Source organism: Diabrotica virgifera, chromosome 7 (assembly GCF_917563875.1).
Source record: "Diabrotica virgifera virgifera chromosome 7, PGI_DIABVI_V3a".
Classification (NCBI taxonomy): Eukaryota; Metazoa; Arthropoda; class Insecta; order Coleoptera; family Chrysomelidae; genus Diabrotica; species Diabrotica virgifera.
This window is the reverse complement of record NC_065449.1, coordinates 48645437-48717525: the sequence shown is the minus strand read 5'-3', so window position 1 is coordinate 48717525 and position 72089 is coordinate 48645437. Positions and strand designations below refer to the sequence as shown.

The 72089-nt window shown below is 33.5% G+C and overlaps 1 protein-coding gene across 3 annotated transcripts; it reads left to right on the top strand.

Annotated features, from left to right (window-relative positions):
* Positions 1-41354: 41354 nt before the first annotated feature.
* On the top strand, positions 41355-46764 carry LOC126888210 (uncharacterized). Of its 3 annotated transcripts, none has more exons than XM_050656267.1 (3): positions 41355-41621; positions 41921-42224; positions 42620-46764. In XM_050656267.1, exon 3 carries the CDS (start codon positions 42812-42814, stop codon positions 46619-46621), a length of 3810 nt encoding a protein of 1269 aa, XP_050512224.1. In that variant the 5' UTR covers positions 41355-41621; positions 41921-42224; positions 42620-42811; the 3' UTR covers positions 46622-46764. The 3 variants fall into 3 exon arrangements, with proteins under 3 accessions (XP_050512224.1, XP_050512222.1, XP_050512223.1); XM_050656265.1 differs by having other exon boundaries at positions 41881-42224; XM_050656266.1 differs by lacking the exon at positions 41355-41621 and having other exon boundaries at positions 41656-42224.
* The last annotated feature ends 25325 nt before the right edge of the window (positions 46765-72089 follow it).

Here is a 72089-nt window from a genome sequence, read left to right as displayed (position 1 = left end):
TTAATGCATGGTATAGGAACGCAACTAAAACCATCTGGCCAGTTTAAAAAAAAATATGAAAAATTAAGGTTTTTCACATATTTTTCTAATTTCGATGGCATTGCGCGACCGGAAGACAAATTAATAAAAAAATAATAATTAGTGTTTTTTTCAAGTCTATACCAATGGCAACTTTTGCGCACTATAGCGATCTGAAATAAGAAAAATATTTTTTTTCGAACCACCCTAATAGACACCTATTATGCCATTGCCATATTATACATATTTATTATATTATGCTGTCAACAAAAAATGTAGACGTAGGTATGTGCATATGTTAAAGTGATCACATTTTCATTGAGACAAAGCGGGACAAATGGGATAATACCCAGGAAATTACAATTTACTTTTTTATCTGTAATATTTTGTTCACCCAAAATTTTTTTTGTGTTTTCGAATTGAACTAAAATCAGGAAAACGTTATGTGAGAATAAAAAAACAGGTAGGGAAAGACCCCTAATAGCACAAGTACGTTTTATGGACATCCAATGGACGTACATCTGTGTACATTGGAACGTCCAATGGACGTCCCGCTAAGGTAAAATGGACATCCGATGGACGTCCAACGAACGTCCAGACTTCACAAAATTGGACGTCCATAGAATGTCCGCTACAAACGTACAGTGTACGTTGTTGAAGCTTTCAGTGTACATCTTATGTACATTCAATGTACATCTGATGTACATTCAATGTACGTCTTATGGACATTTTTGTTCTGCACTTTTCAGAAAGCAATCTAGTGTCCATAATTTTTTGAATACATACATAGCAAAAAGCCTTTCCTTTAGGTATCGGAAATAGTTCCTATAATACGAAACTTATACTTTAAAATATTACACAAAATACCTTTTTTATTCCTCTTTATTATAACTTTATTATGTATACTTTATTATAGGAACTTCATTAATGCACGACTGCACTTGCACGATAAACAGCAAACACAAAGATATCACAGGATGTATTATATTGTATGTAATAACTTAATAAAGACAAAATTCAGATAATGGCGCCCTATGAAGCATGCACATTAAAAGAGGTTTATTTCTGTTCTGTTCCTTCTCCTTCCAAACATTATTTCTTAGAACTTTAGAGTCAGTACGGTTGTATATTGCAAGCGGGTTTGCCATTCTGTGAATTATCATAAATAAATCCTCCTTCAGTATTACACAACAATTAACAGCGATAATCCCCTAAAAGTACCTGCCTAATACTACCTTTTACGACCGATAGCGTGAGAAGCGACAACGTTGTCAAGAAGATTCTTATTTAGTTTGGCGGAAAATTTAACAGTTACAAAATGCACATTTAAGATTTAAATTGGTAGTGTCTAATTATTGTAAGTTCTATAATTACCGTTGCGCGATGTAGCTCCGTTATTCTGAAAAAGTTTACCATCGTTTTATCATCATCTAATATTATATAGGTTTAATTAAAATAATTTTAGTGGTTCAGTGTTTTAATCCAATGATGAAAAAATATGTGACTACATTTATTAGAAGCTTCTTGTAATCTACTAATAATATTGCTTTGATTAAAACAAAAAGCTATATATAATTACTCATAATAATAGTCGCGTTTTGTGTAAAATTTCCATGGACCACAAATGGATGTCCAATGTACGTTGAAATCAAACGTCCAATGGACGTCGCGTAATGGACGTACATAGTACGTCCAGTTTTGGTCCATGGACGTTTGGATTTTAAATTTACGTTATATGGACGTCCATCGGACGTTGTGTGCTAGATGGGTTAATTTAAAAATACTGTTTTCTCTTTTTCGAGTAGATGAAAAAAGGATACAGAAAATTACCCAAAAGATTGAATATATACACCACAGTTAGTTACAATTTGCTTCGCTGCTACTGTCTTGGCGTTTACTTTTTTTTTTCGTTGAAACTTCACGTTTTGGCAGGATATACTGATTTGTTGGAACTCTTATCCAGCATTAATAATCTGACTTAAACAAAAGTTAAATTTCTTTATAGCAGCTTCTAAACAAGAGTATCTAATCAGTTAAGAACCAATCAGAAGTAAAATAGAAATTGATGGCATCAGTGTTGAACAAGTAATGGTACACTGTCCAGCTACGGGAACGTTGACAAAAAGTGAAAAATCCAGTACAAACACAAATAGACTAGCAGGATAACTTGATGCAATAAACTACCCTAGATAATTGAAATAATACTCGAGAATAATATTTCAATCAACTATGATAGCTATTGTCTACCCACGACTAGCTCAATCTCCCAAGTTGTGAGTCCACCTTGTCCTAATCAAAAACATGAACAATGAAAATCCAGAATGGAGCAAATAAAACAATAATATTTAACTAATTATGTTTATTTTTCATAAAGACATAATTAGGTAATGTATTAAAAAAATATATTTATATACAAGACCTTGCCCAAACTTAGCATATCGCAGATTATACTTATCGATGGCACTTGGTATCTGTCTACGGGTTCTTGGTGTCTTGCTGTTGGTTCTGCAACGGACTCTGGGGCTTGTAGATGTTCTGGCCACCAGGCCTAAAGGTTTTAATCGGTTTCTAGGTGACTAGTTACTGCTGCATCGATGCATCGCCGGCGACATTGGGGGCTCCAGTTTCAGGGAGTCTCCCACGAAGTGAAGGGTTGTTCGGTGTAGATTATTATTTGTCCAGAAAACTAGAATACATACAAGTATATGAGACACCAAGAAGAAATGAAAGATATCCTTGCCATTATTTTAAGAAATAATCCAAGAATGTTGCAGAAAGGCAAGGTTAAATAAAATGAATAGTAATAAATAATATTAGTAGTTTAATAGTTGTAGATTACTACATACATATGAAAATAATAGATATAATGTGAAATATATGACATAATCACCCTTAGGTATGAACAATGAACTGTCAATACGGATGGAATGGCCCTGTCCCATTCAAATAGTGAAGCGAGATTGCCACCAACATACAAGAGAGAGGTCCTGGAGTAGGGTGACCAAATGTCCCGTAAAAACGGGATTGTCCCGTTTTTAAACGATTTGTCCCGGAGTCCCGAAAAAGTATCTCGGGACGCCTAAATGTCCCGTATTTGTGTTGGGTTGATTTTTTGTATCTGACTATATTTACTCTCATTAATTTTTCTTCAGTTTCTGCATTTGCTTTCATTCTTATTTCTCCCTCTTTTGTTACATTGTGGCCCAGTATTGTTCTCATTATTTTTCTTTCAAATTTCAGAAGGCTATCTTCCTCTTTCTTGTTAATCGCCGTTGTTTCCATCCCATATGTAACACCAAGTCTTATTAAGGTCTTATATAGGTTCATATTATACTTAGAGTCTTGCTTCTCAGCAGATTTCTACCGTGTAGATGTTTTTCTGTCCTTCAGAATTATTTCCTCTGTTCTCTCTTTTTCCGGCTTTCCCTATTTTTACTCCTAAGTAGCTAAATATGGATACAGCTTCAAGTTTACGGTTCTGTGTTATTAGGTATTTCTGAGTTGGGTCATCTTTCCCTATCGCCATGTATTTTGCCGTGAGATGGTTTATCTCTAGTCCTATTATCCTTTTCGCTTCCTTATGTAATTTTCCAACTGCAAGTGCTATCTTCGTCTTCGCTGTGATGACTGAATCATCTGCATATGTTACTATTTGAAGTTGAAATGTAATGATGTTTTTGTTTGCAAGTTTGTCATCCTCATGATTACAGATTTTGTCAATATTTGATATTGTCAATATCAGATTAAATACTGTCGGAGAGATTTCACGCCTTTGTGTACATTAATCTCCTTAGAAGTTGTTCCGTTGTAACTGATCCTTGCTGTGGTGTTCTTTCGGCTCACTGTTAGTATGTCTTAATTTTTCTGGGATTCCAACATTCTCTAGCTGCTCCATCATTTTTGTCCGATTGGTTGTATCAAAAGCGCTTTTGAAATCCATGAATATTAAGTGCATTTCTCTGTTATATTCTCTCGATTTTTGAATTATTTGCTCCACTGTATATATGGAATTAATCGTCGACCTCCCCCGGTCTGAACCTGTTCTGGTATTTTCCCAATATTCGTTCAGTGCATGATTTAAGTCTTATGTTTAGTATATTGTCTAGAATGTTATACGTGTTGTTTAATAAAGCTATTTCTCTGTAATTCTCTCACTCCTCTAGATCTACTTTTTTATATATAGGTACCTACTATAATACCTGCGTTTCAATCGGCTTGTAGTCTGTTTTGTTCATATTTGTTGTATTAGCTGGTTTATTCCTTTACGTAATTTTTTTCTTCGTATTTTATTTCACAGTTATTTTATCTTCTGTAAAAATTTTTCCTTCGTCTTTATCTTGTACGGCCTTACTTCTTCGTCGCAGTGTATTTCCTTCACAGTGAATACCATTTTTTCGTAATATACTTCTCACATTTTGCTGATCTGTCTGTCCTCAAACAAGGCTTTTCTTTTTTGCTTTTTTAGTCCTCTTGTTTTAATGCTGGGCTTATTTTTTTGCTGCTTTGACCCTTTTGTAAAATTATTGTTGTATTTGATAATTTTCTCTGTTTTTTCAATATCCTCCAGCCAAACCAGTCATTTTTCTTCTTTTTATTTGTTGAGTTGGCTTTATTTCTCGATATTTGGTATTCTTCCCTGTTTTGTTCTAACGGGTTGTTAATCCATGCCATTCTGGCGGAGTTTTATAGTTTTCTGTTTCGCAATCTTGATCGTACATAAATTACACATTCAAAAGTAAATTTAAAAGGAGTTATAAGTCCCAAATTAGCTAAAAGACCATGTTTTAATTTCCCCTACCTGTTTGGTTATCGCTCCAAACCATCCTTGGCAGTGGCGCACCCAGGGGGTTTGGGGGGTTAAACCCCCTAGGGCATATGAAAAATATACAAAAAATCGTAGGAAAATATAACATGTTTTACAAACAATACAAAAAAAATTCGACACCCAACCAACCCTCTCCCCCCAGAGAAAAATTCTAGTTGCGCCACTGCTCCTTGGATGTGTCCCGTTTTGTCAAGTTTATGATTTCGTCACCCTATCCTAGAGAGAGACAGAGAATGTGCTGGAAAATTTGACAGACCGTGTAATATATCAACTTAAATCGGGGAAATGGACCTCATATTTTTTAACTTGGTATCAGGGCTAACAGGTAGTATTTAAAAATTAAGTTGGGTTAATAAAATTAAAAAAAATGAGGTCTATTTCCCCGATTTAAGTTGATATAGGCAACTGAAATTACACGGCCTGTCAAATTTTCCAACCCATTTTCTGTCTTTCTCTAGGACCTCTCTCTTGTATCGTGGCCGCATTAATTTTCTTCGGGCCTATTCCAGTATGAAACTAGAAAGTAAGGTTAGATAGGAACATAACAAAGATTACGAATATAGGCTTAGAAAATGTGTACAGTTATGTCTAAACACTTACCCCAAATAAGAACGTCTGTTTGAAAATGTGGCTATGAGGCCAGACAATTGCCTTAAGTAGATTTTAAAATAAAAAGAAAAAATATTCTTCATTTTGACAAAGAGGAAGAGTTTCACTTGACATTGACTGACACACTTCCTAAGTGGGGGCTTAAAATTTAAAACGACAAACGACAGCGCGACATCACTGTCATGAACAACAGAACGATTGAATAAGAATGTTCTATGCTGAGATATAAAAATAATTGAGATATGCCTAAAAATAATGAAGCAGAGCGCCAACCAGTTTTTACGAGGAAAACAGGTAAAACAAATAGAATATTGTTATTAAAGAATTAATAAAGAAGATAGAATAAAATAATTATTTAAAAATAAAATAGCAAAAATGTGACGTTTGTAACGTTACAAACTTAGTCACGTTATAATATGGCGAATCCGACATATTAACACTGAGATGAAGTCAAGAATTTATAAAGCCAATGTAAGACCAATGATGACATATCTTTCAGAATCAAGACTTGATACAGCTGCAACACAAAAACTACTAGAAACGACAGAAATGAGAATACTGAGAAGAATTACAGGAAATACGCTGAGAGATCGAAAGAGGAGTGAAGACGTGACGTTAGAAGCAAATGTAACGTATAGTGTATAAATAAATGGAGATTATGACAGAATGGCACAAAAGATGAAGTGGCAACCTTCCATCATATTACCAGGTATCAATCCACCAATGAGCAAGCAGAGTTGGTTATAAAGAGGAAGACGAAGAAGAAGAAGAATAAGAAGAAGAAGAAGAGGAAAAAGAAGAAAAAGAAGAACACACGAAGATACACACTAATATACAGGGTGTCCCGAAAAGATTGGTCATAAATTATACCACAGATTCTGGGGTCAAAAATAGATTGATTGAACCTCACTTACCTGTATACAATAGTGCACACAAAAGAAGTTACAGCCCTTTGAAGTTACAAAATGAAAATCGATTTTTTTTCATATATCGAAAACTCTTAGAGATTTTTTATTGAAAATGGACATGTGGCATTCTTATGGCAGCAACATCTGAAAAAAAAATTAAAGTGAAATTTGTGCACCCCATAAAAATTTTATGGGGGTTTTGTTCTTTTAAACCCCCCAAAACTTTTGTGTACGTTCCAATTAAATTATTATTGTGGCACCGTTAGTTAAACACAATATTTTTAAAACTTTTTTGCCTCTTAGTACTTTTTCGATAAGCCAGTGTTTATCGACATATTTTGAATATTTTTCGAATCCACCACATATTTATATATGGTTAAGTACGATTATAGAGACCTGTTAATAATCTGAAAATTTATTTATAATTTACATTTTTAGGCATATTTTGAAAAAGAAGCCACATCTCGATAAAAGGTGAGTTGTCAAAAAAGACTAAGAGGCAAAAAAGTTTTAAAAACACTGTGTTTAACTAATGGTACCACAATAATAATTTAATTGGGACGTACACAAACATTTGGGGGGTTTAAAGGAACAAAACCCAGATAAAATTTTTATGTAAGTATACTAAAAAAGAAGCCGCATCTCGATAAAAAGTTGCTTATCGAAAAAATACTAAGAGGCAAAAAGGTTTTAAAAACGTTGTGTTTAACTAACGGTACCACAATAATGAATTAATTGGAACGTACACAAAAGTTTGGGGGTTTTAAGGGAACAAAACCCCCATAAAATTTTTATGGGGTGGACAAACTTCACTATAATTTTATTTTATGATGTTCCTGCCATAGGAATGATACATGTCCATTTTTAATAAAAAATCTCTAATAGTTTTCGATATATTGAAAAAAAAATCGATTTTCATTTTGTAACTTCAAAGGGCTGTAACTTTTTCTATGAGCACATTTGTACTAAGATAAGTTAGGATCAATCGAACCATTTTTGACCCCAGAATGTGTGGTATAATTTATGACCAATCTTTTCGGGACACCCTGTATATCATGCAAGCTGCTTCCGATATAATTGGGGCGCTCCATGCTTAAAACTATATAAACTGTATATAAAATATTTAAGTAAAGGCTATAGCGGGATAAGATGGTCAAAAATGCCCCCGCACCGATCAGCCCCGCTACTTATGTTTTCGATAAAGGATATAAAATTATGCCCTCATGCAAATTCTTAGCTTCCCAGAGGCCCTAGAAGCTCTTAAATCGAGAAAAGAAGAATTTTTAGATTTTATTTTTTTGTAAGCGCAATTTTAAATTAAAAATCTGAAAAAATTCAAGAAGATGTATATTTTAAATACAAAACAGCCTGATTTTTTTCAGATTTTTGTAATAAAAAATTAGCCAAGCAAAAATTTTTGAAATATTCAAAAAATTTTTAGGTTATGTAAATAGGATTTGGCCAACTTTTAAATAGTAATTTTTTGTGTATTTTTTCTAGTTCTTTTAAATGGCAGAGGCAGAATTTTTAATATCTGAGCGGAAAGAACGAAAAAATTGAAAAAACCATTTTTGGCTGTCTCGAGATGCATCTCGGGACAGCCAATTTTAGGATTTAGGATCCTGACTACTACAACTGAAAAAAACACTAAAAGTGTGAATTTTGTCATAAAATTTGGTATGTGGGCTTATAATAATATTTGGAACAGCTTTTCCAAATAATTTTTTTCGATATCTCTAACGCGAAGCAAATCGAATCGCATATCGAAAATTCACCCTGTTTGTGGATTTGCAGTAGACCGCGTTTAAAATTTAAATTTCAGTTGACTATTTTAAAAATTGTGAACCGTCGACCTGTATGACTGACTGTGCCAAATTTCAAATCTGTATATACTTTGACAGCCGAAATATAGGGGTGTCTTCGTCTTAAATGCGACACACTGTATATTATCAATTTGATAATTTATTGCAACTGATATAGTCGTATTTTTTATACCTAGATTCAAAATATACATTCAAAATACTGACTAATTTACTAATTTTATCATAAACAATTCAAATTGATTGCATTGAAGTATTGAACCAATTAATGTGTAATAATATTACCAATTAATATACAGAGTAAGGTTTATGTACGGAAACCCTCAATTATCTCGGAAACTATAGTCCCTATACGTAAAGGTCATAATTTCGGAGTTATTGCTACATTTATTAAAAAAATTAACAAATTATAAAAATCAATTTTTTCGGCCCGTTAGACATTATTTTACGTTCATAGGACCATTGGGAACAAAAAAGTTCTTTTGTAAGTTTTCTTTAAAGTTAATCGTTTTCGAGTTATAAATAATTTCAAACTGAAAAAAATCGAATAATGACGATTTTCAAGGTTCAAAAACACAAATCAAAAATATTATTTTTAAAACTGCCCAGTACATAAATTCAAGTTCAAGTCTTACTTTATTAGTTACCAATAAGTAATTTAAGCTTGTTTCATTCTAAAATATTGTTTTTTAGTTGTTAATGCAGTCCGATCGCCCGTCCTCTCATATGCGCTTCACTAACAATTATTAAAAAGCAATGTTTTAGAATAAAAAGGGCCAAAAATTTTTATAGCGAGCCCCTAGAAGAGGGCTTAGCTTGAATTTGGGTACTTATCAGTTTCAAAAATAATAGTTTTTATTTGTGTTTTTGAACCTTGAAAATCGTCATTATTCGATTTTTTTCAGTTTTAAATTGTTTAGAGCTCGAAAACCATTACCTTTAGAGAAAAATTACAAAAGACCTTTTTTTCCAAATGATCCAAAGAACGTAAAATAATATAATGTCTACACGGGCCGAAAAAATTGATTTTTATAATTTGTTTATTTTTTTTTTAAACACATGTAGCAATAACTCCGAAACTATGGCATTTATGCATAGGGAATATAACGTGAAAAATAATCAGTATTTCTTAAGGACTTCAAAACGCTAAAAAAATAAGAAAGTTCATTAGATTTCCAGAAAAACGAAAGATCTGACAACAATGTAATTATCACTATAATATCGGCTGTATTAGAAAACCCCTACCCACCAAAACCTATAAAAATCGTGCAAGATGTTTCCGCGATAATCGAGGGTTTCTATACATAAAACTCACTTTGTATATTATAATTATTATAATAATATTATATTAATAATACGCATTAATTGGTTCAATACTTTAATGCAATCAATTTGAACTTTTTATGATAAAATTAGTGAATTAGTCTATTTTGAATCTAGATATAAAAATTACGACTATATTATTTGCAATAAATTATCAAATTGATAATATACAGTGTGTCGCATTTAAGATGAAGACACCCCTATATTTCGGCAATCAAAATATATACAGATTTGAAATTTGCCACAGTCGTACAGGTTGATGGTTCAAAATTTTTAAAATAGTCAACTGAAATTTAAATTTTAAACGTGGTCTACTGCGAATAAACAGGGTCAATTTTCGATATGCGATTCGATTTGCTTCGCGTTAGAGATATCGAAAAAAGTTATTTGGAAAATCTGTTCCAAATATTATTATAAGCCCACATACCAAATTTTATGACAAAATTCACACTTTTAGTGTTTTTTCAGTTGTTGTAGTCAGGATCCTAAATCCTAAACTTGGCTGTCCCGAGATGCATCTCGAGACAGCCAAAAACGGTTTTTTTTTAATTTTTTCGTTCTTTCCGCTCAGATATTAAAAAATCTGCCTCTGCCATTCAAAGAAACTACAAAAAATACACAAAAATACTATTTAAAAGTTGGCCAAATCATATTTACATAACCTAAAATTTTTTTGAAAATTTCAAAAATTTTTGCTTGGCTCATTTTTTATTACAAAAATCTGAAAAAAATCAGGCTGTTTTATATTTAAAATATACATCTTCTCGAATTTTTTCAGATTTTTTAAGTTAAAATTGCGCTCACAAAAAAATAAAATCTAAAAATTCTTCTTTTCTCGATTTAAGAGGTTCTAGATTCTAGGACCTCTGGGAAGCTAAAAATTTGCATGAGGGCATAATTTTATATCGTTTATCGAAAACATAAGTAGCGGGGCTGATCGGTGCGGGGGCATTTTTGACCATCTTATCCCGCTATAGCCTTTAAATACTTTTGCAAATATTAACAAAATCTTACTTATTTACAGTTTTAAGATTGTCGCCCTCAATAAGACCTTTTAGGGTCCCTTCTAGTATAATTTTCACGTTACTCATTCCAAAAGTCATCAATTCGTAATCGGGGAAACCAATAAAGTTTCTACAAAATTAAAAATAAGTGTTGTGTGAGTAAAGCTGTATCGTAAATTTGTTAAGATATTGGAAATAACCCGAAAAATATTAAAGTAGCAAAGGGCCTGATGAAGACTAAATTGACCCTTAAATTTTTAATATCGGGTTTATAAGGGTCTTTAGAAGAAAAAAGTGGGCCATAAAAAGGTTTAAGACGTATTTTAATAGTATCCTGAATATTATATGCGGATCGTAGAGGAAAACTCATTGTTATAACCCTATGTAACAAACGTAAGCCTGCAAAAAGAAATTTACCCTAAGAGTGTGAAATTGTTCAGACGGGATATAAAAATTTAATTATGGAATAACTTTAAAAATACCAGAAATAGTTAAGGGGATGGGTACGTAGTTTCTGCTCCAATCAAGGGCGGATCCAGGACCGATTTTCGGGAGGGGCCATGAACTTTTTTTCGAGAGGGGTACCGGTGGGTCTGGGGATAATTTTTAAAAATTTGGGTTACAATGGTAAGTTTTAAGGCACTTTTCACACACTTTTCAACGCCATAAAGATATTCAAAACTTATCGTTATTAAAGCATTATTAAAGTAAGTAAAGATTCCTACACATTTCTTCGGATCCAAGTGCAGTTCTTTCAACAAGTTTAATACTATTTTTCCCAATGCTTCTCCTGTCAGGCCTTGTTCTTCCCCTCTTTCTGATTTTCACTAATTATTTTTATGTTCTCATGAGCGTCAATGAATTTGACAAAGTCTTCACGAATGTTGTTATTGTGTATGTATCTCAAATTTAGAGAAAGCTGTTCCACGTGCGGTACGTCGGTCATTTCGTCAAATATGACAGAGTATAAATTTGCACTTTGAACCTAATTCATTATGTTCAATTATTTCTTCACCACAACATGTTATTAATTGATTTTGGCTAGTGATACTAATGTATGTTGCTCGAATAGATGCTGTGGATAGGTGTTGTTTAAGAGTTTTATCTCCTGATGCGATTTTAAACCTTAACAATTCCCCTCATTATTAGGTGCAGCATCTTCGTCCAGAAGCAGAAGGCTATGATCACGATGGCCTCTTGGAGGAATATTCTGTCGACTTAAGAACACTATAGACTCTACCGTTAGTCGTAGTCTTTCTCTATTTTCTTGTACCTATTTAGACCTCTGAGAGTCTATCTGGTTAATGATTGACTTTTGCGGGTTGCGACAACTTTGTAGAAAATCCAGCCCAACCTGAACGCACTCCTTGTGGTATGATGTTTTTTCATGGGTTTGTATGGCTCCGTCTTTGACCATGAGTTTGGTGAAAGATGTTAAACGTTTCATGACAAGACTTTATGCTATCATCCCTTTATTGTGACAATATTTTTCGTTAGAAAAATAAAACGCAATACTTAATAAACAATTCCTTTTGACTGTGCGAAAGTAACAACCAACTCCTTTGTTCTAAGTGCTAGTGACCCAAGTAATGCTTTATTTTTTTTCTATTCTTTGTGTGTACAGAATATGGAAATTAATACAATTTTGATCGCTGCCAAGGTCGTTCTAAAAATTGGCACTTTGTAAAATTATCAACATTTTAATTTGCAAAACATGTCATTCTTGAAGCTTTCGTTACTGCTTTTGTTCAATTCTAGTACAGACAATAATGTATTTATCTCCTGTTTTGTACATATACATGTGTTTGAAAGTAAAAACATTTGAACTGCAAATATTTAAATTTATATTTTTTTAAATTCTCGGAGGGGGCCATGGCCCCCATAGCCCCCTCCCTAGATCCGCCCTTGGCTCCAATGCTATTCAAATTCATTCATTCATTCGGATAATTCAAAAAACAAAACCTTAGGGATACCTGCAGGATAATACAAAAAGAGTATTTATTACAAAACCAGCAGTCCAATTTTCCACAGAATTTTTTAAAGTTAGGAGAAAATACAATGCTTCCATTCACTTCCGTATAATGCCATCTAAGCAAAAATTTCTTGTTACCGGAATAATAAACGACATAAATACAGACATGTACCTACAAACTGATGCAAAAATCTTGAAAATCGGATTACAAATAATAAAGATATAAGTTATCAAACTTAATCAAAAATTTCGGGTGTCGGATTTTTGCGCCAGTGAGTGTATAAACGTCAAAATTAGATCAGTATTGTCATTTTCATGAGCATTTTTCAGTGCGTAACAAATGATTGGAAAAAGGGTAAGTCCGTGATAATACACATTTATGACATTTATTCTAACATGACATTTTAGTTAAATCTGACAGTTGTCACATTTTATTTTCAATTTGGAATAAAAACAAATCAAATGTGTTTCTTGCATTTATAAAATGGTATTTTCTTTGATTTGTATAGTCTTATAAATTATACAGATTATATTTGTAACATTATTATCTAATTAAAAAAAATTATTTTTTTTATTATGGCGCCATCTATCGACAACTAGAATAATCACCGAACTAGAATAATTACCAAAGTAATCACCGACGTGCCTTTTTTTCTGTAATTGTATATTATACAATTTAATGCGTTAGAAAGAAATCGAAAAACTGTGACGCACTGAAAGATGATCATGAGAAAGAGCATTATTTATCAACTTTCTATGTTACTGTTCACTTTGTATCAAGTTTGTATTCATTTCCTGACGTTCTAAACGTCACTAGACATCAAAATAAACATTGCAACAAGTGAAGGGTCCAGGACTGTAATAACTCAATGTTCCTATGTATCTAGTACGGTGGCTCTTATAGACCAATAAATGACCGTCTTGAAGTGTAAATTTCAGGGGCAACTCCGAATTGCATGAAAATTTGGATTTAGGTTCTACTTACCCTCAACTTTAAAGTTGAATTTGTGCCGTTGGTTGCTTTTACCTGGGGGGTGACAGGCACCCGTTCTCGCGGGGTAAAAAACGCGTGTCTAAAATAAGCCTGGAAATGGATAAACTGATAGATTATAAGCAACTTTCGTTCTATAAAGTTTTTTACGTCAGTCGATACTTTTCGAGTTATTCGCGATTGAAAATGTTGATTTTTCGACAAAAAAAACTACGTTTTCAGACGGTCTTTCGCAAATAACTCAAAAAGTAAATATTTTATCGAAAAAATATTCCTATCAAAACTGTAGCTTATAAAAAACCGAAAAAAATGTTTTATCAGTAAAGTCCATAAATTGAGTAAAAGTAAAGTTGTAGCTCATGGTAAATACGTTCTTATTCGTCTAATTCTAAATCAAATAATTCAACGCGAAATCACCGAAAAATTAAGCACTTTTCGGGAAAAGCTTATTAACATTTTTAAGCATCTAAAAAAGCTTTACATTTGTTTTTTACAAAAGTTTCTAGCATAAAAAAATAACCGAGTTACACTGAAAACAAGTTGGCCCCTTTTTTTGGTAAAAAAATCGTGAAAACCTCCCTCTATTTATCACCCTTAATAAAATTAATCGTTACCGCTTTACCATTTATTTTAACTGTATGTGTAATGTTTATATGATCTATAGGTTTGATTAGTTTAAAGTGCATATTTTAGAAAAAAATTGTTTTTATATTAAAAAAAAATTCTCCAAAAATCTTTGAAAAAATTACTTTTTTCAAAATAACTTAAAAAGTATTAGTGATAAGAAAAATCTTAAAGAGTAAAGGAATGTAGGTTTTGTTATTATAAATATGATAGTTTTATTTTGTTTTTCCGTGAGACGAGAATTGGTTAAGATATGGCTGTTCAAAATTTCCATACACTCATGATTATAGTGACCCGTACAAGCTTTTTCAACTATAACCCTTTCAAAAATAAGCACTTTAAACCGGCGAGACAGACAGATCATATAAAACATAGATAAGTAAGTAAATTGTTTGTAAAGCGGTAGCGATTAATTTCATTTGGGTAGCTAAACACGGGGAGATTTTCATGATTTGTTTACCAAAAAAAAGAGGGCCAACTTTATTTTGAGCGTAACTCGCTTATTTTTAATGCTAGAAACTATTGTAAACAATTAAAATAAAGCATTCTATAAACACTTTAAAAAAGTTTAAATGGGTTTTTCCCGAAAAGTGCTTAATTTTTCGGTGATTTCACCTTGAAATATTCGATTTGGAATTAGACGAATAAGAACGTATTTTCATGAGCTGCAACTTTGTTTTTGCTTGATTGATAGACTTTACTGATACACCATTTTTTTTGGGATTTTACAAGCTACACTTTTGCTAGGAATATATTTTTCGATTAAATATTTACTTTTTGAGTTATTTGCGAAAAACCGTCTAAAAACGTAGTTTTCTTTGTCGAAAAATACACATTTTTATTCGCAAATAACTCGCAAAGTACTGACTTACATAAAAAACATTATAGAACAAAAAATGCTTAAAATCAGTCAATTTATCCATTTCGGATCTTTTCTTGAACGTACGTTTTTTCACCCCCTAGAAGGGGTGACTGTCACCCCCCAAGTAAAGCAACCAACGGCACAATTTCAACTTTGAAGTGGAGGGTAAGTAGAACCTAAATCCAAATTTTCATGCAATTCGGAGTTGCCCCTGAAAATTACACGGTATCGCCGTATTTCCCGTTCATTTACTGGCTATTATTGTATACAGTGCGTCCATAAAGTAACGCATAAATTCATTATTTCGTAAACCAGCGATATTAAGGAAAAATCCCAAAACAGGTCGATTTTTTTTTAATTCTGATTTTTTGGCATATATATCATACTAGTGACGTCATCCATCTGGGCATGATGACGTAATCGACGATTTTTTTAAATGAGAATAGGGGTCATGTGATAGCTCATTTGAAAGGGTATTCAATTCTCTATTCAGTGATATAAAAATTAACATATTTATTTATACAAGGTGTTCAATATAACATTTTTTTAATTAAAATAATTGAGACAAAAAGAAGAATGTATGTAATTTATTTAATTCAAAATACGTTTTACTGTTGTCAGAAAACAGGAAAAAAATGTTTATTTGACAAATAAATATTGTTTTTCGCTTAAATTCAATGTTAAAGCTGCCACCCACCTGTCTCATGGCAGTTTGAACATTTCGTTTAAACGAAAATCAATGTTTATTTGTCAAATAATTTTTTTTTCTCTTTACTGACAGTAGTAAAATGCATTTTGAATTAAAATAAATTACATATATTCTTCTTTTTGTCTCACTTATTTTAATTTAAAAAATGTTTTTTGAACACCCTGTATAAATAATTATGTTAATGTTTATATTATTGGATAGAGAATTGAATACCCTTTCAAATGAGCTTTCACATGACCCCTGTTAGTTCCTATTTAAAAAAATCATCGATTACGTCATCACGCCCAGATGGATGACGACACTAGTATGATATATATGCCAAAAAATCGTAATTTAAAAATAAAAATCGACATGTTCTGGGATTTTTCCTTAAAGTAGCCGGTTTACGAAATAACGAATTTATGCGTTACTTTATGGACGCACTGTATTTAGTGAATGAATAAACAAGATACGAGTATTTAAGTGTATTCATGTTAATCAACCCCACGTAAGTGTAAACTAACCTAACAACCAACAGTATTTCTTCTTCTTGAAGTGCCTATCCGTAACCAATGTTGGCGATCATCGTGGCAATCTTCACCTTACCTGCAGCAACGCGGAAAAGCTGCACAGATGTTGTGTTGAACCAGGTTCTGAGGTTATTTAACCAGGACGTTCTTCTTCCTCCTGGACCTCGCTTTCCAAATATTTTTCCTTGCAGGATGGCTTGTAGGAGGGCATATCTGCATTCATTTCGCATAATGTGTCCCAATTATTCCAACTTTCGAGATTTGATGGTGTTCATTACCTCTTGGTTCTTCCCCATTTTTCGAAGGACCTCCTCATTTGTGACCCGATCAGTCCATGGGATTTTAAGAATTCTCCGATATAGCCACATTTCAAATGCTTCCAACTTTCGGCACATATCCTCGTTCAAAGTCCATGATTCAGCACTATAAAAAAAGAATGTGTGTGTACTTTGTACGCAGGTAAGAAGTTATACTTCTATTATAATATAATTTCAACGAAATAAATATACCTACTTAACAGTTACAATACAAAAAATTAACAATAATTACCAAAATTTAACCAAAACTTAACAATGCCAAATATTAAAAAAAAAAACGAAAAAAGTATGAATCGTCCAGGAATTGATCCCGCAACCTTGCGAATTCTCAATCTCTGGTCCAATGCTCTACCAACAAGACCATCAAGGCACATACTATTAACGTGTCAGATATACATATTTGCACATCACGGTGACAAGTGAAATATAAAAATAGATGTTTTATTATTTTACGCCCAAGGATGACAAATCCAAGGACACAAAATTATAATAAAAAACCTTTTAAACCACATTTTTCAAATTGCCCAAGTTGTATTATTAATATTTATGTTAATAAATGAAATATAAATATTTTGACGTTTCACAATTTGACAACATCATAACAAAATTTGATCTAAAATTTTTAAAACACTTACCAGTGTAAGATTCTTTAGCTTTGAATAAGCGAGATCGTAGATCGTCCCGGTTGATTTTTGTTATCCACAGTTCTCTACGGCTTCGAGCTAATAGGTTTTTTATCAGTAATTTTGCGGCACTCATACTAGTCACAGTTTGATGGGCTTTCACATTGACATGCAACAATCATCTCTTCTATGTTAATAAGTCCAAAAATATAATATGAAAACTATTTAAAAAGGCAGTATAACCATTAACTAACTTTTTGTTTGTTGTTTCTCTTCCTACAAATTTTAAAACGCAACAACAATACACCATACATAACCAAACCACAGTCCCACAGCTGTGATACAGCTGCCATATTGGATAATTTTTGTCATGTCATTTGAACATCCAATCAGAACAAAGTTGTAATGCGACTGCGCCGGGATCAAAGGTTTTAATCCTATTAAAATTCACCCTCATATGCGCGTAAAGAAGTGTAACTTCAAAAAGGACAAAGAAGAAGTAACATCTCAACATTCGTACTTTTATATCAAGAGAAAGGTTGTGGCTCTTGAAAAACGCGCCCATACGGATGAAGACTGATCTAGCTTTTTCGATGCGCCCTCTTATCTCTTGGTTGTTAGTCTATTCTTCATTTATTATGGTGACGAGGTAGTTATAGTGCCTCACTCTTTCTACAGGGGTTTGGTTGATATAGAGTTGACCTTCTGTTATCATTTTCTTGCTGACGATCATAAGCTTTGTTTTCTTTACGTTTATATTGAGTACATATTGTTGACTATAATACGTGATTTTGTTCATGAGGACTTGTAGGTCTTCTAGGTTGTCCGCAAATACTATGGTGTCATCTGCATAACTGATGTTATTTAGCCGGTACCCGTTTAGTAGAATACCTTTTTCAGTTTCGTGCAAAGCTTCGATAAATATTCTTCAGAATAAAGATTGAAAATTAGGGAGGAAAATGCAGCTCTGCCTCAGTGGCAAAATATTCGGTATAAGTATGGCAAATTTAATACCGAGATGCAAGAATGTAACAATTGTTCATATACATTTATATCCACAGTATGATGGTTCCTGTTTATCTGAACCATCTCAGATAATTGAGGGGTAGTTACCCCCTAGCATAAGGGTTGATGAAGTAACAATACTCACTGTAGATTCATTTGTTAGTACGTGAAGTAACTACGGTAAAGAGCTGGTGGTATATTATTTAGTAACTGTGATGTCTACTCGTTGGGATCTCAAATACCAATGACTAATATTTTCGCCATGAAAGCAAAACTCAAAATGGATTCCCCTGTTTACTATTTGGTATAAATAAAAGTGAGAGTGTTTAGTAAAAATGCTGAATCGACTAGATTATAAATAACGAATACTTATTGTTATTTCAAACTGACCTTGTATCGCAAATCGACACATTGACGTGGTAATATAGGTCAATCGTATTTATTATAAACAAACGTATTTGTTTTACCAAAGACATTTAATTATTAAAAGAATTTGTCTTAATAAAATGATTACTGAGATGCAGTGTATCCCAATACAACAGGACAAACAACAATAAACAAAAGAGGCAGAGTCTTGTCCAGCCACATTAAATTAGAGTGTTAGAAATCCGTTTTAATTTCAGCACACCCTCTGCTTACAAATTCGGCGCTATAGTTCCATTTAAATCAACTGTCAACGTCTCTGGCACAAACCCAGACACAGACGAGATAAAGTTTTGTGCATAATAATCTGGTTTATCGCTGCTCTGGTGTTAGTTTGTTCGTCAACTGACAAATCGGTTAAGTTGTTGCAATCCGTTTTCAACTTTTTGATGTAATTAAGAGTTTATTTGAATTTGAGCCTTTTAATGCTTGACAAAACCAAGTTTATTGCAGTATTTAATTGGGTGATTGTGGTTTTGTTTTTGAGGATGTAAAAAGGAATTTACAAATATGTATATTTACTCTGTATACCGGGTGGTGAATCATCAAACGGCATAGGAAACTCAATGGGAAATTCTGAACTGTTGAATTCCTGCTTCACGAATTATTTTATATCAAACGTCATCGGAACCTATCTGTAGAGAACTAAAATATCTATTAGAAACCAATGTTTGTTCTCGAATGAAATATATTCCAAAATTTTGCAAAAATATCATATATGAGACAGTGTATTACCAGTCCAATGGTGAGATATTTGACCTCTAAAAATCGGTAACCGGTGAATTGCTCGAATGCAATTGCTCGAAATCAATTGCTCGAATTCAATTGCTCGAAAATCAATTGATCGACATTAAAATTGCTCGAAATACAAATTGCTTGAATAAAACAGAAAATTATATATCTAAAATATTTATTCACAATGATGCAAAATGTAGACATAAAGATTCTTGAAATAGGACAAATTATGTGATATTCCACGAATATAATCGTATATTAATTTATGATGAAAAAGTATGTATTACAAATCTAAAATATCTTTGAACTTTTAAAATAATAAGAAACAAGCTGAAAATGCGAGCATTATCATAACGAAAACTTTGTTTATTTACGTATTTTAATTCATTATATGGAAAATTACTATTATGAAAAGTAGTTTAGAATTAATAATTATGTTTTAATGTGCAATTATATCATTCTAATTTAAATGTTATGAACTATAAAGGTAGTTTACTCTTGATCGAAATTCATATTTTTTATATACCTCGTATAAAATTAATAAAATTTTACATATGATGGTTGCATCATAAATCTTAGAACATGAAGAGCTTTTTATGAAGAATAACTTTTCTTCGTCAAATTAAAAATAAAAGAGTTATAAATGAAAATGTTGTTGGTATCCATAATTTGAGAAAAATCTTCAAATATTTTTTTCCATTAGAAGGATGTAATTGTACATATCAGACCATAATTTTTTTATACCAAAAAATATTATTTCATATACTGTTGGTTCGCTAAACTCAGACACAAATGGTTAGTGATTTTGGTCAATAATTTTGCCAATCTGGCAAAAAAATAATTACTAATTAGTTAATAAAATTACTAAATAATTAGTAATTTTGTCAATTTTGGCAAAATTCGCAAAAACAAAAAAATTACCTACTAAAATCATTAGCCAGTTGTGTCGAGTTTAGCGAACCGGCTATATTTTAATTTCATAGCAAATGGAACAGTCCATTTATCATAAAGGGGAGGCCGCAGTGGCGTGCGGTGACTTTTTCGAAAGGGGAAGCGATTCAATAAGGATATAAAAATATTTTCTTAAGGGTCGAGGGTCGAGCAACTTTCCGCCTGATAACACTCTGATGCGCAGGGGCTCTCTATCAGCAAAGTATTTAATTATGTGAGACGTCCTGCGTACAAGGACTCACACACTAAATCCGTGACGCGTGAATGCGTGAGGCACTCTATTCCCGCTATTTCTAGTGACTAGTGACCTATCATTGATCTGTATTGCTAGCTCGGGCCTTGAGTCCTCGCGCCGGGCTTGGTTTTCTAAAGAAGAATCCTATTTAAAAAAAAATATACTCCGAGGCATTTTCCACAACACACAACTTTCACTAAAATGACACTTATTTATACTCGAGGTCTATTCTCCTATCAACTTCTGATAATTGTTGAATGCAGTCTTTTTTAATGGATAATATGGCTAACTTTCAAAGTCTGTCTTCGCTTGTTGAATTTCTTTTAAACTCTTAATTTGAAACTTTTAATGCAACTTAATACTGCAAAACTTCGTTCAACTGATGCACTTGTGGCTGGGATAGTTAGTAGTACTAATTCACACAACTTGACCACTGTACACAGCGACTTGTTTAAACCAGTAGTTATAAAGAAATCCCAGATTTCTGGGTATTCCTGTATCATTCATGTCAGTTGTTTCATAAATGATATTTAACTGAGAATGCAAAACTGGGATATCAAAAAATTTTCATTATTTAATCGTAATGACGTAAATTCCTCTGTGGGAAATTTTGATGAATTATAATTAGAAATATTAAGATTATATATAATTCTACAAATTTTAAATCGTTAAAATTTTGAAAGCTAGAATTCATTTGTTGTAGAATATTATCAAAAGGTCTCTTTGTTTCCTCTGTTTTCTCTGTCTCTCTGTCTCCGAAATTATCAATCTTCATTATTTTTCTTTCATGTTCAAACCCTATATGTTCAGTTTTATCCCAAATATTTTTAAACTGCTCTCGTTTTTTTAATTATCGTATTAATAAAGTCATCAATTTGTCTTATAAAAGATGCAATACCATTTGATTTCTGTAAAATATCAAATAAAAGATCAGTAAAAGGAAATATCTCTGCAAAAATTTAAATCGAAATATTCTTTAAGCGAATGTATGTAATACCTAAGCACCCCTTAGCAGCAGGTGTTAGTATTCTTTGGCAGCAGTAACAGTCGGAGCATCTCACTTTCGGGAAGGCGATACGACGAGCGCTTCCATGGCATACCAAAATTCGCGCGACTAGTGGGTGCGGTCATTGAACCCTGACCAATTTTAAAAGGGACAACTGCATGACAAGCGGCGATTTTGAGATGCGCTTCTGCCAGGAGTGGACCAAGTTGAATTGTGTGCATATTGGGTTCGTTCGTACGCGATTAATTTTTAATATTTTTCAATGCCTATTGGCTTGGTAATATGTAGATTATTTGGATTAGGGAAAGAAATTTTATTATTAAATATTAATTAATAATATATTTTCTTATATCGACGAATAAATAGGGAAGCGGCGCTTCCCCCGCTTCCATGGACCGCACGCCTCTGGGAGGCCGTATACTCGAATAAACCTTTTTAAAGCTGTTAATAAATTATTGCTTTTAAAATATACTCAAATTTTATTTTTGAACATCTTATATATTTTATATAATAATTAAATTCACTATCAAATGTCATTGATGTTTTATTAATTCTTAATTTAAAATTTAGTTTGACATTCACGAAGTGTCAAACTTAAGTGTAAATAACCTATGCTTTGCTTAACAAATCGAGATTAAAAAACTAGTCTACTTAATAGCAACGATTTCAGCTGGACGTGTAGTGTGTCGGCAGAAAATAAAACGATTGTGACGTCACATTTTCAATTTTGAGGTCGAGTATCTCGAAGACGGTTAGAAATATCGAAACGCCGTTTTCAGATTTGGATTCAGAAGAAAAAAATACATAAGAATCCATCGACAAATATGATCTGAGTATTTCAGGAGCGGCAACGCAATAATACACACATTTTTGCGAATTTATAAACGAAATGTTTTCGTTGAAATAACGGTTTTGATTTTTGTCATTAGTTAAGGATTATAATAATTTCCAGGTATTAGGGAAAGATTAATATCATTAAATACCCATTAACATGCTTACTCATTAGCAATGTTTCCTTGTTGGGTATGTATTATTATTATTTTGCTTTCTTGCACTAACCCACTGCTAACTCTCTTGCGAAACCCATTTACCATCGAAGAGTTCAAAAATGGTATTGACTGTATGAAAAATGGAAAATCACCTGGGGTGGACGAAATCCTAACAGAGCAGATAAAACACTTCGGGCAAAAAGCGAGACAATGGGTGCTCGATCTATTTAACATCTGTCGATCTACCTACCAGATTCCAAAACTGTGGCGTAAATCAAAAGTAGTAGCCCTTCTGAAACCTTGGAAAGACCCTGAACTACCGAGTATAGCCATATCTCTGCTATGCCATTTGTGTATATTGCATGAACGCCTAATTTTGAACCGCATCCAGGAAACATTAGGCGCAAAACTAATCCCACAACAAGCAGGCTTCAGACCAGGTTGTCCTAGATTTTAACAATATTTCAGATAATTTCAAATATCTTAAAATTAATCCACTGTAATATTTAAATATATTAGTAAACAATCAAGCATGCCGAATGTTTAAGTAGTCTTGTTAACAAAACTTACACATGTAGGTATTAGTGCAAGATTGCATTTCTGTATATTATTATTGACATAATAATCTTGACATACATATACGAAAGTATTACAAACATAGGTAAATCATGCACACTCGTTACCACCATAAGGTAAATCATGCACAGGCCAAGTGATGAACCTCACAGAGTACATAGAGGAGTTATTTGAGCAGAAAGAGATAGTGGAAGTGGACTTGATAGACCTCACAGCGGCATATGATACCATAAACCACATAACCTTGCTAACTAAGATCTATAACACTGTATTTGACTATGACCTGGTAAATATCATTAGATCACTGTTGTGTAATAGACGCTCCTACGTTGTGCTAAATGGCAAGAAGAGCAGATGGAGAACCCAAAAAAATGGCCTACCTCAAGGAAGTGTTCTGGCGCCGTCCCTATTTAACTTCTACACCAACGACCAACCAATGCACCCTCAGACTGAAAGTTTTGTTTACGCTGACGACCTCGGTATCGCCGCAAAGGGAAAAACACTCACACAATAAAAGAAGCTTTAAACATGATGTCAACTTACTACAAACAAAACTCATTAAAGCCAAACCCTACTAAAACCCAAGTATGTGCATTCCATCTCAACAACCATCTGGCGCATGTAAAACTGAATGTTTTTTGGAAGGGACAACGGTTGGAACATACTGATAAGCCCAAATATCTTAAAGTGATAACAGACCGGTCACTAACGTACAAATTCCACTATCAGAGCATAATAAAAAAGGTTTCTACGAGAAACAACCTTCTCCGGAAACTTGTAGGGAGCAACTGTTGTGCAAACCCCCAGGTCTTAGAGTCAACAGCTGAGGCTTTATATTTCTCAACAGGGGAATATCCTTGTCCCGTCTGGGGTAGATCTAGACACGCCCAACACGTCATCACGGCGTTAAATAAAATATGTAAAATAATTACCGGTTGTATGAAGGCTACCCCTCTACCCCTCTACCCCTACTGTACCGGGCAGCTGGATTCGCATCACCAGACGACGTAGATGCGCCTCACAGTATGTGGAGAAGTTCAGGAAAACTTTCGATGAAAGGCATCAATTAAACGGTTTTGACGAACCGCCAGGAATCAGCCGACTTAAATCAAGGAAAAGCTTTATGAAAAATGTCAGCGTCGAACCACCCGAACTGTTCCCCTACATCCAGAACGACCTAATGAAATGAACCTGGACTGGAGAACATAGCGGACACTCAAACGCATACGCACAGGTGCTGCCCCTGTAAAACAGAACCTCATTAAATGGGGCATCAGGACAGATAACGACGCACTTTGTGAATGTGGGGAAATACAGAACGTGGAGCACCTGAGAGTATGTAGACTTTGCCCATCACAGTGCACCCTCGATGATTTATGGCTCGCAAATACAAAGGGTATAGACGTAGCCCGATATTGGGCAGAAAAACTGTAGTCGGATCCAGACACGAAAAAGTAAAAGTAAGTCTTTGGATCCAAACACCTGCGACAGAGGCTTTGTTAACAAGCATTATCCAGTTTCTTGTTTCCTCCTCCTCATTGCCGTTCTCTGTTTTCTGGGAATACGTCTAGGTCCCTGCATATCTGGGAATAAACACAGGTATGTGAGCTGTTTTACTCTTTCCATAATAGCCTCATCTATTGTCAAATTCTGCAACTTTCGTTGTTTCCTTGCTTGTATCAGAGCTTTCATTTTATCTACGTTGACGGCTAGCCCTATTTCTTTAGCATTTTCTTCAAGCTCCACATAAAGTTGTGTGATGTCTCTTGTGGTTCTTCCCATTAAGTTTACATCATCTGCGTACATTACAATGATGACACTAAATAACCACTTCATATTAAAGGTGAAATATTAAAGATAATTTCATTCATAGGTGATTCTGACCAATAGAAAGCTACAGAAATCTAAATTAAACTGATAATTTTTGATAATTTCCCGTCGTTAAGTATATTACGTCAGATGCCCTTCGTTGCTACGAAAAAATACATTCAGTGACATTAATGACAATTAATATTTTAAAAATTATAAAAGTGATGGCTTTCAACCGTCAAATTAATATTTATAACAACTGTATGTTTTATTGTACTAATTTGTACTTACATAAATAAATTACAATAAAATTTTGGTTTGAACAGTTTTATTCATGAAATAATCGCAACAAATTGCACTCGATCTCTAAAATTAATATAGAATGTTTGCCCTCGTGACACTTTGACATAATTTCACTCGCCTTCGGCTCGTGAAATTAAAACTGTCAAAGTGTCACTCGGGAAAAATTCAATAATTTTAGAGCTCTTGTGCAATCACTACTGATTATTTTTTTCACCTGTCAAATTCTGACGTTTTTGCTTTTTCAGCCAATCACCACGCGTCGTTCTAGCCAATTATTGAGTGTAATACTGATAAAACAGCCTCTTCCTTGATAAAACTGTCTCTTCCCTGATACAACTTAAGGTACCCTAAATTTCACATAATATTTAATAATTTCATTTATTAAATATTGTATTATTTAATAATAAATTCACTAATTTCATTGTCTTAAAAATATTTCACAGATGCCCGTATTTACTAATAATACATATTGGTTCACAAAATAATCTTTTTAAATACCACTCGTCGTCTAAATTTTGCTTGATAAATTTTTTCGTTTTCATACTTAAACTTCTTTATTTAGGGTAAAATCACTCAAACAAACCGAAATGGATAAAATTACTCGTCCTTCGGACTCGTGATTTTATCATTCGGTTTGTTTTCGTAATTTTACAAAATAAAGAAGTTTTCGTGAAAACAAAAAAATTTATCGATAAAATTTAGAGGACTCGTGGTATTCTTTTTCTCATGATCATCTTTCAGTGCGTCACAGTTTTTCGATTTCTTTCTAACGCATTAAATTGTATGTGACAGAAAAAAGGCACGTCGGTGATTACATTTCGTCGGTGACATTTATAAAATTTATTCTAGTTAGTTTAGTTGTCGATAGATGGCGCCATAATAAAAAAACTATTTTTTTAAATTAGATATTAATATTACAAATATAATCTGCATAATTTATAAGACTATACACATCAAAGAAAATACCATTTTATAAATGCAAGAAACACATTTGATTTGTTTTTATTCCAAATTGAAAATAAAATGTGACAACTGTCAGATTTAACTAAAATGTTATGTTAGAATAAATGTCATAAATGTGTATTATCATAGAGTTACCCTTTTTCCTATCATTTGTTACGCACTGAAAAATGATCATGAAAAGGACAATATTATTTTTGATAATACTTGTCATATAAGCATACATGGTACATTTTGTTTTACTGTTACATTAAGTTGTCATGTCATATTGGAAATTTTACTGATATTTTACATTTTTATGAGCAGGATCAAGTCAAATATTTTTTATTCAAAGCACGTGTAAATTTCGAACTTTTATCTCTAAATCATCGAGAATTATTAAAAGAAAAACTGAAGGGATAACTGACTATTCTGCCTTTCATTCAAATGTGAAATTCGATGGAAATGGAAAAGAGGAAATGGCAAATATGAACAGGGATGTACTAAATAATTTGAAGGTATACTATATTTTATGACGAGCAAAAACAACATATATTTCTACATATTGAATACTGAAGTATTAAAAATCTAGCAAATAAATTTTTAAACCTTTACGAGTAACTTCTTCTTCATGTGCCGTGTCCGTTGTGGACAATCTATCACAATAGCAATTTTAGTTTTCTTTATGGCGTTTCTGAATATCTATATCGATGTCAGTCTAAACCATTGTAAGTTTTGAAACCATCAGTGTCTTCTTCTTCCGGGTCCGCGTTTGGACTCTATTTTACCGTGTATTATCAGTTGCAGTATAAGATATTTACTCATATAATTGATATTATGAATGTCTCATAATATGACCGAGGTATTCAGGTTTCCGTCTCTTAAATTGTGAGAGAGATTTCGTTTTGTTTTTAGTCTAGTAAAATAAAATTACACTACATGTAAATCAAAATGTAAATTCGTACAGGTTGAAACAAATTTTATATCAAAGTTTAGGTGGGTACAAAAGATATTTTCAAGAAAGTATCCAAATCATACAAGGGGATCATTGTTTAATTAATTAAAAAGGGGTCATTTTTGCAAAAAAATTACTTTTTTAACTGCTGAGGTCATTCAATTACCAATGAAGGTCTATAGGATTGTTTTCTGCAAAGTTGAAGGGTAAATATTTCAGATAGTACTTACTAAATTAAATTTGACCCCTATTTATTTAAATAATTAGACATAAAACTTTAAAAACACATTTTGTAAAAAATTATTTTTAGCGTTTTAAATAAGCACTATAAAATATCTTATTTTACAGGAGAAGTTGCACTATGTTATCAGTATTAATTAAAAAAAATTGGTCCAAAAATATTTAATATTTTTTGAGATATTGAAGTTGTTTTTTAAATGTTACTCTATTTTCAATTGCAAAAACGCGGTTGCTCCCAAAGAAATATTCACGTGTATTAATTCTTAATATTTTTATTTTTATGTATGTTTTCGATAAAGGTATTGATAAATTCAAATTTCAATTAAACTTCCCCCTAAAATGGCATTTGAAAATTATTCAAATTTGTTTATAAATTGTTTTTTTAATACCTAACGTCGCGGGGATTAAATATTTTGAAATTCCGTTTAGATAATTGGGTTGCTGGGAATTTTTCACTAATTAACAAATTTTTTTGTCTTTTTTTCCTCTTCTTTTTTTTCTTGGAGTTACATTACTACGGGCCCTTTTAGGGTTTAGTTTCATTAAAAATTCCGAATATTTAAGTTGTAGATTATAAACATAAAAATATTAAGATTGATCTAAAATCACTTAAGTAAAATGTGGCTACTTACTGAGTTACAGGGTGTTTTTATTTAAAAATTTAGAAATTAATTTTACCAAGTACTTTCAAACTATTTGACATATCCTTACCATACTTGGCAGAAAGTGTGGGTACTATACATTCTACTTAATTTTACGACAGGGGATAGTTAATGGTTGACCCTTCCCAAATTCTACGCCACTGACGGAATTATTATTTTAGTGGAATTTTTCGATTCTCCAATACTTTCTATGTAAATAATATACTCTTTACTAGTAACGATTAAGTCATTAGTTTTCGAGATATTGGACGTTAAAAATGAAACAGCATGGTTATTTTGATTCATTCATTCATTCATTTTAAACTTCCAATATCTCGTAAACTGATGACTTTGTCGATACCAATAAAGTTATTTACATACAAAGTATTGCAGAATCGAAAAATTTCTCTAAAATAGTAATTCACCCAGTGGCGTAGAATTTGGGAAGGGTCAATCATTGGCACAGGCTAGAAACGCTTATTAATCACAATTTAGTAGGGTGTATAATAGCCACACTTTCTGCCAAGTATGATAAGGATATGTCAAATAGTTTTAAAGTACTTGGTAACAACAATTTTTAAATTTTTAAATAAAACACCCTGCAACTCAGTAAATAGTCACATTTTATTTAAGAGATTTTAGTTAAATCTTAATATTTTTAGGTCTAGAATCTACAACTCAGAGATTCGACATTCTTAATGAAATTTAACCCTAAAAGGGCCCGTAGTAATATAACTCCAAGAAAAAAAGAAGAAGAAAAAACGACAAAAAAATTTGTTAATTAGTGAAAAATTCCCAGCAACCCAATTATCTAAACGGAATTTCAAAATATTTAATCCCCGCGACGTTATTAAAAAAACAATTTATAAACAAATTTGAATAATTTTCAAATGCCATTTTAGGGGGAAGTTTAATTGAAATTTGAATTTAACAATACATTTATCGAAAATATACATAAAAATAAAAATATTAAGAATTAATACACGTGAATATTTCTTTGGAAGCAACCGCGTTTTTGCAATTGAAAATAGAGTAACATTTAATAAACAACTTCAATATCTCAAAAAATATTAAATATTTTTGGACCAATTTTTTTTAATTAATACTGATAACATAGTGCAACTTCTCCTGTAAAATACGATATTTTATAGTGCTTATTTAAAACGCTAAAAATAATTTTTTGCCAATTTGTTTTTTAAGTTTTATATACAATTATTTAAATAAATAGGGGGTCAAATTTAATTTAGTAAAGTCTTATGTGAAAGATTTACCGTTCAACTTTGCAGAAAAAAATCCCGTAGACTTTCATTAACAAGTGAATTACCTCAGCAGTTAAATAAGTATTTTTTTTGCAAAAATGACCCCTTTTGAATTATTTAAACACTGATCCCCTTGTACGATTTGGATACTTTCTCGAAAATATCTTTTGTACCCACCTAAACTTTAATATAAAATTTGTTTCAACCTGTACGAATTTACATTTTGACTTTTTTTTATTTTATTAGGCTATTTCCCTTTAGGAGCAACTTGGTGGCATGGGTCGTTTAGGATATTTTGAGGATAAATCGGTACATCCGAAAGTACGAATAGTACGAATCCTAATAACTATGAGAATAATAAGTTCTACAAAAGATATTCTAAAAACTGGATGTGTAACTCTAGTAAAGATACATTCTAAATTACATTTTATTAAAAAAAAAAGATATATCAAGTCTAACGATCTGAACAGTGTTTGAAAATTGAAACAACCTCATTAGTAGATGTTTGTAAGTATATATTCTTCATTATATTCTACTGAGTAGTAGAAGCAGTGTTTCGGCAGATATTTTTTTACAACTTTTTCGACACTATTACAGTTTAGCCGTTTGAGCCGACCAGTTCAGTCCATCTATCTTCTTCTTTAATCTACCGATGACCAACCTTTTTTTGTTTCACGGATAACCAACGGGGGTAAAAAATGACCCCAGGCCAAAAATGACTTGGAATGAAAGATTTCAGCAATTAAATCTTCATCTAACAATACATCCTGATTTTCTGATACTATTTCATCTTATATATCATCATAAAAATCGCTAGCAGTAACAATTTCCTGTAACTCAGCCTCAGTAAGATATTTGCGGGCCATATCTTATATGTATACAAAATACTAAGAAACTATAATAATATACGCCAGAAAATAATAATAATGACTAACTGTATCAGACAGGAATGTCATGATTCGTACATAAGAGGCACCACAGGCTAAACATAGATTTTGATAACGCGCATTGTAAAACTACTTGGAATTCCACATAATAGACGGTATTTTACTAAACACTAACTTCAGAGTAAATTTTACATTCGTAAATATAGGGATTTTGTTTTATTTTAATATATGAGGATATCTAGAATGACATTAAAGTCAAATAAAACAATAATGAGTTAAAAATTGAAAATACTTTTGAATTTATTAAAGAAAAACATACGCTGGGGTCCAAATTTACCCCCTTGGTCATCCGAAGGTTAAGCGCCGTCTCCCAATCGGAAGTTGGATATCATCAATTAACTAGATTTGATGGGAAATAAGCCACAATTTTACTAAAAAAATGATTTTATTAACGTTTCGACGGCCAAATCGCGTGTCGTTGTCAAAATACAAAAATATTATTGAATTAAACAAAAATGTTGTTGCTTAATAAAACAATTCTTCTAATAATTTATTTAATTTGACTCAATTTTATCGGCAATTCAGACATATCGATTTGGGCGTCGAAACGTTAATAAAATAATATTTTAGTAAAATTGTGGCTTATTTCCCATCAAAACTAGTTAATTGCAAAAATGCCACAAGAAAATAGTGTGACATTATTTATAATATGCCGCTCACAACCTGGCCTATTTCTGATGGAAGAATCTAGTCATCACGAGAGAATACGAGTCCTTACCACGGCATTCGGGACGAACGCTACCGACGTATATAAGAGGAGAAATTCCGTCAGCAGTCCAGTCAGTGATCGACGCGCAATATTATTGTATTCGAATCGAGTGAATTTGAAATATATTAGTTATCGGAATTATTATGTTTAGTTAGCAAAATCATAAATTTAAGTTTGTAAATAAATTAGATGTGTTAGTTTGAGTTATTTGTAACTATCAAATAAATAAGTGATGTAAAATAAAATAATAATAAGTAAGTCTTCCTTTATTTAAATTAAACTTAGTGTCTAAAAACATAAATAATAAAATAGTAAAAGACAGTTTTATAACAAATGGTGTCAGGTGTGGGGTTATTTTAGATAAATAAAATCAACATAAATTTTCGCGTGAAATACAGTGTGGAATCTTTAAAAATAAATAAAATATAAACTCGTAATAAATAAAGTGTGTGACCATGTCTTCACAGTATAAGCCGAAAGTTTGTGATCTGCGCCTTACGGAGCTCAGAACAGAACTGGAAAATCGCGAGCTCGACGCAGCGGGGAAAAAGGCTGATCTAGTCGTTCGTCTGAAGAACGCACTACAAGAAGAGGGTCATGATCCAGAAACCTACGTGTTTGAGGACAGGCAAACTGCTTTAATTTGGTCACGTTCTAAAGAGATTTCTCAAGTTTCCTCGGATGTTTCGAAAGTTTCGACGGAGATTACATCGTTAGAGAACAAAGTTTCTGGTGAAATCTTATAAGTTTCTGGCGAGATTTCGAAAGTTTCCTCCGATGTTTCTAAAGTTTCGACAGACATTACATCGTTAGAAGAAAAAGTTTCTAGTGAAATCTCACAAGTTTCTACAGACATTACAACATTAGAACAGAAAGTTTCTAGTGAAATTTCGAAAGTTTCGGGTGATATTTCATCCCTTGAAAACAAGATGACTAACGAGATCTCTGCTAGCATCTCTAAAGTCATTTCTGATTTTGACGACAAGATATCGTCCTTAAAATCTACTTTTAAAGAAGAGATCAAAAAAATAAAAAAGAAAATGGAGGAAACGGAAAAAGTAGACAAAGGTATGGAACCCATCTTAACAGACATTAAAGATGATGAAACCAAATACAAATTGGAGCCATGGTCCATAGTTTAAGGAAGTGTGAGTCTTGTGAGGAAGTGTGTGAGAAAGTCGTCATGGAACAGCTATAAGAAACAGTTTGAAACAGTTTAAAGAGCGAACGGATGGTCTGAAAAAGACAAAGCTGTAAATCTGGTTATTGCTCTTCGAGGAGAGGCTTTGGATGTACTCCAGACCATAGCTGTAGAGGAGACGAATAATTTTGAACAACTTATGAAGAGACTAAACATGCGCTATGGGCACGAACATTTGGAGTATGTCTATCAGGCGCGGCTTAAAAACCGACGACAAAAGAAAGATGAAGCTCTTCAAGAATATGAGCTAGATATTGCCCGGCTAGTACGATTTGCTTATCCAACAGCTCCCGAAGACATGATGGAAATGTTGGCTGTTCAAACAATTATCGATGGTCTTCGTGATTTTGAAATGCAGAGAACACTGCGATTAGCTCGTCACAAGACGCTGGTCGATGTATTGTCCGCGGCCCTCGAGTTCGAATCAGCTACGCAGGCCTCTGGTGAGTACAGTGCAGTTCGAACTGTGAAAGAAGAAGAGGATGAAGACAAACTTGACCAGCTGGCAAATATGGTGAAAGGCTTTACATCGAAGAAAACGAAGACCATGAATTGCTGCAGTTGTGGCGAAAAGGGCCACGCACGGATTTTAAGTAAGAACGCAAATCAAGAAACTCGCCAGCAGGAAATAAGAGAACGGACAGACCCTAGGAGTGCAGCCTCGACTCAGAACTTTTTTAAAGACCATCTAATACTAATAGCTTCTTTGAAATGTCATGAAGATAGTGTATATGTAGATGGAGAAATAAATGGTAAAAAGTATACATTGTTGGTGGATACCGGAGCAACCAGGACCATTATACGACCGTCAGTTATAAACAGTCGTAAGAAGCTCTTACCAACGAGGTTGCGACTGCGGACTGCCACATGTGAAAATGCCAACACCCACGGAATAATCCAGATACAATTAGGGATTGGAGCAGAAAAGTTCGTCCATACTGTCATAGTTGCAGACATCGAAGAAGATGTTATATTAGGAATGGACGTAATGAATTTGCATGGATTTCAATTGGATTTTAAGAACAGGGTAATCAAAGTTGGCAACGAGGAGGTATTTCTTCATCCACAAGATGATAGCACTGTACTAGCAGCCATTAAAGAAGATACAGTTGTGCCTGCGAAGAGTGAAACGATCATCGTAGGGCGGCTACAGGGAAGTTTAGAAGAAGGAACACCTGTTATGATGGAGCCATGGAACCACGACGAGGAGATTGGCCGAGGAATCATAATTGGAAAGGAATTGGTTACTTCTGCTAAAGAAATTCCCGTGAGATTGGTTAATGTCAATGACTACCCAGTGACCATCAAGAAGGAGACAAAAGTAGGAACTTGTGTACCCGTGACGTCCATAATCCGGCAGACGACAACATCAGATAATTCCAACGACAAGTTCGACCAAATGGTTGCAGTTGCAGGCCAATCTCTAAATCAAATGGAAAAAAAGAAATTAAGGGAATTTCTTAGGCAATATCGTGACATATTCGTACCGAAAGGAGGAAAGACAGGAAGAACGACAGTTGTCAAACATAAAATTGACACAGGTACCGCTAGGCCAATTCGTCAAACAGATCGACGATTACCACAGGCGAAGAGAGAGGAAGCTGAAAGGATTGTTCAAGAAATGAAGAAGGACGGGGTGATAGAACCTTCTACGAGCCCATGGGTCTCTCCGGTGGTCCTGGTCAAGAAGAAAGATTCAACTAAGAGGTTCTGTGTGGACTGACGTTTGTTGAATAATGTGGTAGATCCATAATAAAGAAAGATAGTTATCCTCTGCCTCGGATCGACGACACGTTGGACACATTGGCTGGAAGTAAATTGTTTTCTACGTTGGACTTAAAGTCTGGATATTGGCAGGTAGAAATGGATCCAGTGGACAAGGAGAAGACGGCCTTCACGACAGGATCTGGATTATGGGAATTCAACGTTATGCCGTTTGGACTCTGTAATGCTCCTGCGACATTTGAGACGCTTATGGAAAATGTGTTGAGAGAGTTATCTTGGAAAACGTGCCTGGTGTATTTAGACGACATAATCGTTTTGGGGAAGACGTTTGAAGACCACCTGAAGAATTTAGAAGACGTTTTTAATCGACTTAAAGCTGCCCAGTTAATGTTAAATCCCAAGAAATGCCAGCTATTTCAAAGTAAAGTCAATTATTTAGGTCATATAGTCAGCAAAGAAGGAGTGGCCGTGGATAAAGGAAAAATCAATTCCATTAAGGAATGGCCTGAACCAACTGATAAACATCAAATGAGAAGTTTTCTGGGACTATGTACTTACTACTGGAGATTCATTAAGAAGTTTGCAGATATCGCTAAGCCATTAACGCGACTTACAGAAGAAGCAAGGGATTATTGCTAGGATGGAGACTGCCAAATGGCCTTTGAAACTTAAAGAGGCATTTAATTACAGCGCCAATACTAGGGTATCCACTGCCAGAAGGGGAGTTCATCTTAGATACGGATGCAAGTAATGTGAAAATTGGAGAAGTGCTGTCTCAGATTCAAGGAGGACAGGAACAAGTTATGGGATATTTTAGTAAAGTGCTTTCAAAACCTGAACGAAATTGCTGCGTCACGAGAAGAGAACTTCTAGCAGTAGTAAAATCAGTGGAACACTTCTATCAATACCTTTATGGAAGGAAGTTTCTAATCCGAACCGACCATGCCGCCCTTAAATGGTTAATGCAGTTTAAGAATCCAGAGGGTCAGATAGCTAGATGGATTGAACGACTTCAGGAATACGATTTCAAGATCGAGCATCGGGCCGGAGTTAGTCACAGGAAGCTGATTCCCTATCTAGAAGGCTGGGCTCAGCAGAATGCTCCCATTGCAAGAAAACAGAGTCAAAGGAAGCAGTAGTACTAAGAACAACAGTGGAAAACGACGAGTGGACGCCTACCAAGATCAAGGAAGAACAAGAAAAAGATCCAGTTTTACAGAAGATTAGAAAATGGAAAGAAGAAAATCGTCGACCATCTTGACAAGAAATATCAAGGCTAGGCTCAGTAGTTAAGACGTATTGGGCCTAGTTGGACTCATTTATCTTGAAAGACAGCTTGCTTAAACGAGTAATGGAAAATAATGATGGTTCAGCGAGGAGAACACAGTTGATGATTCCAAAGAACAGAGTAGCCAAAGTACTTCGTCAGTTACATGACAGTCCATCAGGAGGGCATTTTGGTGTAAAGAAAACCCTTCAGAGAATTCGGGAACGATTTTATTGGATGAGTAGTTTCGACGATGTGAAGGACTGGTGTAAGAAATATACTACCTGTGCTACAAGTATCACTATTGTCTAAAATCCAGATTCCTAGATATTTGTATTTACTAACTCTTTCTATCGATACCTTTCATAGGTTATCTATCGTTATTCCAATAGTTTACTTTTTTAGCTAAAGTACGTAATTGTCATTACTAACTAATTGTGGCTAATTTCATATTAATAAAACATTTTTTGACTTAGGTATGCCACAAGGCAATATTTTCAGGACCTGTAACGGTTCGCACGTTACGAAAGTATTTTTGAACTCTTTAATTATTTTTATAATTATTTTTTTTGATCTCATAATTAAATTTCTCTAATTTTCTCGTAATTCCCATTTAAAACTATTATTATCTCTTATATTTTAAAAATATTTATTTTAATAACGTCATACCTAAACACACTTAAAACTACCTGTTAGTTTTGTTGGATTGGTGTCCCTGACGTTTGGTTCGTGTTCTGGGAATTTGAGGTTTTGCTCGGTGAAGGAGCGATACTACACTTGGCTCGTGGCTGTAGGTAAAGTTGGTGGCGTAAAATGGCGGGTTAATTTCCAACTAAATTATAAAGACTGATTCAACGTCTCAAGTTTAATTTTAAAGTGAAAAGCTATCACCAATTGTTGCCTGGAGTAAGGAGACATGTGTGTAACACAACTCCTCTTGGAACCTGAATAAAAATCACCCGCCATTTGGAAGAAAGATGTAACCATTTTGTGAAGTCGTAGCCCCTTTGACCATCTAGGGAAGCCCTATTAAAGCCACCGCCAAGTCATTTGGGGATATGTCACTTAGGGAGCAAGCTTCTGGAGCGTTCCAGCTCCATTTTCGTTTTCCACCCGGGCCTACAGGAGGCACGGTTTGACACCATCCTGATGCTCCTTTTCTGAAATACAGCATCGAACCTTTCTTGGAGTTTTTCGATGAATGGATTTGTTTGGGAACAATTAGTTTTGTGACTTGAGTAACTATTATGGTTAATATCACAGAAAATTATTTGGATTCACTATGTTTAAATTTTTTTAAAGATTTAGCCTGTATTTATTGGTTTTTTTAATATACATATAAGTTTAGTAAGTTCGCAAAACTTACGTATAATCCTGCGGTACTGTACGTTGAGCTCGGCGTATTTTCCAAAAAGGTATTTATCTTAACTTCAATTTACTTAACGTTCATTTGTATATTTAACTTTGCTTAATTCATTGTATTGTATTTCCCTTAGTCAGGCTTGTGCCTGCTTATGTATATTATTATTATAGAATAGAATAGAAATATGTTTTATTGTCATGAAAAATTGTACAATTTTATCGACAAAGCTTATAAAAGTCAAGAAAACAAAACAATAAAAATCCAATTTACTAAAATTACATTACATTATTCATATTTGTCGGTTTTTAATTTAATTATACGTAGCAAGCGTGCTATAACCATTTGGTAAAGGTAGTCTCGTGTGAGTTGTACTCTATGTATACGTAAGAGGTAAACAATTTTGTAACACATAACTTGACTGTTGCTATATTATTATATAATAGAATAAACCATAACTTTTGTCATTTTAGAGGCAAATAATATTCACTGTGTTTAACTCAGAGATTGTCAAAAATCTAGTAGTTATCTTTAATAAATGTTTATTTATTTTATATATCATTTATTTTTTATCTTATTCCTTTATATTTACATTTACTTACCGATTTAATATATTTTTACAGCAGTGTAAGATACCTGGGAAAGTGATAGAAGATCATTTCCTGGCGCCCATGATTTGTTTGTTTTTGTTCGATTGTACTTCATTAGCAATTATTCATCTTTATCCATTTTCAGTACAGTATTTCTATCTTAATATTTCCATTCTTAGTCATCATCACTACCTACTTTGAGCTACCGTCTCTTGCATATATTGCTAGCCTAACTCCATTCAGTTTGTATATGTCTATTCATACTTATGTATTAGTTTATCTCACTTATTCATCATCTTTTCATTTAGGTACCCTCTACTAATACTACGGCAGAAATAGTATTTTCTTACATCGGCTTCTCCAACGAGAAGCTACCATTTTCATTTTTGTCAAATTAGCTACATGAATTTCTTTTTCTATTTCTACTTCTGTTGGAGTTTATCATTTTCTTTACTTTCACTCCAACAGAAGTTTTCTTTTTTGGTTACAGACCTACTTCAATATCAATAACCAACAAAGAATTATTACTATGCCCATGGGAAACTCTTAAGACGGCCCATGGTTATGAAATTTAGAACATATACGGTCTTCACCACGACCCCTAGGACTAACGGTGACCTGATTCAACTTTTACCATTTGTGTTTGAATTAAAACTCATCCATGAGTAAAATAAGCCCGAATGAATTTTGGCCTACCCAATAGAGTATAAAATTATATTCCCGATCACAGCTATCGACCAATAAATTTGACGTTTAAAAAATTATTTTACTTGTAAAATGAAAAGATATTGGAAGGTGTTTTTGGCATTTCTGATATTCCACTTTTTAAATATTTTTGTACTATTACCACTATAGAAATTTGAATTGAAATGTGATTGAAAGTTAGGAAATTATTAAATATCGTTTAGCTTTTTTGGCAAGAGAGAAAAAATGTAGGTATATGTATTATGTATGCACACAAAAAATATTTATAACAAACGTAATGTTTATAACAAAGGCATCTAGATATAATTTAAAATGATGTTCAATTGTTCAGTGTCAGTGGGAACAAGGGAATGAACCAAAGTCGTGTTTTTTTATATGGAACACCCGATATATTAATTAATTTTTGAATATTTTAAAAAATATAAAAAAATTAAGACTAAGTTTTCACTCTAATGGCATATAAAACAACATAATGCTATTCTACAGCCCACCAGAATGAAAACAATGATAACCTTCTCTGGTTACACCTCCGAGGCTTCTACAATATGCAAGCCGTTGAAAATGGTTATTCATTTTTGATAAAAAAATTATATAAGGTTTTATAGGTCCAAAGGTAATAATTTTAGAAATATTTATGGACGAAACTAGTGGACGAAAATATGTGTACGAAACGGGATATCGAAAAAGCAGAGAATAAGGACATGAATGGTAATAACGCAGACAGGAAAACCTAAATTTAACGTGAAACATAATGGCAGACAAGGAGAGGGCCATCTTAAAAATGGCAACATGGAATATGGAAGACATAAACGGGCAGGAAATAGAACTGGAGCACGAAATAGCAGATAAGAAGTTTGAAGTAGTAGCTATAACAGGAACAAATGGACACTTACTAATACATAGTAGAGTAGAACAGAAAAATAGAGCTCAGACAGGGGTAGCATGCATGGCAAAGAAAAATTGGATCAATAAAGTACGGAATTGACTATAAGCGTATACTTAGAAGAGTAGATATTAATATGGCACAAATAAAGCAATTACAAACCTAATTATATGATATGGACCTGAAGCAAATGCAACAAAAACGAAAATAATGAGTTCTGGGACAAAATGCAAGAAGTAATAGATTATACTACAGCGAAAATAGTAATGACAGTAGACATGAACGATAAAGTAGAAAAATAAGTAGAAAAATAGAACGATGTTATAATAGGACTATAAGGAGGAGGAAAAATCAACAGTAATGGAAGACTATTGCTTAAATTCTTGTACGATAACTTGTACATATGTGAGAGTATGAATATACTCGTAGAGGGTGTGATTGTGAACTGTAGTTAGGATTGCTAGTTTACTGGTTTAAGTGGGAGTATAAATGTTTTATACTAACAATATTGATATACACATAAAGAGTCTTACCAAGTTGTGAAGCCTTGTTGAATACTAGAGCCGGTCACACACGGAATTGACTATTCTCGTTCTACGTGCCTCACGTTTTTACTGCTGCGAAATCGTGTATGGCGTTACTCCCGAATTAACTGTTCGTACACCACTTTTGATTGTTCGTTTCAGCCCAAAAGAAAGGCTGTGCCGTTAAAAGATGAGCAGTACCCAAGTTGACCCTTCGGAAGGTCGTAGAGAAAAGAGGTTGTACCGTCGTGGCGAGTGGTACGTGTTGACCGTTCGACCGGCTGATGAGAAAGAGAAAGATTTCTTCTGTCGCGATTCCAAGTATAATTGGCTCTCTGTAGGGGTAAGGGTAAAATTAGGAGGGGATAAAATGGTACTATTGAACAGGGTTGGCTTTATAATTATTTAAAGTTACGGGTTCTAATTGCAGATTTAACGCAGTAAAAAATATAAGAATATTTTTTGCATGTGAAAATTGAACAATTTTGTTCAGACGATAACATAATGATCATAGATACACATTTCCAACATAAATAGATACATACTATCACAAGAGAAGTTATACTAAGAAGTTAATAATTAATTATTTACTATACTATAGTGCAAAAACTGTGAGGAATTGGATAAAAGACGTATGAATGAGAAAAAGTTATGAAAGTGAAAGAGGAACAGTTATGTATATATGTATTGTTATGATCTGCTTTCTATTACTTTTATATTAACTAGTATTTATTTGATTAATTATTTCATTGTCGTAAATCATACACAAAAAATATTAAGAAAAAAAATCTCAGGTTGCCTTTTGTCATAAAAAAATTTTAATCAAATTATCTTAGGTTATACTTATCCTTTCTCGTGGCTTCAGTATCTCTTAGTTGATCCTTATCGGGATAAAATATGAAAATGAAATAAATAGAAACATCATAAATAAGCACATACAAATATCTTTATTATCAAAAGCAATGCTTTGTAAATTTATCAATTAAATCCTGTGGGCATAACTGTCCAAAAGAAACTTTTACCATATACATTGAATTAATTCAAACAAATATTTATCTCTTTGTTCTTTATACCATTAATAAAACAAGCTCAACAAACAAATTTGGTATTCGCAAAATTAATTATACTTCCTATTAAATTTTTAAAATGTTGGAACCTTAAATTCATATGCTTTTACGTAAAAACTTAACTTCTGAGTATAAAGAAAATCTATCACATAGGTTATTGACTGACCTTTTTGATTCACACACAATGATGTCTCCTCTTGACCCAAACAGCTCCTCCTTGTTGATTATGTTAGGCTACCATTCAAAGCCCTCTCCGTTCTCAGCAAAAATCCAGCAGCATACCAGCAACTATTTCTCCAAAACACCAGCCAGACTTCCTTTGACCAGGACTCGTTCAATAAACTCCAAATCTCTCTCCTCTCTTTCTCTCAACAATAATCTCCTGAGACCCAAGTATCTTTTTTACTTGGTGTCAGTAGATAAGTAAGGCCGGTTCCCGCTCACCGTGGGAAAAAAGTGAGCCAGAATCGGTATGCCGGTTCCCGCTCACCGTGGGAAAAAAGTGAGCCAGAATCGGTATGCCGGTTCCCGCTCACCGTGGGAAAAAAGTGAGCCAGAATCGGTATGCCGATTCCCGCTCACCGTGGGAAAAAAGTGAGCCAGAATCGGTATGCCGATTCCCGCTCACCGTATGCAATATAATCATTATCATCATCATGACAATGGATCATTCTAGGGGGGTAACAATGGGCCATGCTTAACATATATAAAAATGCAATATAATCATCATCATGACAATGAACCATTCTAGGGGGGGTAACAATGGACCATGCTTAACATGTATAAAAATGCAATATAATCATCATCATCATCATCATGACAATGGACCATTCTGGGATGAAGAGCATGACAATGGACCATTCTGGGGGGGTGACAATGGGCCATTCTGGGATGAAGAGCATGACAATGGACCATTCTGGGGTGAAGTACATGACAATGGGCCATTCTGAACATGTATAAAAATGCGAAATGCTATACGATTATCATATATAGGGCTGAAAATATAATATTTGTACAAATTATGAAAAATCGAATAATTTGAAATATTTACAAAAATATTTTAAGTTGTTTGTTAACATGCCGGGTGTGTATGGTTGATAAGAAAAGAGTGCAGACGTTATTTTTGCAACAACAGGAATCCGTTAAAGATATGACAACCCACATTGCTAAAAGGCCGGATGGAGTCGGTTGATAACATGTAACCACAGTTGTTATTTGTGTAAATGTTATCGCATATTTTTAAAACCCACAAGGTCTTGTTTTTGCAAAACATGGAAATCTTATCTCTGAAATGAACAATGTAACCGTGAGAATGTAAACATGTGATCACGTTCGTGTTGCGTGGGGGTAACGAGCTGCGGAATCCTTTAAAAACGGAGCAGCGCACTCCTTTGTCACAATCGACATCTGAAAGTCTTACAGTAAGTCATAAGTTCGCAGTGAAGTGAAAATAGTGAAGCAGGGTAAGCGATTTGTGTTGTTTATTTTTGAAATACGTATTTCTGAATGCAGTGTATACCTGTTTTATTGCTAAATATTTGTTTAAGCATTGTTTTCATATTTTGATTTTACATAGTATAGTGTTCCTCTCTTTTCATATTCAGATTTCATTCAATATTTTATTAAAAAAATGTTTACTTCATGTAACGTCTAACATAATTCACAGCTGTTCTCTCTCATCCTAATCGTTTAATACATCTCCACATTTTCGTATTGTTGCAGATGGATCTAGCCAAAATAAACAAATTCTCGCTTATTGCAGAGAGAAAGCCAGTCCAAAATTTGAGGGACCTACCTGTCGACACTCCATTTATAATTTACTCGGCGAAAATAGTAAAAAGCAAGTTTGGGGAGGTTGTATTGCTTGAACTAGAAGAAAGCATGGTTTTCCTACCTGACAGAGTGACAGCAGCCTATAAACCATTTGTACAAGAATTTTCTACCCAAAAATATTCTCTAGTCTACAAAGGCGCCATCAATATTGGAAAGCAACATCCTGCATCATCTTTTGAAGTTATTGAAAAATAGAAGCAGTACACCATCCGGACAACAGTCTAGCTTTAGAGGTATGTACTCTTCGTTCTTTGTGATAAATATTTTATTCTTTCAATTCTCTTTTGCTAAATATTTTCCAATTCCGTTGTGTAATGTATTTCATGCTATCTTGCAAAATAGTTTATTTTCCCATTCTCTTTTTGTCAATGATCTTTTCTCCATCTCAGACGAATCTTGTCAATTTATTTTCCATTATATTTTTGGCAATTATTATTTTTCATTTAAATTTTGCCATGTATTTTGTTCTCTTTTGCTAATTATTTTTGCGAAATATGTATGCTATTATTTTTATTCTTACAATTATTTTTTTATCAATTTTCTTCTTCTATTCAATTTTTGTCAAGTATTTTATTCTGTGCTGACAATATATGTTGAATGCATTAGACTAAAACAAATGTTATTGTAGGTACATCCGCTGTAAACTAACCTCAGCAAAAACTTCAAGCTAGCAACAATCATCTGGAACAACATCATAGCATCTCTCTGAACCAACTTCAAGCTAGCAACAATCATCTGGAAAACAGCATAGCATCTCTCTGAACCAACCTCAAGCTAGTAACAAAAATTGGTGAGTTTTCATTATTAAACTTTATTCAATATGAGTGGCATAGGAGAATTAAGTTGTGACATTGTACAAAATCTAATTAAAGCGAGAGACATTCTTTTTCAAAATTATACACCGCGAGAAGCAAATATTTGGCTAAAACATATTAAGAGGCATTTAACATTGTTTAATAAAGCTATTCGGTATGGCGACTTGGATGTACCAAAATTGCGTCGATTGCAAACAAACGTTGGACACTTAAAAACAATTAAAGTGGAAATTCAAAATTTTTCTCATCACGTGGGTGCTGGCATGAATAAACGCAACAAAGTTAAATGGGAGGAGGTAACTTCATCATTTGCAAGTCGGGTTAGAACGGGAATAATTATTAATCTGGCTCATAAGGACGTAATGCAATTTTTCGGTGATTGTTTCAAGCTTTTTAAAATTAGAATTACAAATATTTTAAAAAAATTTAATGTAATAAAATGTAATACCGCTTTTTGTGGAAAGTTTATAAGAAAAGCAAATCAGGGGGAAAATAGCGAATTTAAATATTTTAACACAAAAAATGAAATCATAGACGCGGGAACAGACTTGACTTTGTGGTTCCACTCGAACGTAATTGATAAACTTATGGCAAAACTATCAGAGTTTGAGGAAAAGGGATCAGGGTGGGCTTTGGAAAAAATAATATCTTTGGAGGTTAATATTAACAAATATGAAATCGGGAATGGGGCTTCATCCTTCATTAAGCTACCGGATCAAATCAGAAATAAAAACGCGTGTATCAATGTAAAAAACAATGATGAGGCGTGCTTTTTTTGGAGTATAGTTTCAGCGCTGTATCCCTCCAAAGCAAATTCTGATCGGACTAGTTCGTATCCACATTACACAACTGTCTTAAATGTTGATGGTTTGGAAACACCAATGACTATTGGAGGCATTTCGAAATTTGAGAAACAAAATGACATCTCTGTAAACGTATATGGGCTGGAAATGAATGTCGCTAAAGAAAAAACATTTTACGTAACAATACCGTTAAGGTTGTGTAAAATTAAATTAGCTAGACATGTAAATTTGCTGATGATACAAGATAAATATTTTCTAAAATTAAACGATTATGAGGCACCTATTGAGGATGATGAAATTGTAGATATCAAATACCATTATTGCATGATAAAGAATCTGTCTCGGCTTTTATCCAGTCAAACAAGCAATCATAGCCATAAAATATTTGTATGCGATAGATGTCTAAATTATTTTAGCAGTTTTGACAGACTAAATGATCATGCAAAATATTGTGAGAGAATCAACGACTGCAAAGTTTCATTTCCACCATATCAACATGTTAAATTTAAAAATCATGTGTATAAGCAGACAACACCTTTTGTTGTCTATGCAGACTTTGAAGCAATGCTACAAAAAATTAAAAATGGACCGCTTAAAAGTAAAACAATTAAACATCAGGAGCATAAAGCCTTTAGCGCCGGGTATTATGTCAAATGTTCTTACGATGAATCATTATCTTTTTATCGAAGCTACGCAGGTACGGGCTGTCTCGAATGGTATGCCAAGGAAATGGCTGATTTGGCAATGTTTGTGAATGGAAAGATAAAGCATATTGTGCCTATGAATATTAAACCAAACACTAATGGAGCAACTGATTGTCATATTTGCGAAAAACCATTTGTAGAAGAAGATGTGGTTGTTAAAGACCATTGCCACTTTACAGGAGCTTTCCGAGGATTTGCACACCAAGTGTGTAATCTTAACTTTAGAAAACAGTTTGTTGTTCCGATTTTTTTTCATAATCTTAGCGGTTACGACTCACATTTCATGATAAGGCAATTGGCGAAAAAAGGAAGTATCAGCCTACTCCCAATAAACAAGGAAAGATATATTTCCTTTACTCTGAACGATACACAATCCGCAGTTAAGTTGAGATTCGTTGATTCATTGAGATTTTTGAATTCCTCACTGGATAAACTGGCAACCACATTAAATACAGAAGATTTAAGGTACTTGGCTCGAGAATTTCCAAATGCCGCTCCTGAACAAATAGAGCTATTGAGAAGAAAAGGCATATTCCCATATGAATACATTGATTCTATGGATAGGTTAAAGGAAACTCAACTCCCATCTATTGATAAATTTTATAGTTCGCTAACAAATGAAAGCATCTCTAAAGATATGTACCAACATGCGCAAAACGTTTGGCAATCATTTGATATTAAAAATATTTTGGAATATAGCTTGTTATACATGAAGACCGATATAATGTTGTTAACTTGCATCTTTGAAAATTTCCGACAAAAATGTCGAGGTACATACGGTCTTGATCCTGCCTGGTACTTCACTATGCCAGGTTTTTCGTGGGATGCCATGCTTAAATATACAGGTTGCAAATTGGAGTTGCTGCAGGATATCGATAAAATCATGTTTATCGAAAAATCTATTCGAGGTGGAATTAGTCAAGTGAGTAATCGATACTCGGAGGCTAATAACAAATATATGTCATCTTACGACTCCTCAAAGCCCAGCAAGTATGTGGTTTATTTAGACGTCAATAATCTTTACGGTTGGGCAATGTCCCAGTGTTTACCATATGCAAAGTTTGAGTGGGTGGACACTAACATCGATGTTCTTAGTATTCCAGACGATGGTGATACAGGATACATACTACAAGTTGACTTGGAGTACCCCGAACACTTGCATGATTTACACAAAGATTTTCCATTTTGTTGCGAACATCATGTTCCATCAGGGTCAAAGTTTAAAAAACTTATGACTACGCTCCATAATAAAACAGAGTATACTTTGCATTACCGTAACCTGAAACAAGCTCTAAATGCAGGGCTGAAACTTACAAAAATCCATAAAGTGTTGAAATTTCAACAAAGCGCCTGGCTCAAACCATATATCGATCTTAATACAAAACTACGAACTGCAGCAACAACGGCATTTGAGAAAGACTTATACAAATTAGCTAACAATGCTATATTCGGTAAAACAATGGAGAACATACGCAAACACCGCATAGTAAAGCTTGTTTCTAAGTGGGAGGGGAGATATGGAGCCAAAAATTTAATTTCCAGCCCTCGATTTCACAACAGAACTATTTTTGATGAAAATCTGATGGCAATCGAGCTAAATAAAACAAATCTAACATTCAACAAACCATTGTACATTGGAATGTCTATTCTAGACATATCTAAAGTCTGCATGTATGATTTTCATTATAATTTCATGCTACCAACTGTTGGAATTGAAAATTTAAAGCTGATGTATGGGGATACAGATAGTTTTATCTATGAAGTAACATGTGACGATGTTTACAGGGATGTCATTCAAACAAATCTATCTAAATTCGACACATCGGACTATGCCGAGGATAACCCCTATAACATCCCACAAGTCAATAAAAAAGTGCTTGGCTTAATGAAGGATGAGGCTAATGGACGCATCATTACTCATTTTGTAGGACTTAGATCGAAAATGTACTCGTTTAAACTGCAATATACAAACGAGGAGCGGCAGACCTTGTGGCAAAAATACAAGAATACCATGGATGATGCCGCTATTGAAAAAATTGTAAATAACTTGGGTGTTACGAAAAAATCTAAAGGGGTTAAGTATTCGGTTGTAAAAAATTCTATTACATTTGAGGATTACGTGGAGTGTCTAAAAGAATTTACCACAAAAAGCGTTACACAATCAACATTTCGTTCCTACGCACACAACATGTTTACAATCACGCAGGAAAAAATCGCGTTGTCTCCGTATGATGATAAACGATGTTTGCAAAAAGACTCATATGACACTTTGCCTTGGGGCCACTATGCCACTACAATGATTGAATAAACTGATAATAAATGGAAAACTTGCTTATTATCCGTATATAATTTTTGTATATTGTTCAATGTTTATCACTTGTATACTTTATATAATAAAACTTTATATAATACTTTATAATAAAAATTATGTAATAAAACTTTGTACACATATATTTTGGTTTTATTTAATAACACCATTTATTTTTTACATACAATCTGTTAAATCATTTACAAGTCTAATTTTATAATAAAATACATATTCTCTTAAAGCTAAACTTAACAAAGTATCTGGACAAATAGCGCAATATGCGTTAAAGGCTTCAACTGGCCCATACAAAGAGTCTTTGACATACAAATTTTTCTTAATGAAAGTTGAAAGGTTTATATAGTATTCGCGAAATTGTAAACTCTTCAACAGCATCACTTTATGGGACATCATGCTCTGGTCTGCTTCTAGAATTTGATTGACCTCTCCTTCCCATAAATAATATTCGACTCCAAATTTCTCAATGGTTACTAACTTTACATTCTCCATCACCAATTGTCGTAGTGTGTAGAAATCACCGCACTTTAATTCGATGGGGTCATACTCATCGGCAAAAGTAGGTAGGTCTGCTTGGAAAAAATCAACCAGTCTTTCTTTAAGCCACTCAATTATGGTTGCCCACTCGTTTGTGTGTAAACTGATTTTGTTACAAGTACCATGACGATACAGCATGATGGATGGTGAAAAATCTCGAGCTGGAGATAATCCAATTTTGATGTTGAAAGAGCTCATTGGATAGGTAGATTCTAATAAATAATATGGTTCATTTGTGGCAGCTTCTTCAAATTTTGCCAATACTCGATCTAATTCGGCGTCAGGACTGGGTGGCTGACTGTCATCATCATCATCATATTCTACACTAAATGATTGACTGATGTAGCCGCTATCTTGAGAACACATGGTGTTGTAACTGAATATGCCACTGTCAGGAGAACTCATCAGGTCTGTTGGAACTACGTATGCCGGTTCGTTGTTGAGAGAATTTATACTGTTCCCTTCCCCCACTCTTGCGGGCAATCCTTTTCCAAAAAATGTATTGCTACGCGGCGGATTAAAAGGTAGATCCTTAAACTACATCTGAACTATTGATCCAACTGTTGTGTTTGCTATCCAGTCCTAGCCATTTAACATACATCTTGGTGCCTTTTCGTCTAAGTACTTTTTCAACCAAGTAAATGTCGGGATTTTTCGTTTTCTGCAATTCTTCTTCGTAAAACCCACCGCTAATCGGCGCACCTTGCATGTCTTCTAGCAAATACGTTATGGGATTTGTTATCTTCACTTGTACAATTTTAAATAATTCTGTAGTCCAATTGGGTGTGTAGGCCTTTTCAAAGAAATGTTTTGCCTTTGATACACGTACAATATCACCAACTTTAAATTTTCGCGGGGCGGCAATCTTTAAGTAACTATAACTTTTGTGTAAAATAGCTTTTTCGTTGGATTTGTTGACCTGAGATGGCTTGTATCCTGTTTTACTGTGCTTCGTATTGTTGTATTCCTCGGTGATTAGCGGTAGGACATCCAACCATTTGTATGATCCATGTAAACTAAAATATTTGTACAACTTTGCTTTCAACGTTCTAATAACTCTTTCGCAAATGGCAACCTTCTTAATAACATAATGCACAGGCGATCACAAAGGAGCACCTAAGACGTAAAGACGTCTACAGAGACATGTTAACAGACGACCACAAAAGAGTACCTGAGACGTTGAGATGTCGTCAGAGACACGCTAACATAAGACGCATATGACCACACAGGGGTACCTGAGACGTATATAGACATCATCAGAGACACGCTAACAGAGGTATAAATACAAACATTTAAAGTTGAGACTTCAGTTACCATCATGTCTTCAAGTAGTGCAGTTCAAGTAAAAAAACTCGCAGCAATTGTGAGAGAAAAGTACAAAGCTCTTAGAAGAATGCAAGCAGATGAAAAAGAACTTCTACAGACAACGTTTAAACCAATAACTACTCCTCTTAAAGAAATAACCAATTATATGAATGAAAATGTCTCTAAACCAGATCTCAACGAAGATGATTCACAAACTAATCAACCATCACAGCCAAGTGGGGTCGACCCTCTACATACGCTAACATCGTACAACCCTTATTTAGAAATATATACGCAAGATTTAGGGAATACTGACCAGATCTTTGGCCCCACGTTTAACTGGGAGATGGGAGAATGGACGATTGGTAATAAAATAATTGAGTTCGGTAAAGATAACATTCAAATAGATTCGCACATTTTTAAAGCTACACCCGGCCTGTACGAACTGATCTTCGCGAAAGAACCTACCCAATATACTCTAGACGATCAAAAAATTTACAAAACTCTTCTGGACTTATCAGAAGTACATAAGGATGGACGAGGGCGCCTACGTCACCAATCTCGCACAACAAAATACGAAAAAATTATTAAGCCAATGTATCTAGGAAAAAGAAGAAGAAGAACACAGGTCTTACATGGCACCGCAAAAAATGTCGAACCCGACGCAAAAAATACATCAGACATACAACAACAGTGTAAAAGAAGATATATATCACAGAAGGGACAAGATGCAAAGGACATGCAGATTAAAGGTTCAAAGATAAACCGTGATGATGTTCCCTCCAGACCTCTTGAAACACGGGATCGTGATATAGCAAATAAGCAGGTACTTAACGAACTGCAAGAAATATGGTTTCAGTATAACAAATATGGTGATCCGAACATGCTTGTGAAAGGGCTTAAAATTCTTTCAAAAGCCGACGTTTTAACCGGAAAAGAAGCATCTGAAATTATAGACGAACTGAGGTACCTCAATATTATTGAATAAAAACATACGCATACATAAAAAAAGACAAGAAATTTTAGAACTGCCAAGAAATTTCAGAATTTAAGTTCATTTTTCAAATAGGAGATAAGCCGTATGATAAGCGGACTGATAGAATACGAGACACCATTGTTTAACCGCTATGCCGTTAGATCCATGGATGAAAATTTTAAAATAAATTGGCTAGGACATATAGTTAATTAATAAATGTAATAATGTACTAGTATGAAATAATTGAAATAAAAATAATAAAAATAACGCATACTGTTTTCATTTACTGACCCACTGCTGCACTATGGTTGCCAATTCAATAAAACATAAAATTATTCAGAAATATACGGGTATGCATCGGACAACATACGTTGTTGCATCATACATGTTAGAAAAAAAAACATATTTATAAATCAAATTAGAAAATAAGAACTAAACGGTAAAATAAAATACTATTATCGTATCGTAATGCAGATAACAAGAAAAATGATAAAATGTATCATAAAAAGCTACTATTCTTGAAAAGGAAAGTGGCCTGGAAACGGCAACCAATTCTGGGGACACGTACCGATTCTGGTGCATGAAAGTGGTCCCGTATCGACATGTAAATCAACTTAAAAATAAAAAATAACCCGTAAAAGCACATACTTCGTGTATGCTAAATAGAACTGTTAAAAGAAATAAAATTTTTCACTATTCACCAAAAAGAATTGTAGAAAACAAAAAAAAAAAATCCTACTATACATGCTTAAAATTCCCGAACAGAATAATATATTTATTGTTTTTATTGGCAGAAACCGCATGATAAAACATTTCCTGACAAACCATTATTTTTTGGTTAACAAATACTGATAACAGTTTATAAAGTTACAACTTGCGGTTTTTCATATCCTGTTGTTGTTAAAAAATTACGTCTACAATATTTTCTTATCAGAGGCTTCGTCCGGTATACAGGCATTCTTTTGCTTATTTGATTTTATTATTTAAAAAATAATTTCTTCTAATTCTAAATTTTTCAAGAACATTCATTTTATGTCTACGATTAGGACAATTGTATACATGAATGGACAGTATACACTAGAATTTGCCATTGGGTTCGTATTTCTGCTTCAAGTCCATTGTGAACGTTGGCTATTAACATGGCAATGCTGATCTTGCTATGGCGCTTCAGAATCACTAGTATAAGTGTAGTGAGAATTTGACGACGATTCGTTTTTATAATGTTTTTAGTCATAAATAATGATCGTATCACACGTGGTCAGCCATTGTCGTAATATACGTGAAAAGACCTTTCTACTAGTATGTATCTCCACAGGGAGAAGAAGAGGCTGCAAATGACAAGACGGGGTTGAAGTTAGCAAAACTTTTGTATTAATAAAAAAATTTATTAGGTGGTCAACAAAAAGATTACGTAAATGTATCTATCAAATCGTATAAGATTGACTGTGTTTTTAATATCATCCCATTACAACATCGGGAAATCGGAAAAGATTATAAAAATATGGTATTTATGCGGCAATCGATGAAGTAAACCCGTTTAGATAACGATTTCCTGTTTTGTTAAACCATCTTGCGATCATCTTATGGCAATAAATTCTACTGTTACAGGGGTCATAATAAAAGTTACATAATGGAAATATTATACTTCAGAGAAAAAATATACGGTTCATTAAGTAAATTATGAAAGGTTAATGAAAAGGTGGTTTGTTTTATCAATATATTTTAAAATAAGTGCTATTTACTTCGTTTAGTGTATCGATATCCGAAAGGTGTAGAAGTGAAATCCTCAAACCTTCCTTTTTAAAGAATTTGGTTGAGCTTCGTTGTATTAACATGCCATGCTGATCTGTTCTTCTTATTTGACTACCGGGAATGGGTATAGGTCCGCAAAATTGAGTGAGTTAGTATTTGCTGGAGATCAAACTGCGATAAGAGATTTTTCTATGTTGATGGGTTTGTTTTAACGTCAATAAATAAGCATTTACTATGTTATTGCCACGTTATGGCAATGCACCATGTATCTTTGGAACGGATAATCAGAAATCAATGTATGATCCATCAAATTAAAGGATTTTGAATGATGAATTACGTTGTGGTGTCTGCTTTAACACCATGTCATGTATAACGCCCTTTTGACACATTATCGTTTATTATTAGCATTGTAAGGTGACTCTCATCGTATGGCACCTCAAATTACAGGATTTTGAATGACAAATTACGTTGTGATGTCTGTTTTAACAACATGGCACGTATAACGCCTCTTTGACCCTCTATCTTATATGTAGAATCTTATCATGTAGCACCTCAAATTACAGGATTTTGAATGACAAATTACGTTATGATGTCTGTTTAACAACATGTTATGTATAAGGCCTCTTTGGCGCTCTATCATATGTTTTATGTGATTATATAAATTGATGACGTGCTTTTTCTTTACGACATTACTGTAAGATATGTTTTTATACATTAACATAAGTTTTTTCTACCTAGGTATACTCTAAGTGTATATAATTTTTTCTTAATATATCTGACACATAATAACGTTAAATATGGTCCTCCTTTTGGAGTATAAAAAGGACGGTCGACTTTTAATCCGCAAGGATGCACGCCTATGTACCTTTACGAAGGGAATTGTACATAAACCTATGAGCTGATCGTAATCCATATCTGCAAAGTATGTTGTCAGCTTGGGTTAGTATATACAGTGCATTCCGTATGTTTTATAAACATGATCAGGGGAAATTGTTGTCTGATGGCTATTAAAGAACCGTCTATGACCCTCATATATTCTTATCGCAGATGTTTAATATCAAACTGTAAAAACAATAATCTTACCCGGCTTGCCGTAGATAAAATGTTGTATGCAACTCACAATACATCAGTAATTTACATAAAAATAATATGCATTTTTCTGAAAAGACTTGTACATGAAATGTTTGCTGGTTTGGCCACAGCGTATGAATGGTATATGTTCATTGTAGGAATGTATGATTGGAGGGAGATCGAGGATGTTTGATGGTCGTACTGTAAGAATGGTATAGCTCTTCTAGATGGTTTGGGCATAGTTACGTGTTGCAGCCGACAGGTGGCATGATAAGATGAAGAACTGTGATAGGATGTTTGATGGTTTGGTCATACTGTAAGAATGGTATACGTTCTTCTAGAGGGCTTGGGTATAGTTACATGTTGCAGCCGACAGGTGGCATGATTAGGCGAAGAACTGTAATAGACGTGGAATCCCCATTAAGTTGACAGGTCAAAATATCTCCAATAGCAACAAATATATCACCGTTTTGGCAATGTTGCCATGTTTCTCCTTTCCTTCAACGTCTGTTGCGTTAAAATCAATAGCAACGAAGATATAGTGCTGTTTTGTCATTGCTGACATCTTTGTTTTTATGTTAACATATTCAATATCCCCTCTTTTTCCAACAAGACCTTATTCACAAAAATTGAACTAATAGACACGAAGATACGATATAGTGCCGTTTTGGCAATGTCTTTGCGTTTGTTTTTCATGTTAACATATTCCTTGAACCTTCCACTTTCCAACAAGACCTCATACACGATGATCGAGCTAGTAGAAACGAAGATACGATATAGTGCCGTTTTGGCAATGTCTTATTCACGTCACGTCATTCACGTTACGTCATTCACGGTAAAATATCACGTTAAAGAGGTACACTGTTAGGATGGTTTAAAGATAAATAGTCTATACCATTAGGGAATAGAGTGTAGCAGAGGCCATTAGAGGCCATTAGAAACCATCAGGTCACGTTATTTACGTCGCGTGATTCACGTGACGTTATGCACGTCACGTTCTGTTAGGCACTGTCACGTTCTGTTAGGCACTATACGGAAAAGAAGAAGAAGAATTGGCAATTAATGTTGAACGTTGACAGAAGAAGAATTGACAGTTGCCATCTGTGTCGCCACCGCTTTCATTTGATATCCCATACGTCAAAATCGGATCATTAGCAAAGAAGATATGTTGTAATGCCGTTTTGGCAATGTCAATTAGTTACATGTTGCAGCCGACAGGTGGCATGATTAGGCGAAGAACTGTAATAGACGTGAAATCCCCATTAAGTTGACAGGTCAAAATATCTCCAATAGCAACAAATATATCACCGTTTTGGCAATGTTGCCATGTTTCTCCTTTCCTTCAACGTCTGTTGCGTTAAAATCAATAGCAACGAAGATATAGTGCTGTTTTGTCATTGCTGACATCTTTGTTTTTATGTTAACATATTCAATATCCCCTCTTTTTCCAACAAGACCTTATTCACAAAAATTGAACTAATAGACACGAAGATACGATATAGTGCCGTTTTGGCAATGTCTTTGCGTTTGTTTTTCATGTTAACATATTCCTTGAACCTTCCACTTTCCAACAAGACCTCATACACGATGATCGAGCTAGTAGAAACGAAGATACGATATAGTGCCGTTTTGGCAATGTCTTATTCACGTCACGTCATTCACGTTACGTCATTCACGGTAAAATATCACGTTAAAGAGGTACACTGTTAGGATGGTTTAAAGATAAATAGTCTATACCATTAGGGAATAGAGTGTAGCAGAGGCCATTAGAGGCCATTAGAAACCATCAGGTCACGTTATTTACGTCGCGTGATTCACGTGACGTTATGCACGTCACGTTCTGTTAGGCACTGTCACGTTCTGTTAGGCACTATACGGAAAAGAAGAAGAAGAATTGGCAATTAATGTTGAACGTTGACAGAAGAAGAATTGACAGTTGCCATCTGTGTCGCCACCGCTTTCATTTGATATCCCATACGTCAAAATCGGATCATTAGCAAAGAAGATATGTTGTAATGCCGTTTTGGCAATGTCAATTAGTTACATGTTGCAGCCGACAGGTGGCATGATTAGGCGAAGAACTGTAATAGACGTGGAATCCCCATTAAGTTGACAGGTCAAAATATCTCCAATAGCAACAAATATATCACCGTTTTGGCAATGTTGTCATGTTTCTCCTTTCCTTCAACGTCTGTTGCGTTAAAATCAATAGCAACGAAGATATAGTGCTGTTTTGTCATTGCTGACAAACATATTCCTTGAACCTTCCACTTTCCAACAAGACCTCATACACGATGATCGAGCTAGTAGAAACGAAGATACGATATAGTGCCGTTTTGGCAATGTCTTATTCACGTCACGTCATTCACGTTACGTCATTCACGGTAAAATATCACGTTAAAGAGGTACACTGTTAGGATGGTTTAAAGATAAATAGTCTATACCATTAGGGAATAGAGTGTAGCAGAGGCCATTAGAGGCCATTAGAAACCATCAGGTCACGTTATTTACGTCGCGTGATTCACGTGACGTTATGCACGTCACGTTCTGTTAGGCACTGTCACGTTCTGTTAGGCACTATACGGAAAAGAAGAAGAAGAATTGGCAATTAATGTTGAACGTTGACAGAAGAAGAATTGACAGTTGCCATCTGTGTCGCCACCGCTTTCATTTGATATCCCATACGTCAAAATCGGATCATTAGCAAAGAAGATATGTTGTAATGCCGTTTTGGGCAATGTCAATGATTTGTTTTTTAAAGGATTCCGCAGCTCGTTACCCCCACGCAACACGAACGTGATCACATGTTTACATTCTCACGGTTACATTGTTCATTTCAGAGATAAGATTTCCATGTTTTGCAAAAACAAGACCTTGTGGGTTTTAAAAATATGCGATAACATTTACACAAATAACAACTGTGGTTACATGTTATCATCCGACTCCATCCGGCCTTTTAGCAATGTGGGTTGTCATATCTTTAACGGATTCCTGTTGTTGCAAAAATAACGTCTGCACTCTTTTCTTATCAACCATACACACCCGGCATGTTAACAAACAACTTAAAATATTTTTGTAAATATTTCAAATTATTCGATTTTTCATAATTTGTACAAATATTATATTTTCAGCCCTATATATGATAATCGTATAGCATTTCGCATTTTTATACATGTTCAGAATGGCCCATTGTCATGTACTTCACCCCAGAATGGTCCATTGTCATGCTCTTCATCCCAGAATGGCCCATTGTCACCCCCCCAGAATGGTCCATTGTCATGCTCTTCATCCCAGAATGGTCCATTGTCATGATGATGATGATGATGATTATATTGCATTTTTATACATGTTAAGCATGGTCCATTGTTACCCCCCCTAGAATGGTTCATTGTCATGATGATGATTATATTGCATTTTTATATATGTTAAGCATGGCCCATTGTTACCCCCCTAGAATGATCCATTGTCATGATGATGATAATGATTATATTGCATACGGTGAGCGGGAATCGGCATACCGATTCTGGCTCACTTTTTTCCCACGGTGAGCGGGAATCGGCATACCGATTCTGGCTCACTTTTTTCCCACGGTGAGCGGGAACCGGCATACCGATTCTGGCTCACTTTTTTCCCACGGTGAGCGGGAACCGGCATACCGATTCTGGCTCACTTTTTTCCCACGGTGAGCGGGAACCGGCCTTACTTATCTACTGGTGTCACAAATCATTTTAATAACGATAATTCTTGTAACTTACTCTCTTGGATTTTACAGAATCAAAGAGGTATTTCTTCTCGATTTGATTTGTCTCTCGTTCCACTTTTCAGCTACTCTCACTATCAACACAACCACTAGTACTTGCTTATGAACTACTTACGAAAACTTTTGACTGCTCCCCTCGGATGCCGGTAACACAATAATCTTTCTTTTACAAACTGTCTCAGCATTCAAAACCTCTCTTTCCCCCTTCCAAATTGCCAAGCCAATCAGAAACATTTCTCTTTTCCATTCGACAAACGCAGCCATTCTTTCAAACAATACGTCTACTCAACTAATCACTTTTCGGAAATTATATAAATTTTTGTGTTTAAACAAACAGACTTAAAATTCCAAATCTCTCTACCTTTATTTTTCTTAAAACTAATAATTAAAATTACCTGTGGTTTTACCTTCCCCGTAATAACAAAACAATCTTTTTAAATTATAATCCTAAATAAATGTTCCTTTCACTTTACTTATTTAAAAATGTCTTTAATTCTTCATGGAAAAACTCATTAAGGAGAAACCTACTACGTGAAAGCTAACATCTAATAAATTTTTACAGATCAATATACAGGGTGTATCAAATTTATGTGCCCGCGTTATATTAAAAAAATTAAATTTTGATTCTATCTTAGATTGCCAAATTGATACACAATAGTATATAATATCTTTGCCATATAGACATAGAGTATACAGTGTCAGGACGCTTGTTACGCCGTCTTCACTCTGTTGCCTTTCGTTTTGTAGCTATTTAGAGAAGTAGGTACTAGAGAGTGGATGACAGGATCCCTAAACAGATTTTGGCGTGGATAAAACAAGGGAAAAAGAAAACAGGAAGGCCGAGAAGAAGCTGGAAGGAGGGAATTAAAAAATACCTAGAAGAAAGAGAAATCCCTCCAGGTCTATGGCTTAACAGAGAAGAATGGCGGTTAGGACTCGGAAGGAGTCGGAGAACGCTGCAAACCGATAGTAGTAGTAGTAGTAGTAGGTACTATAGAGTGTTATGTTTTGCGGATTTTTTATTAACACATTTTGTGTATCTGTTATAGTTATAATAGCCAAAGCTCCAATTTCAGGCACTCCTAGGTTTGACTAGGCAATCCTCAAGACAAGTCTGACTGATGGTCTTAGTCAAATCCCGAAATAAATTACAGTTTCGGCCTTTGACCAGTCAAACCTAGAAGAGACTAAGTTGGTCGGGCAAAGGTCGAACTTTAATTTTATGAAATCGGGGTTTGAGTAGGCAAATCCCGATGAGCTATTAACATGTAATTTGTTAGATTAGGTTTAATAAAACGTCATTTTTGAATTTTAATATTTATTATTTTTATATTGTCAGAATTAAAATAAAAAATGTTGTTTATGCTCACATGTTGAGCCATTATGGCATTTACAGTTGCACAATACGTTAGACCTTGTACACTTTCATACTTTTGAAGGCATTTCTTATTGTACTAGCATTTTATAAAGTCTTGTCCTCCAAATTTAGAATCTTTTGTACTAATTTCTCTTAGAGATAACTTAACGTCTGGAACATCTTCGAAATTCTCTTTGCCTTCTCTTATTTGATTTCTTGAAAAAAGTGTTCCGTATTTCGTACCAACTCTATATTAATCTTCAGTTGTTTTATCTTGTATGATACCCAGAATATTTCGAGCATCTCCGTAATTTGGTTTGACTTATTCATATACATTAGTATATGAATTTTATTTTAGCACAAACATATGGAATGGGAATGCCATCGTCAACAGTGAAAGAAGATATTGTAATCGGAGCAAAAATTATGGACCACCATAATACTAACGAGGCCCCTGGACCGTCGTCACTAGGAGAGGAATAAATTGTCAAACAATTCAGATTACTTCTTCATATATGTGGTTTGTTGTACATATTTGCAAAAAGAGAGCTATGACGCACATACGTGCATAATTTGTAATCAGGTGCTACATGTTGTGCACGCTGACAGCACACTTGGTGCATACTATGAAGGTTTTGAAAGAGATGCATGCGTTGGGCACAGACAGAAAAGATTAAAATAAATACAAGGAAGGCGATTTATGATCTTCATGCCCAGGCTAATGCTATGAAACAATTAAGTGAAAAAAAATTCCTCCAATTTCTATCGGAAAAAGTGTAACCATACCTATCCCCAGCTTTGATAGAAATATGCTCGAAATAAGCTGCTCATCAAAAGTTAGGGATATCAAATATTATGCTCATTTTCATAGTTGATTTTTTCGTGAACAGATTAACCGATTCCACTAATTTTTTTATTATTTTATATTTTTCTTTAGTATTTACACAGTTGTACAGAGGTTTACTCAAACTATTTTTTTGAAATTATACCGGGTGGAAGAACAGAAATGTTTTTCTTATGTTAAGTTTGTGCCACCGTGTAGGGAGGTACAAATGTTAGTATACATCGGAATCGTATTGTAGTCTTATGTTTTTTGAATATTTTCTTTTTTGAATGTCCTTGATATCTCTAAAAACAAAGAAGATAGGTGGTTTTACTCTTTACCAGGTGTTTTAACTGAAAAAAACTAAATTAACAATAAAAAATAGCAGTTATAGTCGGTTTGCTAAACTCAGACACAGCTGGCTAGTGATTTTAGTAGGTAATTTTTTTGTTTTTTGCCAATATGGCCAAAATTGGCAAAATTATTAACTATTTAGTAATTAACTTTACCAAGCTGCAGACGGGGGATGTGAATTGCATAGTGTAGAATTCCTTCCCTTTGTCTTCACTGCAGCATCCATTTGGCTTGCAAATTGTAGAAGCCTTGGAGGTGTCACCAGGAAAGTATACCAATAAGTTTTCAATTTAAACATCTTTTAGTAATATTTTTAATATTTTCAATATTATTAATTTTGCTATTAGTAATGAAAACTACTTCATCTTTCAATTGCCAGATGACGCTAGTCACCTAAAACCTTCACTTCGGTTGCAATAGGTGGGAAAAACTCTCGGCGCTGGTCAGTTGGGGTCAGGGAGAACAGTGCCCTGCGTTCTTTCCGATGAGGCTCCAATAAGAGCCGAAAATCGCGATTCAGAGGACTGGACTGCGCTCCGTATTCTAATTGAAAAGTAAGATTGTTTTGCCTTCGCATTGCAACTAAATAAAAATGGTATACATTTTTATTTTATTTAGTAATTATTAACTATTTAGTAATTATTTTTTTGCAAATTTTACCAAATTGGCAAAATTACTTACTAAAATCATTAGCCAGTTGTGTCTGAATTTAGCGAACCTACTATAACAAAACTTTAAAAACAGAAAGGCACATAAGATAAAATTCTTATCGACACCTATAAGAGTTATTTGTCGACTAGGTAAGCGGTGTGCACAGCGTTATATAAGAGTGACGAGATTGTTTAATGGAGGCCCTGTGATGTTTTGGGGCGGAATTTCCTTGAGAATAAGTACGGATTTGGTGTCTTTACGTGAAGGCTCTTTAAATAGCGACAGGTACATTACACATTCTTTAGACACTTTCTTTTTTAGACACTCTGTTCCTTTCGCACTATATATGTAGAAAATAATTTCATTTTAGTGGTATGACAAGACATGGCCTCTTCACGTATCACATGTCGTCAGTTAAAACACATACTAAAGAATAATACCGTCTAGTTTCCTTGTTATTAAAGATATCAGAGAAATTAAAAAAATTAAATATTCGCAAAATTTGAGACTACAACAAAGTATCGATGTATACTCACCTTTGTGTCTCTTCTTCCCTACAAAAGGTCTCAAACTTTTGTTTCGGTTAAAACATATGTTAAACTACAAAACCGTATATTTTATTTATTTCTAAAGATATCAGGGACACTCAAAAACCAAAATGTTCACAAAACATAAGGCTACAATAATCTTCTGATGAATACTCACATTTGTACCTCGTCCTCCCTACAGGGCGTCTCAAACTTAATATAAGAAAAACATGTCTCTTCTTCCACCCGGTATAAGTACCGAAAAGAAGTTTGAGTAAACAACTGTGTAAATACTAAAGAAAAATCTTAAATATTAAAAAAATTATGGGAATCCGTTAATATGTTCTCGAAAAATATCAGCTATGAAAATGAGGATAATTTTCTTTATCCCTAACTTTTGACGAGCAGTTTATTTTAGGTGTCATACAAGATAAAACAATTGACGCTTTATATAGAGTTATTGGTCCGAAATACAGAACAATAAACATACTTTTTTCAAGAAATGAAATAAGAGAATGAAAAGAGAATTTTCTAAATTTCGAAGATGTTCCAAACGTTATGCTGAATGAAGGAGCATTGTTTAATCCCCGTTTAGGCCTAGGCCTCTTCATGGTAAACGTTAAGCTGTCTCTAAGAGAAATTATTTAAAACATTATTTTGAATATATCAAATTTTTTTATGTTAATTACGACAATGTAAAAATAATAAACATTAAAATTAAAAAATGACGTCTTATTAAACCCAATTCAACCTCTTACGACATTTTAATAGTAGTCCTGTCGCCAGTGGGGGTACAACGGCCTCCTTAATTCAGATGGACTAACCAAAGTTTTTTTTATGTATTTTGACCCGTAGAACACGAATTTTTTGGGTAACAGTCGATGCGGTTGTCGATAAGATTGTTATAAACAAAGAACTTGAGGAATCACATAACAGCGATTTCCCGTAAAACAAAACATTGTTTTGTACTTTTTGGGTCCTTCTAAGCAAAAAATGTTTTTACAAGTTTTTTCGTAGGATGCATAGTTTTCGACATAAACGCGGTTGAACTTTCAAAAAATCGAAAAATTGCAATTTTTGAACCCGAATAACTTTTGATTGAAAAATAAAATAGCAATTCTGCTTACCGCATTTGAAAGTTCAAGTCAAATTCTATCGGTTTTGATTACTTTCATTTCTCAAAATTAATTTTTTTATTGTTAAATAAAGCCACAAACACATAGTGATTGAATGATGTTTTCAATGCATTTCCCATTTAAAATCGAACGAGTAGGCGCATACAGACATTTTCTACGTAAATTACGTACATTAAAACGCATGCATTGGCACGGGAAACACTGTTTATGGCTTTTTTTAACAAACAAAAACTTAATTTTTAGCAATGCAAATAATCAAGACCGATAGAATTTGACTTGAACTTTCAAATGCAGTAAGCAGAATTGCTATTTTATTTTTTAATCAAAAGTTATTCGGGTTCAAAAATTGCACTTTTTCGATTTTTTGAAAGTTCAACCGCGTTTATCTCTAAAACTATGCATCCTACGAAAAAACTTGTAAAACCATTTTTTGCTGAGAATCACCCAAAAAATACAAAAAAATGTTTTGTTTTGCGAAAAATCGCTGTTATGTAATTCCTCAAGTTCTTTGTTTATAACAAATTTATCGACATCCGCATCAACTGTTACCCAAAAAATTCGTGTTCAACGGGTCAAAATACATAAAAAAAACTTGGGTAAGTCCATCTGAATTAAGGAGGCCGTTGTACCCCCCTGGCGACATTTTTATAGCTGATGATTTCATAAAATTAAATTTCGACCTTTGCCTGACCAACTTAGCCTCTCCTAGGTCTGACTAGTCAAAGGCCCAAACTGTAATTTATTTTGGGCTTTGACTAATACCGTCGGTCAGACCTGAGGATTGCCTAGTCAAACCTAGGCGTGCCTGAAATTCGGGCTTTGACTATAACATATCTGCTGATACATAACACAAAAATTATAAAAAATATATTCTTATGTTATAGACAAATCAAAATATCAAGGATTAAGTAAAACCTATGCTATGAAACATTAGATGGATTTAATTAATAAATAATAAAAAGCAAACAAAGAAAATTGTTGCTCATTGCAACGAAAGCAAAAGCATACAATAAACTTTGAAAACACACAAGAGGAATGAGGAGTGATTCACCTCAATGAGCGAATCAGAGAGCTCCAAATAAGTATTCCATTCGGAATGAAAAGCCTTGATGATGAATAAACAATTAAATCAATTCTTTTTTGCGTTTTAACACTATTGGTCAGTCATTATATTTATAAATTTTATCTACTTTTCTTTATGTTTTATTATCACTATCACTAGCCAGTCATACACACATGTTTTAGGTCTGGATCCCGCGTATGAAAAAAAAGTTGATTAGGGGGGGGGGTTGGTTTGAAATCAACATATAAAGCAAATTTTTGTAAATTTTTTTCGAAGCTATGGTAGAACTATTTTATTTTTAAATTAAATAAACATATTAAGTAGGTATGTACAATTCAAAGAATATTTAAGAAAAAATTCAATTCAAAATATTGAAAAATAAGCCATTAGCGACAAATTTTGGCAGGCAGCTTAAAAAAATGGATTTTGCGGTGGTCATCAGAACTCATCACTGGATCATACGAAACAAAAAATTCAAAAAGATTTAATTAGCTTATGAGTTTCACCAGGTAACAACGTCGAGTTTTTTTTATTTTTAATGATTTTTGAATTATTGGTATCACTCAGAATTCAAAAATACGAAATTTTTGATAAAAATTTTGTGAAAACCAACAGATTTAATATTGTTGAACAAAAAATAAGCACAAAACAAAAAATGTCTCGACGTTGTTACCTCAAGAAATGTCTAAAGAAAATCCGTGCAAAATTTTACGTAGATAGGTCAAGTAGTTTTTTAGTTACAATGTCCACGCATTTGAAAAAGCAGTTTTGAGAAAAATCCGTTTAAAGTTTTGACAACTGCATCTTCATCTTCTTATTTGTCTGCTAAATCGTGAAGTGATGAACATTGGAATATGTTTTTTGAATTGCGAAGTAATCTACAAAAGAAAAGACAAACAGTTGTTTAACGTCTCTCACTACGCTCAAGCGTGCTGGCGCGAAGCCGCGGAAACGCGAATCGAAGGTAGGGATATTTAACACCCTGTATCTCTGGTAATTTTACTCCGATTATTATGAAATTTTCAGCGAGTATTCTTGAAAGTATGCACTTTTATTTGAAATAATAAAAAAAATTAAATATTTCAAACCATACCCACCCCCCTTAATAGCAAGCTGAAAATTTCTTAATAGCCTTAAGGATGACTAGTCGGACAAACTTTGATATATGGGAACGCTGGAACAGGGAAAGTTTTAATTGTGGAACAGGTTAAAAATCTGGAACGGTCAGACCACGAAAAGGTCACATGTATTTTGTCCGACAGAACTTCCAATTGATTTGTTACCCTTTCATTAAACTCTCATGCAAAAATCAGACTGCTATTTATCACCTGCCATAATTCCTATCATTTGACATATTCTGCGTGTTCCACTCATTATAATTCCCATTTGGTGATAAATAGCAGCCTGATTTTTGCATGAGAGTTTAATGAAATCGTAACAAATCAATTGGAAGTTCTGTCGGACAAAATACATGTGACGTTTTCGTGGTCTGACCGTTCCAAATTTTTAACCTGTTCCACAATTAAAACTTCCCCTGTTCCAGTGTTCCTATATATCAAAGTTTGTCCGACTAGACACTCTTAAGTTATTAACAAATTTTCGGCTTGCTATTAATCAACTTTTTTTCACACACGGGATCCAGACCTATTTGCTTTTTTTGTTCGAGCAAATTTACTCATTACTTTTAACGATTATGTAATTGCTTCCTCGAATTCAGCTAGAATTAATTAGTAGGATCTTCAAAATAACGTTTTATTAAATAATGTACATTATATTGTATCTATCGCTTGGGTTTTTAAAAGTGCCTGCTAAGACAATATTATACGGATAAAAATGTTCTCATTATGGTTATGGGTAAACCTCTGAAGTATCGTTTTAGCGGATACAGAATAGCCACTTTCCTATTGTTTTACCTATACTTAGACTATTTTTTACCACATAAAAAAATATCGTAACATTAACGTTTAACGGGACCTCGTTTTATGCCATTTCGTGCAACCCACAATGTTTTTAATAAAATGGCTCTAGCAGGGTCGGTTATAGGGTTTTGAGCACCTCGGGCAAAATGTTTTGAAGCTCTTTCAAAGAATAATATGCACATACTGCACATTAAAAATAATATAAGGAGGCCAATATCAAATAATCACAATGAATAACTGTGTAAAAATTTATTAAAAAAAGAAAAATAATAAACTACATAGTTAATAATAAACTTATAAGAAAATGTAAGTGATGCGTCATATAGAATAGCATAACTGCAGGGCATAGGTTTTGCAGATGACTTGGTGTTTCTGACATGTTCAAGAATAGAATTTCGAAAAATGTTCAAAACATTTAAAGAATAAGCTAGAAAATATGGTCTGACTATAAACCAAAAAAGTCCAAAATAAACCAAAAAACCCAACTATGTATATGGAAATGAGAGAAGAAAATAAATGTATCAATCTAAGGGCGAATTACAGAGGATATAAATTTGAGAAGGTAACTGAATTTGATTACCTTGAAGTAACAGTTACAAATAGAGGATACAAAGAGAGAGAAATATATAGACGGTTGTTGAAAGGCAGCAAAGCGTTCAAGAACTCATGGAAGAAGTAATTAAGTATAATAATAGGAGAAAGGTTTTAGAGGATATGCAAATTACTTTGGAAAATATCAAACAATAGATGGTTCCCCAGATAAACTGAAATCAGCCGTGACCAGTACATATGGCTACTAAATTATTTTTTTTACAGCTTGCTATTGAAACAATAGTTAGAATTTCTTTCGAAGTCGACAATAACATCACTGTTTGCATATTTATATAATATAGAGACCACGTTTGAAAAGCTACATAGTCTCCTAAAAACTGTCACATATTTCTCATTAATATGTATTTCTTTACTTTGTAATACCTTTCTATAAGACAGTCGTTTATGTCACCAAATAAACGACAAAAATATTACAACAATTAGAGCGTTATACTTTTATTTGACATTTTTAACTATTTAGAATGGGAAATAAGCCACAATATTATTAAAAAATGATTTTTATTAACGTTTCGACGCCCAAATCGGGTGCCGTTGTCAAAATACAAAATACTATTAATATAAACAAAAATGTTGTTGCTTAGTAAAAAAATTCTTCTAATAATTTATTTAATTTGACTCATTTATATCGACAATTCAGATACATATGATACATTTTAAAGTAGAAGACTTTAAAATGATATTGCCAATATTTATGAGTTGCGTTCCTGGGACGACTTTACTGAAAGATAGTTCATTCGATTACATGAAATCAACCCCAACTCAAGAATATCCGTCACAAAAAAATCATGGCATGTGATCTGTCTTTAAAAAGACAATCACATGCAACGGTGACATTAAAATTCTCGCGTTAGAGATCTCATAGTAAATCACGAGGGAAAACCAGGAAAAACCTCGTGATACTATCCCGACATCGTAAGTATTTGGTCTTACATTTAATTTACTCTCAAAATTAATACCAAATTCTGACTTTACTATAATTTTGTTTAAATTATAAATAATATCAATAATACATGGGTATATAAGTAATACTAAAATATAAAATATGTACTAACTCGACTATTGACTTACTAATTGTGGTATTTTCTTTCTATTGACTTCCTCTTTCAGTATGGGTATCCACATCCTACTGCATTCCACCGAGGAATTTGCGACACAATTGGTTTCGTTTAGCATAATTAGAGCCGCTTCTTTGATTTTTCTCTTTTTACTATCTGTTTCTTTCAGGACTATACTTGAATCTCTCCACTGAACTCTATGTTCATTATCCCATGCGTGTTGACATATTTGAGATCTATCAAATTCTATATTTTTAATATAAGATTGATGTTCACTTATTCTAACGTTTAATGGTCTTGATGTTTCACCTATATAAAACTGTTCGCATTCACAAGGTATTTTATAAATACAATTCTTTGTCCTTTCTTGTTCATTGTTAGGTTTAGTTTTAGATAGAATAGATCTCAATGTGTTGGTTGTTTTGAATGTTGTTGAAATGTTGAATTTATTTCCTATTGTTTTAAGTTTCTCGGATAGTCCTTTTATGTGTGGTATTGATATTTTCCTCGTATTATTTCTTGTGAATGTTGTAGGATCCCGTTCTATGTTGTTCTGTTCCATTCGATCCAATCTTGACAATTCCTTATTTATAAACGATAAAGGATAATCATTTTTTAATAAAACAGATGTTAAGAATTGTTTTTCTTCTAAAAAGGAATTTTCGTTAGAACAAGTAATTTTGGCTCTATCATATAAGGATTTTATGATTCCCTTTTTAACGTTGATGTTGTGATTTGATTTGTAACTGAGATATCTGTTGGTGTGTGTTGGTTTTCTATACACTTGAGTCTCATATCCAGTATCCTTCTTTAAGACTAAAACATCGAGGAAAGGCAGGGTGTTATTATATTCCTTTTCCATTGTAAATTTTATTGTCTCTTCTTGATCGTTTATAATATTCAGGAATTTATCCAACAATTCTGATCTATGAGGCCATATTGAATACACATCATCTACATATCTCCACCATACAGTGGGTTTTAAATTTTGTTTAGAAATGATATTAGTTTCGAAATCCTCCATAAATATATTAGCCAATAATGGAGATAAAGAGGAGCCCATTGAAAAGGGATTTATTAATCCCATAGGATTTCGAAACTAATATCATTTCTAAACAAAATTTAAAACCCACTGTATGGTGGAGATATGTAGATGATGTGTTTTCAATATGGCCTCATAGATCAGAATTGTTGGATACATTCCTGAATATTATAAACGATCAAGAAGAGACAATAAAATTTACAATGGAAAAGGAATATAATAACACCCTGCCTTTCCTCGATGTTTTAGTCTTAAAGAAGGATACTGGATATGAGACTCAAGTGTATAGAAAACCAACACATACCAACAGATATCTCAATTACAAATCAAATCACAACATCAACGTTAAAAAGGGAATCATAAAATCCTTATATGATAGAGCCAAAATTACTTGTTCTAATGAAAATTCCTTTTTAGAAGAAAAACAATTCTTAACATCTGTTTTATTAAAAAATGATTATCCTTTATCGTTTATAAATAAGGAATTGTCAAGATTGGATCGAATGGAACAGAACAACATAGAACGGGATCCTACAACATTCACAAGAAATAATACGAGGAAAATATCAATACCATACATAAAAGGACTATCCGAGAAACTTAAAACAATAGGAAATAAATTCAACATTTCAACAACATTCAAAACAACCAACACATTGAGATCTATTCTATCTAAAACTAAACCTAACAATCAACAAGAAAGGACAAAGAATTGTATTTATAAAATACCTTGTGAATACGAACAGTTTAATATAGGTGAAACATCAAGACCATTAAACGTTAGAATAAGTGAACATCAATCTTATATTAAAAATAGAGAATTTGATAGATCTCAAATATGTCAACACGCATGGGATAATGAACATAGAGTTCAGTGGAGAGATTCAAGTATAGTCCTGAAAGAAACAGATAGTAAAAAGAGAAAAATCAAAGAAGCGGCTCTAATTATGCTAAACGAAACCAATTGTGTCGCAAATTCCTCGGTGGAATGCAGTAGGATGTGGATACCCATACTGAAAGAGGAAGTCAATAGAAAGAAAATACCACAATTAGTAAGTCAATAGTCGAGTTAGTACATATTTTATATTTTAGTATTACTTATATACCCATGTATTATTGATATTATTTATAATTTAAACAAAATTATAGTAAAGTCAGAATTTGGTATTAATTTTGAGAGTAAATTAAATGTAAGACCAAATACTTACGATGTCGGGATAATATCACGAGGTTTTTCCTGGTTTTCCCTCGTGATTTACTATGAGATCTCTAACGCGAGAATTTTAATGTCACCGTTGCATGTGATTGTCTTTTTAAAGACAGATCACATGCTATGATTTTTTTGTGACGGATATTCTTGAGTTGGGGTTGATTTCATGTAATCGAATGAACTATCTTTCAGTAAAGTCGTCCCAGGAACGCAACTCATAAATATTGGCAATATCATTTTAAAGTCTTCTACTTTAAAATGTATCATATGTATCTGAATTGCCGATATAAATGAGTCAAATTAAATAAATTATTAGAAGAAATTTTTTACTAAGCAACAACATTTTTGTTTATATTAATAGTATTTTGTATTTTGACAACGGCACCCGATTTGGGCGTCGAAACGTTAATAAAAATCATTTTTTTAATAATATTGTGGCTTATTTCCCATTCTAAATAGTTAAAATTGTAAAAATGCCACAAGAAAATAGCTTCAGAACAACATTTATTTGACATGTTTTTATTTAGGCTATAACGTAAACATTCTTGTAAAAAAGGCCTTTTTTAAATCCCTTCGCAACCCCCTTAGCTCTTTAATGTAGCCTTCGGGGGTTCGTGGCCAACAGTTTGGAAACCATTGATCTAGATTTAGAAACATAAAAAACTGGTGCAGGTTATCTTATGTCAATACAATAATACGAATAGAGGAAACATCCCTGTTCACTGGCACCAGAATCCGAAGAAGAAGAAGAAGAAAATAAAGAAGAAGAAGAAGAAAAAGAAAGTTTTCCTTAGTTCCACAAAAGTAAAATTATATTTTCTCTTCTTTTTCCCTTTATTTCGTCCAATTTTGAACATAGTTGGGGCTTCCCCCAGTTTCCTCCATTCGCTTCTGTTTAGTGCTTTCTGTTTCCAGTACGTTCCTCCTATCTTTTTAATGTCGTCTCCCCAGGGTCATCCTCTTGCTCTCTTTCCTGTCCATTGTCTCCATTGTTGTATCGTGGTATTCACCTATTGTCCGTTTGTCTAGCGTTATGACCTGCGAAGCTCCATTTTAGCCTGTCTATATGTTGTCCTGCGTCTTTGACTTTTGTTTTATTTCTTACCCAATTGTTTTCCCTTTTGTCTGTTAATTCTACTCCTAACATTGCTCTCTCCATGGCTCTTTGGTTCTTCATTATTTTATCCATGTTTGCCTTGGTCAAGGTCCATGTTTGGCATGCGTATATGAGAATTGGGAGTATGCACTAGTCAAACACTCTTGTTTTTAAGTATTGTTGTATTTTTTTTCCTTTAGGAGCCATTTTAATTTCCCAAATCCTGCCCAGGCTAATCTGACCCTTCTTTTTACCTCCGCTGTTTGGTTTTCCTTATTTATTTTTATTATCTGTCCCAAATATAATATATATTATAATCATTAACCGCTTCTATTGTGGTGTCGTTTGGTATTACGTTTCTATTATCTTATTTGTTTTTCATTGTTTTTGTTTTGGCAAAATTCATTTTTAGACCTATTTGTTCGGATTCATTTGCTAGCTCGGTTAGCATGGTTTTTAGTTCTTCAAAACTTAATGCTATTACTACTACTACTACTACTACTACTACTATAATATGCTATTACTACTATATTTTCTCACTTATACTTTAACCCTTAATCACGTACAGTTACGATCACTGAATAGTTTACACCTTAATTTTCATTGTAGACAACAATGTAGGTACATGAAACTGAGATATAAAACAGAAGTTGATATAAAACAGAATAAAACAACAGTTGAAAGTTAAATGACGGTAAAATGAGACTATGTTTTATGGATTTTAAGCAGAGAAGAAATTGTAATAAGCTGTTGAATCAGATAAAAAAAAAAAAAAATAAATTGGGGTACCTACATTGTGTTAAATTCGTCAATAAATAAGTAAAAGCCATAATAAACATTAAAACAAACAGCACAGGAACACAAAGATGAGACAACAAATAGTTTGGGAAGTGGAGTTAGGTGAGGAGCACTACATTTGTTTAACTATGTTAATTTTAGTTTTAGTTCTTTATTAAGAACAAAGGACCCCGTAGAAACCTTATGGGAAATGGCTCTCTGTCAAATGCTCTGAAACTTTGGGTTCTGGTAGTCCTTGATGTGTACAACAAAAGACTCAATGGGCGTGTATCTCCAAAAAATCATGGTTTTAAGATATAAGCCTCTGAAGTTATATATACACTGAGGACGTTTGAGTTGGAATAAATTCAATTTCTCGAGAATGGGTGACTTTGGAGATAAATTACGAATCAGGTCGATTTTTATTTTTAAATCGTATTTTTTTGGCATGTATATCATACTAGTGACGTCATCAATCTGGGCGTGATGACGCAATCGATGATTTTCTTAAATAAAAATAGGGGTCGTGTGATAGCTCATTTGAAAGGTTATTCAATTCTCTATTTACCAATATAAACATTAACATAATTATTTATACAGGGTGCCCAATTTTTTTTTAATTAAGACAAAAAGAACAATGTATATATAATTTATTTAATTCGAAATACATTTTACTGCTGTCAGAAAACAGAAAAATATACATTGCTGCAGGCAGGTGGGTGGCAGCTTTAATATTGAATTTAAGCGAAAAACAATATTTATTTATCAAATAATAGTTATTTTCCTAACTAGTGCGGAAAGTGATACTTTCACGAACGAGACTGCCGTTGACCCGAACGACGCGATAGCGGAGTTCGGGCAAACAGTCCAGTGCGGGGAAGACACTTTCCGCATGAGTTAGGAACAATATTTTTTCTAGGGCCGTACGTTTGGAAAAAAGCCACAAAAAATAGAGTTATATCAAATTTTATTTAGAAGTGAAAATACACAAATTAATTCTTTGACAAGTTCGTCAAAACAAAACTTTCAATATAATGGGTTACCACGACAACGATATTGGTTTCCATGACGACGATTCAAAACCATTGTAATTGTCTACTGATGTCACTTTTAAATATTATGCCAAAATAATTTTATTTCATCGAATTATCAGTAGTAATTGCACAAAAGCCCTAAAATTCTATATTAATTTTAGAGTTCGAGTGCAATTTGTTGCGATTATTTCATGAATAAAACTGTTCAAAACCAAAATTTTATTGTAATTTATTTATGTAAGTACAAATTAGTACAATGAAACACAAAGTTTTTATAAATATTTGACGATTGAAAGTCATCACTTTTATAATTTTTAAAACATTAATTGTCATTAATGTCACTGAATGTATTTTTTCGTAGCAACGAAGGGCATCTGACATAATATACTTGACGACGGGATATTATCAAAAATTATCACCTTAATTTGCATTTCTGTAGCTTTCTATTGGTCAGAATCTCCGATGAATGAAATAATCAGTAGTAATTGCACAAGAGCTCTAAAATTCTATATTAATTTTAGAGTTCGAGTGCAATTTGTTGCGATCATTTCATGAATAAAACTGTTCAAAACCAAAATTTTATTGTAATTTATTTATGTAAATACAAATTAGTAAAATTAAACACAAAGTTTTTATAAATATTTGACGATTGAAAGTCATCACTTTTATAATTTTTAAAACATTAATTGTCATTAATGTCACTGAATGTATTTTTTCGTAGCAACGAAGGGCATCTGACGTAATATATTTAACGACGGGCAATTATCAAAAATTATCGATATAATTTAGATTTCTGTAGCTTTCTATTGGTCAGAATCTCCTATGAATGAAATAATCAGTAGTAATTGCACAAGAGCTCTAAAATTCTATATTAATTTTAGAGTTCGAGTGCAATTTGTTGCGATTATTTCATGAAAAAAGCTGTTCAAAACCAAAATTTTATTGTAATTTATTTATGTAAATACAAATTAGTACAATTAAACACAAAGTTTTTATAAATATTTGACGATTGAAAGTCATCACTTTTATAATTTTTAAAACATTAATTGTCATTAATGTCACTGAATGGGTTTTTTCGTAGCAACGGAGGGCATCTGACGTAATATACTTAACGACGGGCAATTATCAAAAATTATCGATACAATTCAGATTTCTGTAGCTTTCTATTGGTCAGAATCTCCTATGAATGAAATAATCGCGCTAATTTCATTAAAACATGAACACAATAAGATAAATTTGAAATAAATTAGTAAATAATATCAAAATATTAGTTTATTGCATGTATTATAATATATTATAATGCCATATTACAAGGTATTTTAATTTCCGGCACGCCATGCGGAAAAGTGCAACTTTCGGAAACGAAATGCGTGCGTGAAATTGGCTCTTTTAGCAC

Excerpts from the sequence above, each read along its gene's own strand:
- LOC126888210 (XM_050656267.1), top strand. The coding sequence starts at position 42,812 with ATGAGTGGCATAGGAGAATTAAGTTGTGACATTGTACAAAATCTAATT.